The sequence below is a fragment of the Salmo salar genome, chromosome 11, assembly GCF_965601325.2.
Source record: "Salmo salar chromosome 11, fSalSal1, whole genome shotgun sequence".
Lineage (NCBI taxonomy): Eukaryota > Metazoa > Chordata > Actinopteri > Salmoniformes > Salmonidae > Salmo > Salmo salar.
Window position 1 is genome coordinate 19,531,781 of NC_138301.1, and position 60,948 is coordinate 19,592,728.

The 60,948-nt window shown below is 42.2% G+C and overlaps 2 protein-coding genes across 6 annotated transcripts; one reads left to right on the forward strand and one right to left on the reverse strand.

Moving 5' to 3' along the window:
- The first annotated feature begins 22,340 nt into the window (after positions 1-22,340).
- btbd10b (BTB (POZ) domain containing 10b) lies at positions 22,341-35,434 on the forward strand. Of its 3 annotated transcripts, none has more exons than XM_014126707.3 (9): positions 22,341-22,529; positions 30,103-30,250; positions 31,745-31,986; positions 32,143-32,455; positions 32,649-32,751; positions 33,389-33,509; positions 33,703-33,900; positions 34,287-34,397; positions 34,509-35,434. In XM_014126707.3, the coding sequence occupies exons 3-9, from the start codon at positions 31,833-31,835 to the stop codon at positions 34,841-34,843; spliced, it is 1,335 nt and encodes a 444-aa protein (XP_013982182.1). In that variant the 5' UTR covers positions 22,341-22,529; positions 30,103-30,250; positions 31,745-31,832; the 3' UTR covers positions 34,844-35,434. The 3 variants fall into 3 exon arrangements, with proteins under 3 accessions (XP_013982182.1, XP_013982180.1, XP_013982179.1); XM_014126705.3 differs by having other exon boundaries at positions 31,769-31,986; XM_014126704.3 differs by having other exon boundaries at positions 31,790-31,986.
- Positions 35,435-36,601: 1,167 nt separating this feature from the next.
- LOC106562106 (basic helix-loop-helix ARNT-like protein 1) lies at positions 36,602-53,802 on the reverse strand. 3 transcript variants are annotated; one of them, XM_082957783.1, is made up of 20 exons: positions 53,692-53,802; positions 49,858-49,941; positions 47,665-49,466; positions 46,331-46,399; positions 45,642-45,786; positions 45,250-45,270; positions 44,046-44,108; positions 43,723-43,880; positions 43,493-43,572; positions 43,285-43,377; positions 42,759-42,876; positions 42,163-42,312; positions 41,728-41,974; positions 39,136-39,242; positions 38,711-38,861; positions 38,210-38,292; positions 37,932-38,040; positions 37,673-37,766; positions 37,375-37,468; positions 36,602-37,273 (listed from the first exon to the last, which is right to left on the reverse strand). In XM_082957783.1, the coding sequence occupies exons 4-20, from the start codon at positions 46,341-46,343 to the stop codon at positions 37,116-37,118; spliced, it is 1,884 nt and encodes a 627-aa protein (XP_082813909.1). In that variant the 5' UTR covers positions 46,344-46,399; positions 47,665-49,466; positions 49,858-49,941; positions 53,692-53,802; the 3' UTR covers positions 36,602-37,115. The 3 variants fall into 3 exon arrangements, with proteins under 3 accessions (XP_082813909.1, XP_013982172.1, XP_013982174.1); XM_014126697.3 differs by lacking the exon at positions 47,665-49,466; XM_014126699.3 differs by lacking the exons at positions 46,331-46,399; positions 47,665-49,466; positions 49,858-49,941; positions 53,692-53,802 and adding an exon at positions 45,896-46,106.
- Positions 53,803-60,948: the final 7,146 nt, after the last annotated feature.

Consider the following 60,948-nt stretch of genomic DNA (forward strand, 5'->3'; position numbering starts at 1 on the left):
GTGGCCTGTCTGAGAAGTTGTGTTTCATCTTGGCTCTTTTTATTGAAGACTGAGGATCTTTGCAATAACGTGACACTTCCTACGGCTCCCATAGGCTCTCAGAGCCCGGGAAAAAGCTGAACGATATCGAGGCAGGCTCTGGCTGAAACACTTTATCGCTTTTGGCAAGTGGCCGCTCAGAGTACTATGGGCTTAGACGCGTGCCCGAGTCGACCGAATGCTTTCTTTTCTTTTGTCTGTTTACCTAAACGCAGATTCCCGGTCGGAATATTATCGCTTTTTTATGAGAAAAATGGCATAAAAATTGATTTTAAACAGCGGTTGACATGCTTCGAAGTACGGTAATGGAATATTTAGAATTTTTTTGTCACGAATTGCGCCATGCTCATCACCCTTATTTACCCTTTCGGATAGTGTCTTGAACGCACGAACAAAACGCCGCTGTTTGGATATAACGATGGATTATTTTGGACCAAACCAACATTTGTTATTGAAGTAGAAGTCCTGGGAGTGCATTCTGACGAAGACAGCAAAGGTAATAACATTTTTCTTATAGTAAATCTGACTTTGATGAGTGCTAAACTTGCTGGGTGTCTAAATAGCTAGCCCTGTGATGCCGGGCTATCTACTGAGAATATTGCAAAATGTGCTTTCACCGAAAAGCTATTTTAAAATCGGACATATCGAGTGCATAGAGGAGTTCTGTATCTATAATTCTTAAAATAATTGTTATGCTTTTTGTGAACGTTTATCGTGAGTAATTTAGTAAATTCACCGGCAGCGTTCGGTGGGAATGCTAGTCCCATGCTAGTCACATGCTAATGTAAAAAGCTGGTTTTTGATATAAATATGAACTTGATTGAACAAAACATGCATGTATTGTATAACATAATGTCCTAGGGTTGTCATCTGATGAAGATCATCAAAGGTTAGTGCTACATTTAGCTGTGGTTTGGGTTTATGTGACATTATATGCTAGCTTGAAAAATGGGTGTCTGATTATTTCTGGCTGGGTACTCTGCTGACATAATCTAATGTTTTGCTTTCGTTGTAAAGCCTTTTTGAAATCGGACAGTGTGGTTAGATTAACGAGAGTCTTATCTTTAAAAGGGTGTAAAATAGTCATATGTTTGAAAAATTGAAGGTTTTGCATTTCTAAGGTATTTGAATAACGCGCCACGGGATTACACTGGCTGTTGAGTAGGTGGGACGCAAGCGTCCCACCTAGCCCATAGAGATAAACAGTGAAAAGAAGGTGTTTACATCAAACATCTAAATTCAACCTGAAGCCTATGTGGGTTATGAATGTCTTATGAACCTGTCTTGACTGTCCATCAGGCCACTATGAGGTCTACCTGTGTTGATTCTAAGCTTCCTGGAGCAACCGGAAGTGGTTAAATTCACCCTAAAGGTGTTTTGATATACCAAACCTGCAGTTTGTGAGAAATAATGTATTCAACCCTGTGTAAATCAGTCAGTTCTTTACGTAAAGACTTAAAACTCAGGATTCAGTAAAAGCCTACCCCAATGAGGATATGTGTTTACTTTTAGCTTCCTGTGTCAACCGGAAGTGCCTTAAATTGGTGTCACAGTGGCTGTTTTGAAGGGTTAAAAAAGTCACATCTTTCCAAAACTTCATATGTGTGATTAGGCAACCCTCATGAACTGTAAATCAGTCATTTATCCCATCAGATTTCCAAGAAAAACTCACACACACACACACACACACACACACAGCAAGGATGGCGTGACACAGTGTGGGGCTTGGAGACACACAGAGCCTGCAATAGTTACCTTTGTTCGAACTGTCAAAGAACCGTCAGACCTAGAGCTCTGAAACTTTAGAAACCTGTTCTAGAGCTCAAGTCGATAGTGCGTGGTGAGTTATCTGGCTCTAGAAGGTTCTCAGACTGAGAAACAGCCTCGTACATTTGCAATAACTTCAATTCATTTTGACATCACAAAAATTATGACATTTAGAAATGTCCAAGAGTCGCAAAACTAGGTGCATTGAAACCAGCTCGGCCCATAGAGACGGACCCCAACGTTTCTGTCCTCTAGCTTATTCAAGGACCCCGTAGCAACGCCTGGAAAATGTGGATTTTCAGCAACAATTAAGGTCGTTGCTCGGGCACCGAATGACCTATCGAGCCAAAACTTGGGATTCGGGGTCGCCTCACATAGGCCTACACATAATTTCAGAACTGGACCCACAGCTAGAATGTAACTACGTATTTTATGTTTTTATTATGTTTCAAACAGAAGGCACTGTGAATTATAGGCCTGCTCTGAAATATGTGATAGTTGGCTTACAATCGAGTTGGAAAAAGTGGGTCTGGTGTCAGAATGATATCTAATTGACTGATGGACGGTGACTTTCTGGCTGACTTCTGTCCATTTGCAATATGTTTAAACAGTGATAGATCATAGCCAAATGACATTCTGAAATCAACACCAACGAGTGATGGAGAGGAACCAGAATCATTGCCCGGCCATCCCGAGTTCATCGGGCCTGTCAATTTTGCATTCCTGCAGTTTTTTTGAGCATGTCAAATTCGTGATGGTAAATGCCCATTGAAACATTTTGCAAATGGACAGCTGTGCGCCTGGTGATTGGAATGGGTTACCAGGATAACATTTTTATAATGGTTTAAATGCCTTTAGGGGGTGCAAGGGGTCCACGGTTGGGTAGGGAGCACCCCCCCATCCATGCCCATCCAATAGGGGTCACCCCTAGCCATTTTGGACATAAAAAAAAAAAACGACAGAGTCCCACTTCTCTCATGTCACCAAAACATCACCAAATGGGCATGATGAAATCAACACAACGAGTGATGGAGAGGAACCACAGTCACTGCCCAGCCATCCCAAGTTCATCGGGCCAGTCAATTTTGCATATCTGCAGTATTTTTGAGCATGTCAAATTCGGGATGGTAAATGCCCATTGAAACATATTGCAAATGGACAGTACATTTGCAATATGATTCAACAGTGAAAAAACATCACCAAATGGACATGATGAAATCAACACAACGAGCGATGGAGAGGAACCACAGTCACTGCCCGGCCATCCCGAGTTCATCGGGCCAGTCAATTTCACATTTCTACAGTATTTTTGAGCATGTCAAATTCGTGATGGTAAATGCCCATTGAAACATATTGCAAATGGACAGCCGTGCAACTGGTGATTGGAATGGGTTATCAGAAGCACATTTTTTAAATGGTTTTTAATGCCTTTAGGGGGAGCAAGGGGTCTACGGTTGGGTAGGGAGCACCCCCCACTCGTAGGGGTGGTCATTTTGGATGTTTTTCAAAAAATCGTTAAAAAACAACAGAGTCCCACTTCTCCTTCATCATACATGACAGATAGACCGTCTAGGTGTATTCATGGCTTAACCTCCCTGGGCAAGGTGGGACGTTTGCGTCCCACCTAGTCAACAGCCAGTGGAATCGCGTGGCGCAAAATACAAATACCTCAAAAATGCTATAACTTCAATTTCTCAAACATATGACTATTGTACACCATTTTAAAGACAAGACTCTCGTTAATCTAACCACATTGTCCGATTTCAAAAAGGCTTTACAGCGAAAGCAAAACATTAGATTATGTCAGGAGAGTACTCTGCCAAAAATAATCACACAGACATTTTCAAAGCAAGCATATATGTCACAAAAACCAAAACCACAGCTAAATGCAGCACTAACCTTTGATGATCTTCATCAGATGACAGTCCTAGGACATTATGTTATACAATACATGCATGTTTTGTTCAATCAAGTTCATATTTATATCAAAAACCAGCTTTTTACATTAGCATGTGATGTTCAGAACTAGCATAGCATACAAACTTATTAAAAACATAAAACAGAAATACCCTTTTACATAAGTATTCAAACCCTCTGGTGAATTTACTAAATTACTCATGATTAACCTCTTGGGGCTAGGTGGGACGCTAGCGTGCCACCCGTGGTGCACTCCATCAACAGCAGGTGCATTTCAAGAGCGGCAAATTTGAATCCAAATAAATGTCAAAATTCAAATTTTTCAAATATACAACTATTTTACACCATTTGAAAGATAAACATCTCCTTAATCTAACCACGTTTTACGATTTCAAAAAGGTTTTACGGCGAAGGCATAAATTTAGAGTATGTTAGGACAGTACATTTACAAGAGTTGTGTGTAATGTTTTGTCAAGTCAAAGACAGGGTCACCAAAACCATAAAACCAGCTAAAATGATGCACTAACCTTTTACAATCTCCATCAGATGACACTCCTAGGACATTATGTTAGACAATGCATGCATTTTTAGTTCTATCAAGTTCATATTTATATCCAAAAACACCGTTTTACTATGGCATTGATGTTGAGGAAATCGTTTCCCTCCAATAACCGGCAGTCAAGTCAGCGTAACAAATTAAATAATTAAAATTAGAAAACATTGGTAAAATATTATATTGTCATTTAAAGAATTATAGATTTACATCTCTTGAACGCAATCAACTTGCCAGATTTAAAAATAACCTTACTGGGAAATCACACTTTGCAATAATCTGAGCACTGCGCCCAGAAAAATACGCGTTGCGATACAGACTAGACGTCATGTTGGGGAGATCTAAAATCGAAAATACTATGTAAATAATCCATTACCTTTGATTCTCTTCATCAGATGTCACTTCCAGGTATCACAGGTCCATAACGAATGTAGTTTTGTTCAAAAAAGCTCATCATTTATGTCCAAAAATCTCCGTCTCGTTAGCACATGATGTAAGCCAGCCGGACTTCTCGTCATGAACAAGGGGAAAAAATATATTTCCGTTCGTTCAAACATGTCAAACGTTGTATAGCATAAATCATTAGGGCCTTTTTTAACCAGAACATGAATAATATTCAAGGTGGACGAATGCATACTCTTTTATAACGTATTGGAACGAGGGTACCCAACATGAACTAGCGCGCCAGGTGTCTAATGGGACATCAACGTTCCATGGCTCTTGTTCGGTCAGATCTCCCTCCAGAAGACTCAAAACACTTTGTAAAGGCTGGTGACATCTAGTGGAAGCAATAGGAAGTGCCAAAATATTCCTAAACCCCTGTGTTTTTCAATGGGATAGGTTTAAAGTCAATACAACACATCAGGTATCCACTTCCTGTCAGAAAATGTCTCAGGGTTTTGCCTGCCAAATGAGTACTCACAGACACCATTCAAACAGTTTTGGAAACTTTAGAGTGTTTTCTATCCATATATAATAAGTATATGCATATTCTAGTTACTGGGTAGGATTAGTAACCAGATTAAATCGGGTACATTTTTTTTATCCAGACGTGCAAATGCTGCCCCCTAGACCCAACAGGTTAACGTTCACAAAATACATAACAATTATTTTAAGAATTATAGATACAGAACTCCTTCATGCAATCGTGGTGTCAGATTTTAAAATAGCTTTTCGGGGGAAAGCACATTTTGCAATATTCTGAGTACATAGCCCGGCCATCACGGCTAGCTAATTTGACACCCACCAAGTTTGGCCCTCACCAAACTCAGATTTACTATGAGAAAAATTGGATTACCTTTGCTGTTCTTCGTCAGAATGCACTCCCAGGACTTCTACTTCAACAACAAATGTTGTTTTGGTTCCAAATAATCCATAGTTGTATTCAAATACCTCCGTTTTGTTCGTGCATTCAGGTCAGTATCCGAAGGGTGACGCGCGAGCGTATTTCGTGACAAAAAAATTCAAAATATTCCATTACCGTACTTCGAAGCATGTCAAACGCTGTTTAAAATCAATTTTTATGCAATTTTTCTTTTAAAATAGCGATAATATTCCAACCGGGCAACGTTGTATTCATTCAAAGGCTGAAAGAAAAAAATTGAGAGTTCACATGAACGCGTCACAGTGTCACTTTTCCCAGCCTGACCACTCACAAAATCTCGTGCTGTTTTTCGCCCAGGGACAGGAGAGACGTCATTCCACTTTCTGGCGCCTTCTGAGAGCCAATGGAAGCCTTAGAAAATGTCATGTTACAGCAGAGATGCTGTATTTTCGATAGAGATGCCACAGAAGGAGAACAAATTGTCAGACAGGGCACTTCCTGTATGGAATCTTCTCAGGTTTTGGCCTGCCATATGAGTTCTGTTATACTCACAGACATCATTCAAACAGTTTTAGAAACTTTAGAGTGTTTTCTATCCAAATCCACAAATTATATGCATATTCTCATTTCTGGGCAAGAGTAATAGTTTACTAATAGTAACCAGTTTAAATCGAGTACGTTTTTTATCCGGCCGTGCAAATACTGCCCCCTAATCCCAAAAGGTTAACATAGGGCTATATATCATTTGGGCAGTATGAATGCCATTTGGACATGGTTCACTGACTTTTGGGTTTGGAAAACAACTTCCTATGATCGTACATGCATTTTGCAAAAAAGTAAGAAAAAAAAGTGACTTTTGACTTTGACTTTTGACTTCCTATGAAATCTTATTGCAAATGGACAAAACATATGCCTTATGGACAAGTAAAAAAATATATGACAATAAAATATGACAAAAGTATGTTCATACAGTTCTTATACATGTGTAATTGACAAAATAATTGAAAGAATTTCAAAAAACGGTCCAGAAAGCATTTTTTTAAGGGGGTGATACGTTTTAGAAACAAAATCACATTTTCAAAATTTTACTCTTGGGTCTTGACTTACAGTGGAGCGTGCTCACCATCTATTGGATTTTTGCTGTGTGACACTTGGCATTTGCCATATGACATTTGCAATATGTTTTGAATGAAACGGCGTCCAAATGAGTGGTATTGTACATCGTGTATATGTTTCGTACGGTGCCAATAAGATCCCATTCATTTTTGTCCATTTCAGGGGGGTCTTCCCTTACAATTACAAATACCTAGGTGTCTGGTTAGACTGTAAAGTCTCCTTCCAAACTCACATTAAGCATCTCCAATCCAAAATTAAATCTAGAATCAGCTTCCTATTTCGCAACAAAGCATCCTTCACTCATGCTGCCAAACATACCCTTGTAAAACTGACTATCCTACCGATTCTTGACTTCAATGATGTCATGTACAAAATAGCCTCCAACACTCTACTCAGCAAATTGGATGCAGTCTATCACAGTGCCATCCGTTTTGCCACCAAAGCCCCATATACTACCCACCACTGCGACCTGTATGCTCTCGTTGGCTGGCCCTCGCTTCATATTTGTTGTCAAACCCACTGGCTCCAGGTCATCTATAAGTCTTTGCTAGGTAAAGCCCCGCCTTATCTCAGCTCACTGGTCACCATAGCAGCACCCACATGCTCCAGCAGGTATATTTCACTGGTCCAAAGCCTATTCCTCCTTTGGCCGCCTTTCCTTCCAGTTCTCTGCTGCCAATAACTGGAACGAATTGCAAAAATCACTGAAGCTGGAGACTCATATCTCCCTCACTAACTTTAAGTATCAGCTGTCAGAGCAGCTCACAGATCATTGAACCTGTACATAGCCCATCTGTAAATAACCCACCCAACTACCTCATCCCCATATTGTTATTGTTTCTTTAAATTTAATCTTTGCTCGTTTGCACTCCAGTATCTCTACTTGCACATTCATCTTCTGCACATCTATCACTCCAGTGTTTAATTGCTAAATTGTAATTACCTCGCCACTACGGCCTATTTATTGCCTTACCTCCCTAATCTTACCTCATTTGCACACACTGTATATAGATTTTTTCTATTGTGTTATTGACTGTATGTTTGTTTATTCCATGTGTAACTCTGTGTTGTTGTTTGTGTCGCACTGCTTTGTTTTATCTTGGCCAGGTCGCAGTTGTAAATGAGAACTTGTTCTCAACTGGCCTACCTGGTTAAGTAAAGGTGAAATAAAAAAAATATAAAAAAATCTGTGCAATGTTATAGGTCCAATATTAGAGAGGCTTTTTTTACAGTGTGCAGAGAAGACGCTCGACTTCCAACACACACACGAGAACCGCACCCCTGTTTTCTCCCGTCGGTGTGTTTGTGTGTTTTCTGGGTTCCACATGGCCTACAGATGTAGCCAGGCTTGTTACACACATGCAGGCACACGCACACACACACACACACACACACACACACACACACACACACACACACACACACACACACACACACACACACACACACACACACACACACACACACACACACACACACACACACACACACTTCATCCTGATCTGTCTTTATCGCTTACATAACACATACTGTTAGTTGTCAAGTAATGGAACTTGCCAGTGAATTTGATTCCACTAAACTGTGTGGAAGCATACTGACCTCTTGTGGCTAAAGAAGGGAGTTACGTATTTTATTGCGTTGCGGGCAATATAAAACACCAGAACAGCGCAGCAATTAAAATCTCCAGTCTTATTCCCTGCCCTCCTTTTCTTCCACACGTCCTGGGTAGTGATTCACATGCAGGAAAAATACTTGTGATGTCAAGCTTCTAGCATTTTGTTCAAGCTTTTAATCCACAGTCTCTCTGCTAACCTCTCACAGCTCAGAGGACATTCCTTTATCTCTGGGATTCTTTGTTCCTGCTTTGACTCCTTTTGGAGCAGTTAATTTTGAATGAAAGATTGAGTGTGTCTTAACTTTGGATTCATTACTTAGTCAGGATCAAGGGAAAATCTCGATTTCTCTGACTTTCTCTCACATTTACACAGACATGCCTCTTTAATTTTTTATCACCACTAATTAGTTATTTTTGTTTGTTCATGTTTTTTTAATTGTTCCGTCAAATGAAATTTTTATTAAAAAAATTTGCAAAAACATTTGAGTAATGCTTCTTCATTCCCCTGCCTCAATGACTACTTTCATGTTTTATTTTCAGTAATGCGTAGTTCCATAATAGAGACTGTGTTCTGATCTGAAACAGAGATCTTTGGGAATTCCCCTTTGTCCATGCAAATGTACATCCATATTGACGGCACATTAAAATTGTAACTTTTATCAATGTTTTTGAAAATGTAATTCCTCTTTAAATATCTTTCCATCATTTTTGGACAGTCTACTGAAGGAAGCTGAAAACTTGTATTCACTTTCCATGTTCCAGGTAAAAGCTCATCCGCAGGCACCTTCCGTTTCTACAGAACGTGTTTATGGAGCAGACTTTGACAGATTTGGACTAATCTTAACACTGCATAAGTTATCAGAGTGCAATTAGCAATACAGCTTGTCTTCTCCTTCACAGCGGGATACACTCACAAGAGTTGACAGTAGTCTCTGTAGTATCACACTGTACTGCTGGTGTAACTGTATAAGTCCACAGAAGGTGTTACGTTTTGAGAAGCTGCCCTGGGATCATAGCCCTTCCGTTCAAATTAGTGCTGGAGTGTTTTCTTTTTCATTGTTCTAGTTGTTGCCTCTTCAAATGTTCGCCACTGAAGCAGAATTTAACATAATCTAATTATGGTCTCTGAAATGCAAGGAAGCAACGAAGGGAGTAACTATGTGCCGAGAATAGAAAGCAGAGAGTTATGCTAGACTCTTCTTGCGGTGTCTGTTGAAATGGAGAGGGAAGCAAGTTTTGTGCCTAAGAAACAGCAGACAGACAGGATGGCATGGCAGAGAGACATCGCCCAGGCATCTGTTTGATATCCTGTCCATGGCTACTGGTGGCTATTGTGGGGAATACTGGACAGATTGAAACCTTTTTCAGATGTTGCAGAGGCGTTTGGGATGTTTACATACACACACTTATAAAAAAGTGCCTTAGTCCATCATGAGCACACAGCAGCAGCCTCCATTTCCTTTCAGATGATAAAATATAAATACAAAAGCAAGGTCACATGACTCAGACCTTGTCACTCAAGGTCTGAGTCATTTTGCTGGTGGATATTTACTGTCCCTCACACCGTAATATCACCTCTCATTGTGTTTTCCTAATCTAAAATAGATGTTGTTTTCTCATTGCAATTGCATGAAAATCATCATGTCAACAGACATAATGAATCACAAATATTAACATAGTCTTAATGCTTCTCCATTTTTGACATTTACGGTGATAGTGCACTGTTATATTTATGTTTTGAAAGGCAATGGGAATGTTTAGAGAAACTGTTTGTATAGACAGGGGAGGACATAATGCAAACTTTGAGCCATTTCTCTCTTTGGCATTTAAGTTAATTTGCTAGTTCTTGGAGTATATGTAGGCTACCATGCACTCTGTGAACAATAACCCAGAGAGCCCAATGTGACTCTCTTAACACCTGTGCAAAGCAATCAGACAGAACATGGCAAATGTAAACTATGCGATGGATGGATATGTAGGAACATATCTACATTGTGTATCAGACAATTCAGTGAGAAAAACAGTTTCACACTGAAGGAAGGAGGGCAGGCTTGACATGCTGTTGGCTGGCCCCAGAGAGCTTTGATATACACGCCTTTGAAACATGTATAGCTCGTGGCTGATCACAGCATTCTAACATGTTCAAAAGGGATACATTGTTTTATCACTAAATCGTTGTATCTAATTAATACTGCAGTTTCTGTAAATTTTCTATGTGTTTGTCTTGGTAGCACATATAATGATTAAAGATGATGTAGGCCATCTAAATCTAAATATATCCTATTTTGTCAAATTATAAATACAAGTTTAGTGACCTCATTTCTTGAAAAATAGAGGTCCATTTATAGATTTCAGGGAAAGCGAGGATAGCTGGTATGGCTTCGCATAGCCTTGGAGAAACAATGCAGAGGTGAGAGACCTGTTTCAGTCCCCTACTGGGGACATGCAGTATGAAAAGCACATCAATTATACAAAACAATATATGATAAAAGGAACATTGACATAAGCTAAAAACTACCATATTATAGTACATTTGACTTATACAGATTTTTCCTCCACATTTTTTTTCATACCATGTTAAGGAATGATAATGTATCCATCATTAGTTAAAACAATATACACAAACATTTAAATATAGATTCCTTTTGTTCTACTTATCTGGTTAAAAGATACAAATATAGAAAGGAGCCCTGCGTGATTTGTGTTGCTGTCATTGTGACATGGGGTGACCAAAGTTAATGGTTTGTAAGCAATTCTTCACCTTAATCCCTGTCGAGTCCCCCTGCACACCACTGCAGGGGCATACCATTAGTAGGATGGTTCGCATTGTGCCCACATGAGGTAATGAGAGCAAGTTGGTCGGGTATAGCACACGTGTCCAAGCCTATCCTTTCCAGCAGAGCACACAGGTAGAGAGCACTTTAAGCTGTTTACGTGCAAGATGTATAGGATTTATGTACAAATGACTCAGCCTTAGTTAACAGCATTGTTCCACGCCTCCTCCTCTTCTTCCTTCTCCTCCTCCTCCCCCTCCTCTACCCCTCACATCACACCACACTGACCCATAGCCCTTGCCTTTTGGGGGCCCTAAGTGAAGTTTTGTTGTACCCATCCAACTTTGGATAGCTGGCTAGACTAAATTACCAATCTAAAAATGTTAGCTGACATGGGCTAATTGAGTGACTGTCAGTGACTGATTTTGGGGGGGGCCGGGGTCCCCCTAGCGGCCGCGGGGCCCGAAGTGGTCGCTTATGTAGCTTATGCGTAGTGGCGGCCAAGCCGGCAAGGTACTGCCCACTTTAATGACAGCTATCACATAAATCAACCTTTGACCTTTGAGCAGGATCCTGTCCTATTAAAATTAGTATTCCTATTAAACATAATATGCTTTGAGAATATATAACAAGACATTGTAAGAGATCCACCCAAGGCTACTGTAAAGAGGTCATCTTGTGACAGATAGATATTGTTCCTTTTGTGGGACCTACTCCTTCTGGTCCTTCTGTCATGGCATAGCCATTCCTCTTCCACATTTAGAAAACCTATCTCATGGTTACCTAATGTGCCCTGTGAAAGTATGACAAGGTTATCCACCACCCATAGATCATGTAAGGCACAGGTAGGCCCAACTAAAGACCTCAATATAACAGTGGTGTTCTATTAAGCTAAATATCTTGTGCTTACAGATTTTGTTGTGTTACAGCCTGAATTCAAAATGGATTAAATAGATTTTTGTTCTCACCCATCTGCACACAATAACCCATAATGACAAAGTGAAAACATGTTTTTCAAAATGTGTGCAGCTTCTGGTGGAAAGCAGACTGAAACAAGTTTTCCTCTAGGATTTTGCCTGTGCTTAGCTCCATTCCGCTTCTTTTTTATCCTCCAAAAACTCTCCATTCCTTAACAATTACAAGCATACCAATAACATGATGCAGCCACCACTATGCTTGAGAACATGGAGAGCGGTACTCAGTAATTGTCACGCCCTGGCCATAGAGAGGTTTTTGTTCTCTATTTTGGTTAGGCCAGGGTGTGACTAGGGTGGGCATTCTATGTTTCATTTTCTATGTTTTGTGTATTTCTTTGTTTTGGCCGGGTATGGCTCTCAATCAGGGACAGCTGTCTATCGTTGTCTCTGATTGGGAGCCATACATAGGTAGCCGTTTCCCACAGGGTTTTTGTGGGTAGTTGTTTTCTGTTTTTCACCTGACACAGCTGTTGCGCTTTGTTCCACTTTGTTTTTGATTCAGTGTTCAGAACTAATAAACATGATGAACACGTACCACGCTGCACCTTGGTCCTCTCCTTGCAACAACCGTTACAGAACTACCCACCACAAACGGACCAAAGAGCATGGTAAGAAGGACTCCTGGACATGGGAGGATATCCTGGACGGAAAGGGATCCTACACATGGGAGGAGATCCTGGCTGGAAGGGCGGAGATCCTGGCTGGAAGGTGGAGGCAGCCAAGAGAGCGGAGGCAGCAGGAGAGTGAAGCGAACACTATGCTGGCACACGGCTGGCAAGGAAGCCCGAGAGGCAGCGGGGTGTTTGGCTGGGCCAGAGGTGAGCTCTGAGCCAACTCCCCGTGCTTACCATGGGGAGCGGGTGACGTGGAGAGCACCGTGCTATGCGGAAGTGCGCACGGTGTCGCCCATACGCGCTCATTGCCCGGTGCGCTATAGGCCAGTTCCCCGCAAGTGCCATGCGAGAGTGGCCATCGAGCCGGGGCGAATTGTGCCAGCTCAGCGCGTCTGGTATCCAGTGCGCCGTTTCAGCCCAGGGTATCCTGCGCTGGCTCTGCGTGCCTGCGCCCCGCCCGTGCCGGACTACAGTGACAACTCAGCCAGGAGGGGTTGTGCAGGCTGTGCGCTCCAGACCTCCAGTGCGTCTCCAGGGCCCGGTCTATCCGGTGCCTGCTCCCAGAGCCAGGCCTCCTGCATGTCTCCCCAGCCTGGTGAGTCCTGTGCCAGCTCCCAGAGCCTGGCCTCCTGCATGTCTCCCCAGCCTGGTGAGTCCTGTGCCTGCGCCCAGAGCCAGGCCTCCTGCAAGTCTCCCCAGCCTGGTGAGTCCTGTGCCTGCGCCCAGAGCCAGGCCTCCTGCAAGTCTCCCCAGCCTGGTGAGTCCTGTGCCTGCGCCCAGAGCCAGGCCTCCTGCAAGTCTCCTCAGCCTGGTGAGTCCTGTGCCTGCTCCCAGAGCCAGGCCTCCTGCATGTCTCCCCAGCCTGGTGAGTCCTGTTCCTGACGCCTGTCCGGAGCCACCAGAGTCGCCCGCCTGTCCGGAGCCGCCAGAGTCGCCCGCCTGTCCGGAGCCGCCAGAGTCGCCCGCCTGTCCGGAGCCGTCAGAGTCGCCCGCCTGTCCGGAGCCGCCAGAGTCGCCCGCCAGTCCGGAGCCGCCAGAGTCGCCCGCCAGTACGGAGCCGCCAGAGTTGCCCGCCTGTCCGGGGCCCGCTCCGAGGGTCCCCAGTCCGGGGTCGACGGCGAGGGTCCCCATTCCAGAGGCGCCACCTAAGTGGGCCAAGCCGAAGGTGGAGCGGGGTCCATGTCCCGCACCAAAGCCGCCGCCGTAAGGGAGGCCCAACCGGAGTCCGCACCTTTGGGGGGGTACTGTCACGCCCTGGCCATAGAGAGGTTTTTGTTCTCTATTTTTTGTTCTCAAGTTTTACGAGGGTATGTTTGGCAGCATGAGTGAAGGATGCTTTGTTGCGAAATAGGAAGCCAATTCTAGATTTAACTTTGGATTCAAGATGTTTTATGTGAACCTGGAAGGAGAGTTTACAGTCTAACCAGACACCTAGGTATTTGTAGTTGTCCACATAGTCAGAACCGTCCAGAGTAGTGATGCAGGACGGGCGGGCAGGTGCTGGCAGAGATCGGTTGAAGAGCATGCATTTAGTATTACTTGTATTTAAGAGCAGTTGGAGGCCACGGAAGGAGAGTTGTATGGCATTGAAGCTCGTCTGGAGGGTTGTTAACACAGTGTCCAAAGATGGGCCAGAAGTATACAGAATGGTGTCATCTGCGTAGAGGTGGATCAGAGACTCACCAGCAGCAAGAGCGACATCATTGATATATACAGATAAGAGAGTCGGCCCAAGAATTGAACCCTGTGGCACCCCCATAGAGACTGCCAGAGGCCCGGACAACAGGCCCTCAGATTTGACACACTGAACTCTGTCGAAGAAGTAGTTGGTGAACCAGTCGAGGCAATCATTTGAGAAACCAAGGCTGTTGAGTCTGCCAATGAGGATGTGGTGATTGGCAGAGTCGAAAGCCTTGGCCAGGTCAATGAATATGGCTGCACAGTACTGTTTCTTATCGATGGCGGTTAAGATATCGTTTAGGACCTTGAGCGTGGCTGAGGTGCACCCATGATCAGCTCTGAAACCAGATTGCATAGCGGAGAAGGTACGGTGGGATTCGAAATGGTCGGTGATCTGTTTGTTAACTTGGCTTTCGAAGACCTTAGAAAGGCAGGGTAGGATAGATATAGGTCTGTAGCAGTTTGGGTCAAGAGTATCCCCCCCTTTGAAGAGGACATGACCACAGCTGCTTTCCAATCTTTGGGAATCTCAGACGACACGAAAGAGAGGTTGAACAGGCTAGTAATAGGGGTTGCAAAAATTTCTGCAGATATTTTTAGAAAGAAAGGGTCCAGATTGTCTAGCCCGCCTGATTTGTGGGGGTCCAGATTTTGCAGCTCTTTCAGAACATTAGCTGACTGGATTTGGGAGAAGGAGAAATGGGGAAGGCTTGGGCGAGTTGCTGTGGGGGGTGCAGTGCTGTTGACCGGGGTAGGGGTGGCCAGGTGGAAAGCATGGCCAGCCATAGTAAAATGCTTATTGAAATTCTCAATTATAGTGGATTTATCGGTGGTGACAGAGTTTCCTATCCTCAGTGCAGTGGGCAGCTGAGAGGAGGTGCTCTTATTCTCCATGGTCTTTACAATGTCCCAGACCTTTTTTGAGTTTGTGTTGCAGGAAGCAAATTTCTGCTTGAAAAAGCTAGCCTTGGCTTTTCTAATTGCCTGTGTATATTGGTTTCTAACTTCCCTAAAAAGTTGCATTTCACGGGGGCTGTTCGATGCTAATGCAGAATGCCACAGGATGTTTTTGTTTTGGTTAAGGGCAGTCAGATCTGGAGAGAACCAAGGGCTATATCTGTTCCTGGTTCTAAATTTCTTGAATGGGGCATGCTTATTTAAGATGGTGAGGAAGGCATTTAAAAAAATAACCAGGCATCCTCTACTGACAGGATGAGGTCGATATCCTTCCAGGATACCCGGGCCAGGTCGATTAGAAAGGCCTGCTCGCTGAAGTGTTTCAGGGAGCGTTTATTGAGTCAAGACATGTCAGATTTCAGATTTCAGATGTTTTTCACATTTTTAAACATAATTCCACTTTGACATTATGGGGTATTGTGTGTAGGCCAGTGACCAAAAAAAATCTAAATTGTATATATTTTAAATACAGGCTGTAATACAACAAAATGCATAAGAAGTTAAGGAGTGTGAATACTTTCTGAACGCACTGTATAATAGCTTGCTGCAAGATAAATTCACCTGGTGCTGTGAATACCAAGAGTAAACGCAAGTGGATGCTATGCTCTTTCACCCTCACATTGCTACTTTTACAGGAAGTGTGTAGAGAGTGATGGAACACTCTTGACAGGTCTGAAGTCAGAGTGCAATTTAGACGTCACAGCCTGGGCACATCTCTCTAAGCACATTTAGCTTTCTAATGTGTTGAAATACCAACGACTGTCTCTGAGGAAATGTTCTCCTTGCCAAAGTTACCAATAAACGGTCTGTGGATAGGTTCTATTGAGCATTTGCTTTGTGGTGGTCCAACAGCACTTTTTCACTTCAAGGCCTCATATACCCTTTACATGCTTGCAATAAATAAACAGCCTTGTTTCTATATTTAGATGACACCAGAGACAGTAACTCTGGGTAATTTGAGGATAGCAAAGCTTTGTTACGTACAGCAAAAAAATAAAGACATCAATATCAAAAACTTTCATCACATCCCAAGTTTCTGCAGTTTGGTAGATGAATAGATAGAGATTAAATTGAAGTAGGCCCTCTTGTTCAGTGTCATGTCATGGACAACCATGGAATAGGTTCAAAAGCAGTGTGACCAGTAGGGCTCTTGGCAGAGGTGCTGAAAGCTGAATTAGTGGGGAGTGTTGGTGGAGATGTCGTCATGCAGATGCCTGCACTGAAGGGGTGACATCAACATCAATAATGAAAGTGGCTCATCAATGACCAGGGGAGGGCTACTGTATAAAAAGGAGGGAGAGTTACTCTAAGCACTTATAAAAGACTGATCAACCAGCTAGACTGGCCCCTCCAAAGCATTATAGAAAAACATATCTAAACTTTGTGGAATAAACTCAGCCAGAAACTGGTAAGTAAAAGTTTGCAATAAATGTTGTAATCTGATATTGATAATCTAAGATACATTTAATAACTGTCTTAACGTTATGTTAAATGTGAAGCATTGTCTTACCACAGAGTTAAAGATATAGACATGTTACTGACCTTTATTGGAAGCAGATTACTTGTAATAATGTGTTAAATAAGTTCATAGAAGATTGCTGAGACGTGTTCTTAATTTTTCAGGCAATCAATATGCTTTCCATCAGATCTTTGGACAAAATTGTTTTGATAATTGTCCTCTGCAGCTTACACACAGAGGCGAGACCAATGAGGTAAATTGACCAACTTAACTGTCGAAATGCAATTTTGTGTGTTGCATTTCATACCATGGTTTATTCCTCAATGGTATTTCATTTCTTTGTTGTAACCTGTATTCTAAGTCACCTCAATCAAAACAGGTTGCAATGGTTATTCTCTGGCCAACAGAAAGAGGTCCATCAGTGAGGTCCAGCTCATGCACAACGTGGGAGTACACAAGCAGGTGGGGGAGAGACAAGACTGGCTTCAGCTGAAGTTAAAGGATATAATTGCAGCCTCACACGCCACAGCACAACAACATGGACAATCAGGGAAGATCCGGAGTCTGCTTCCTGATGATCTCACAGGACTGAGCCTGTATACAAGTTAAGCCTCAGTACTCAGGGTTTGTCTTCTCTTCAGTCTTACACAAGTAATACCTCGTAAAAAAAACAGTTGAAATTTCACAATGAAACTTGTGAAACTCATTTTAGTTTTAGATATTTTCTAAATTATTATTCTAATGATGTTTTTATTAATGTATTTACTGTTTATTTATATTTTATATTCATTTCCTGGTTTTTCTGCATTTGAATTAACAAGACATTTTGTTTATGACCACTACCTGGACTAAAGCACACAGAACAGTATATATTTTTTTACACCACTTTACCACCTTTACCTCCTACTACACCGGCTCTGACACTCGTCGGATGTGGCAGGGCTTGAAAACTATTACGGACTACAAAGGGAAACCTAGACTTGAGCTGCCCAGTGACGCAAGCCTACCAGATGAGCTAAATGCCTTCTTTGCTTGCTTCGAGGCAAGCAACGCTGACGCACGCACGAGAGCACCAGCTGTTCTGGATGACTGTGTGATAATGCTCTCGGTAGCCGATGTGAGCAAGACTTTTAAACAGGTCAACATTCACAAAGCCGTGGGGCCAGATGGATTACCAGGACGTGTACTCAAAGCATGCGCGGACCAACTGGCAAGCGTCTTCCCTGACATTTTCAACCTCTCCCCGACTGAGTCTGTAATACCTACATGTTTCAAGCAGACCACCATAGTCCCTGAGCCCAAGGAAGCGAAGGTAACCTGTCTAAATGATTACCGCCCCATAGCGCTCACGTGGGTAGCCATGAAGTGCTTTGAAAGGCTGGTCATGACTCATATCAACAGCATCCTTCCGGATACCCAAGACCCACTCCAATTCACATACCACCCCAACAGATCCATAGATGACGCAATCTCAATTGCACTCCACACTGCCCTTTCCCACCTGGACAAAAGGAACACCTATGTGACAATGCTGTTCATTGACTACAGCTCAGTGTTCAACACCATAGTGCCCACGAAGCTCATCACTAAGCTAAGGATCCTGGGACTAAACACCTCCCTCTGCAACTGGATCCTGGACTTCCTGACGGGTCACCCCAGGTAGTAAGGGTAGGCAACAACACGTCTGCCACACTGATCCTCAACACTGGGGCCCCTCAGGGGTGTGTACTTAGTCCCCTCCTGTAGTCCCTGTTCACCCACGACTGCGTAGCCAAACACGACTCCAACACCATTATTACGTTTGCTGATGACACAACAGTGGTAGGCCTGATCACCGATAACAATGAAACAGCCTATAGGGAGGAGGTCAGAGAACTGGCAGTGTGGTGCCAGGACAACAACCTCTTCCTCAATGTGAGCAAGATAAAGAAGCTGATTGTGGACTACAGGAAAAGGCGGGCCGAACAGGCCCTCATTAACATCAACGGGGCTGTAGTGGAGCGGGTTGAGAGTCTCAAGTTCCTTGGTGTCTACATCGCCAACGATCTATCATGGTCCAAACACAACAAGACAGTTGTGAAGAGGGCACGACAAAACATTTTCCCCCTCAGGAGACTGAAAAGATTTGGTATTGGTCCCCAGATCCTCAAAAGTTCTACAGCTGCACCATCGAGAGCATCCTGACTGGTTGCATCACCACCTGGTATGGCAACTGCTCGGCATCTGACTGTAAGGCGCTACAGAGGGTAGTGCGTACAGCCCAGTACATCACCGGGGCCAAACTTCCTCCCATCCAGGACCTATATAATAGGCGGTGTTAGAGGAAAGCCCATAAAATTGTCAAAGACTCCAGCCACCCTAGTCATAGACTGTTTTCTCTGCTACTGCACGGCAAGCGGTACTGCAACGCCAAGTCTAGGACCAACAGGCTCCTTAACAGCTTCTACCCCCAAGCCATAAGACTGCTGAACAACTAATAAAATGGCCACCGGACTATTACATTGACCCCCCCCCCCCCCCCCCATTTGTTTTGTACACTGCTGCTACTCGCTGTTTATTATCTATGCATAGTCACTTCACCCCTACCTACATGTACAAATTACCTCTAACCTGTACCCCCGCACACTGACTCGGTACCGGTACCCCCTGTATATAGCCTCGTTAATGTTATGTTATTGTGTTACTTTTTATTATTTTTTACTTTAGTTTATTTGGTACATATTTTCTTCACTCTTCTTGAACTGCACTGCTGGTTAAGGGCTTGTAAGTAAGCATTTCACGGTAAAGTCTATACTTGCTGTGTTCGGCGCATGTGACAAATAAAGTTTGATTTGATTTGATTTGTACGTGTCAAATTACCGTTAGCGGTATGAAAAAAGGTTTGTTATTGTCTTTGATATGTCCATCTCTTTGACATGGCTTTATTTCAGTGTAAAGCACTGTTTACTTTAAATAATGTTCACAATGAGGACCAACTTGGTTACTGTTTGTACCGTTATAATCATAATGACATTACTGTTTACTTCTCTCACAGAGGCTTTGTAAATTCAAAATAAGAATTCATGAAAAGCACAAAATGTAAAAAAAAAAAAATGGATTTCAATGTGAATATCATGTGAGATTATTTTTATATGCATTAATAAATTGAATATTTGCAAAGAAATTGGCAGGTCTACATTTGTGGGGTGGAAGCAGAGTTACGGGGGACTCAGTGACCCCCTGAATGAGACATGAGTCCCCCTAAATGCAACAAAGTCAAACTTTGGGGGGGCTCTAATGCTAATTTAAGCATTTTACTAGTTTTTTATGCAATTTGTACTGCTATAGTGATAACTATTAAAGTAAATGTTTATTCCAAATGAAATGTACATCCCAGCTCTGTGTCATGGTTGAAACAAATTTCTTCCATGTATCTGCATTTGTCATCCTGGGACAGTCCCGTTTCTCAGCCCCTTTTCAGGTGTCCCAACTTTTCTTTCTACAAAAAATGACACATCAATTAATTATGGCTACAAGCGTGTAGACCCAATGGCATTCGCCAAATGTGTTCATTTCAAATTAAAAGGTTGTAAAAAAATATGTCTTTACTATTAAGCCCATGCACATGAAGCACCTGTACACAAAGGAGGACCGAATGTTAAGGTATAATTCGCACTCTGGGAAGTAAGACAAGGAGTTGAGACACTGGAGGAAGAAGAAGAATCTCTCCCTTCTCATGTAAAGTTAGGCTTTGTGAGATACCATATAAGAGCTTATGTGAACAAACCCCTTCAGTGTCATGAATGCAAAAGATTTGGTCATGTGTCAAGTGTATGCCGAAGGGAAGAATATCGCATGCCAGTTGAGGTTATATGCTCAAATCCAATCAAATGTGTGTAGAATAACAGTGAAATTCTTACTTATGGGCCCTTCCCAACATTGCAGAGAGCCAAAATAGAAAAATATTAGAACGATAATAACACCAGGAATAAATACAGCCCTTCAAGGTGCAACGGGTTCTAGGAGCTGTGCGACTGCAATACCTGCACCCCTAAGAGAAGCTGTGCATGTGACTGTGGCCATGACTGGGAAGTCTGCCTTGGTGGCAAGGCCTGGTGTTATCACTGTGACAAGCACGGGCACATACTGGCTACCTGCGTGTTCCACCAGCCATGGAGGCCCGAGGCGTTGGCTGATTCACCACCTGTTGTAGAGGCCCCACAGTCAAGCACTGTTACCGACGAGGAACTGTCCACTGTTCTGCGGTGCGCTCCTGGAGGAGAGGATGAGCTTTCCCTGTCTGCTGGTGAGGTCCCTGATCTACCTGTCCTTGATCTTCTGCTCCCTGCTGGAGGTGAGTCTGAGCTGCAAGCTGGGGTGCCCGAGACGCCAGTGGAGCTGCAGGTTTCTGATGGTGTTGATGAGCTGGTGGCTAGCCAGCTGCCCATGGCCAATACTGCTGAGCTGATGGATGGCGGTGGGGCGGAGTCTCTGCCGGTAGCTGGTAAGAGTGAAGAGCCTCTCACACTCTATCTCCTGAGACTGATAATACTGAGTTGTACCCTAGGCCTGAAGTTTAGGAGGAGTCTGACCCTGCCCTTGGTTCTGCTGGGTTAGTGGCAGTCAAAACTGAACATTGCTTTCCTGATTCACCTGACTCCCCTTCTCTACAAAAGGTGACTGTGCCAAGAAGGGTGGACACGCCCTCAACAACCAAGCAGGTCAGTGAAGACCCGGGAGTGAAGCTGTTGTTCAAGATGAACAATCACACAGAGTGCAAGTTCTCATTGTTTCAGGTGATGTTGCTCATTTGTGTTTTATAGGATGTAGTCTGCCTCAAACCTCAGATAAGCAGTGTGTAGGAGGGAGATTCCTAGATTTGAGAAGTGTGCAGGAGGACATGAGACAAAGGAATGTGTAGTATCAGTGGAAAAAGTTGGGTGTGTAAACTGTAGGGGTACCCATGGTGCTGGAGATCAGAACTGTGTCCGGTGAGAGAAAGGCAGGTTGAGGTTGCCAGGATCAGAGTAGTGCAGAAGGTGTTGTATGCTAAGGCAGTGAAGAGAGTAGTAGAGGAAAATGAGTCCAGGGTGAGGGATCCTAAGAGGATCCCTGTGAGTAGGCCGAGGCCAATGGAGTGATAGGAATAAAGTACTTCAGTAAGGTTGGTTTTTTTTTGGCGTTCAAGGCCATGGTTGCCAATTGTACTGCAGGGATGGAACGTAAATCACAGAGGATAGATAGGTGGCAGCTGCAGAGAAGTACTTGGGTGTATGAGATTTCACTGCCGAAGCGTTAGATGTTTTTGAATTATAGTGTCCCATCCTCACAGACTGCTGGCCTGGAGTAGGATCAGATGGGGCCAAAGTAGTGGAATAGTGGTGAGGTTTTAATGGGTGTAGGGTTAGTTGGAAGGGCAATTATATATTTTTTTTCACAAAGTGTAATGAATTCATACTCCAGAATAGTAGGTTGATACACAGCCAATACAGTAGGTGGTGGCATGCACCTATGATATTTGTTTGCGGACTGCCAAGATGAAGAAGAAGAAACTGGGCCACGTAATTATTATTTTTTTACAGCCAAATCTCGCGAGAGCATCTGTGCAGCAGGGACAACATCACTTTTGCCTTTTAGGGGAAAATGCCAAACCAAGATCAATTATTTTACCAACGGATTGGATTGATCCTTTGAATTCCATGTATATGTTTTGTACAGGGTATATGATATTCATGCGATAATATGTATCATTTAAAAGGTAAGACTTGTTTTGGTGAATGTAAGTGTTCACATGTTTGAGCTAGCTAGTTTACTGGTAGTTCCTCTGCATATATAGCTTGTTGTAGCTAACGTAACTATTGATTGATTATTGATCAATACCCTGAACTAATGCAGCTAGCTAACTAACTTGACATGAAACTAGCTAGGTTTTGTTTTGTCCAGTTAGTTAGCCGACGAGTCAATAGCCAACTGTTTGCACATCATGTTAGCCACTGCACCTATGTGAAGCCTAGCCACAATAGTGGAATTTGCTGTATACCTTCAAAATAAAAGTCCTCAATTGAAAGTGATGCAAACGGAAACCAATAGTGGTAATACAATTATTTGTTAATTTGACAAAAAGAAATACAAAAAGTTGAAATCGCACTGTGGATGTGTTATAGTTCAGAATTGCATTGGGGGGATACTAACATGCACGGTACAGCTTTACCCCATTTCTTGGAACCAAGGTCCATAGGTAAGGCTGTGTGCATTGCAATATGAATATTCAATACATAATAGGTTGACTGGTGAGCTTAATGTGGCTCATTTTACAGTGGTTTTAGAGTCCTGTAGTAAGAACTACGATGCACATTTATGTGTAAACTCTTCAGAATTGTAATCTGTGGGTGTCACAGAGTAGGCTGATGCCTATGGATTTTGGGTCCATGAAATGGGGTATCAGCCTACTCAGTGACACCCACAGATTACGATTCTGAAGAGTTTATACAAATAGTGTAGTAGCTCATATTAGAGAACTTTAACTGTAGGAAATCGCCTCACTAGCCTATTGTGCGTATTGACATTCATATTGCAATGTACAGCCTTACCCCATTTCGTGGACCCACGATCCATAGGTATCAGCCTACTCAACTCTAATTTTTATTTTTCACACGCTTTTTAAACAGGTGTAGACTAACAGTGAAATGCTTACTTAGGGCATAGAACAATTATAGAAACATAGTAACATGAGGAAAAACACACAATGAGTAACGATAACTTGGCTATATACACAGGGTACTAGTACGGAGTCGTTGTTCAGGGGTACAAGGTAATTGAAGTAGATATGTACATATAGGTAGGGATAAAAGGGTCAATGCAGATAGCTAGTCCAGGTAGCTATGTGGTTAACTATTTAGCAGTCTTATGGCTTTGGGGGTAGAAGCCGTTCAGAGTCCTGTTGGTTCCAGACTTGATGCATCGATACCGCTTGCCATGTGCTAACAGAGAGAACAGTCTAACTTGGGTGGCAGGAGTCGATCACAGTTTATTTGGTCATTTTTTAGGGCCTTCCTCTGACACCGCCTGGTATAGAGGTCCTGGATGGCAGGGACCTTGGCCCCAGTGAGCAGCCGGTCAAGATGCTCTTTATGGTGCAGCTGTATACGTTTTGTAGTATCTGAAGGCCCATGCCGAATCTTTGCAGCCTCCAGAGGGTGAAGAGTCATTTTTTGTGCCTTTTCTGACTGTTGGTGTGTGTGGACCATGATAATTCCTTAGTGTATGGCACTATGGTCTTGAACGCTGAGCTGTAGTCAATAAACATCTTTCTTACACAGGTGTTCCTCTTGTCCAGATGGGAGAGGGCAGTGAGGAGTGCAATAGAGGTTGCGTTATCTGTGGATCTGTTGTGGCGGTATGCGAATTGGAGTGGGTCCAGGGTGTCTGGGTTGACGATGTTGACGTGAGCCATCACTTGCCTTTCAAAGCATTTCACGGCCATAGACATTTAGACAGGTTGCCTTGGCGTTCTTGGGTACAGGGATTATGGTGGTCTGTTGAACCATATTACAGACTGTGTCAGGGAGAGGTTGAAAATGTCAGTGAAGACACTTGCCAGTTGGTCAGCGTGTGCTCTGAGTACGCATCCTGTTAATCTGTCGGGCCTCACAATTCTGAAGAGTTTACACAAATATTAGCGTTGAAGCTCATATTAGGGAACTTTAACTGTGGGAAATCACCTCACTATTCAGCCTGTTGCCAAATCTTTGCAGCCTCCATTGCAATATTGAACATTAATATTGCAATGTATTTTATTTATCCTTTATTTAACTAGGAAAGTCAGTTAAGCACAAATTCTTATTTACGATGAGGGGCAGAACGACAGATTTGTACCTTGTCAGCTTGGGGATTCCATCTAGCAACCTTTCGGTTACTGGCCCAACGCTCTAACCACTAGGCTACCTGCCGCCCCTATGGATGTCCGGTACTTATTGAGGTTTTAGGGTCACGGTTTGGTTTGTTTACGGTACAGCAGGAAATTGAAATGCCAACAGTTGCTGTAGTTATTTTTTGTTTATTTGGCAAAAGACTCAAAACAAAAGTCCAGCTTCTGTGACAGCATTCACAGTGTTCCTGCATTGTCTGTTGTGACAGAGATTTATTTTGGGCCTCTCAAGTAGTCTTCAGGGGTCCAAAGTGTTGGACCTGTTCCAAAATGGACCTGGGGCTTTCCCACTCTATGCATAAATACAATTTTCAATATAAAGACTGAACGGACCCGAAGACAACTAGACCAGTCACATATAGACCTGGTTGGATCTAGACCCGATCCGAGTGAGGGAAGCAGCAGAAAAGTCAATTTGTAAACTACTTTGTTAACCAGAGTTGATAAAGCGTGAGGGAGAAAGAGGTGCCGCTGTACCAGATGTAGGAGGGGTCTTGTGTGTGTACTGTGAGCGAGTGACTGGCGGAGGGAGAGACTTAAACCAAGCCGAAGCGCGGTAGTAGACTAACTTCTAGCTTGTCATAGCTATTTATTGATCAAATATGATTACGTTGTACCTGTCCTGACTGCATCAAACCGAGAAACACTAGCAGCTAATTGAGGATGCATGCACTTTTTACATGTGCTGACTGCATCAAACCGAGAAACACTCGTCAGCTAGCAAGGCTAATGAAGGAGGCATGCACTTTTTACATGTCCTACAGTTACAAATATTACCTCCATTCAGATTATTAAGTAGCAGCCTAACTGTTGTCTCTTGGTCGTTGTAGCATATCCTTCTCATTTAACTTTTAATTCCATCTTCCATTGATTAAATATCTCCTAACTTGCTTTGTCACACACGGAGTCTTTCTGAAAGTAGGGCTGCTTTGATGACTTGTGATATCCCAAAAACAACAAGCTACACATGCCACTCTGCATAGGCTATTGTCGATGAGTATTGGTGACGTACTATTAACATTTTATCCACAACTCTGTCCATCGCCGTTGTAATCTACTGTGAAGTCAAAATGTTCCCAAACCGGAGATTTCAACGACGGTTTATCGACCCTACTACTCGCCATTGTACCGAAGTAGTTGCTGGCTGCGCCTCAAAGTATAGTTTCAAATATGCCAGTTAAGATTTTAATTTTGATTACAATGTGCACATATGCTCTAGTTAATGGAATAGCCTAGATTATTATTATTTTTTTTTCAGATCAGTTTTACTCAAGGCAGGGGCATACAACGCATAGCCTTTAGTAGTTTAACATTTATTTTGTATGTGTTTATTCAGGTTCACAGTGTGGACCAAACCAAGGACCCCGTACCGAACAGTTCAGTACGAATACGTGTACCGTTACACCCCTACAACCTATGTGTTGAACAATAATATTACAATGTATACCTTATCCCATTTCATGGACCCAAGATCCATAGGTATCAGCCTACTGTGTGACACCCACAGATTACAATTCTGAAGTGTTTACACAACTAATATGCGCTATGACGCTAATATTTATCTTTAACTGTCCGAAATCACCTCACTATACAGTTTTTAGTCTCGCAGTAAGAGCTACGACGCTCATATGTGTGAACTCTTCAGAATTGTAATCTGTGGATGTCAGTCAGTTGATACCCCATTTCAATGACCCAAGATTCATAGGTAAGGCTACTCGGTGCATTCAAAAAGTATTCAGATCCCTTGACTTTTTCCACATTTTGTTACATTACAGTCTTATTCAAATATATCTCATTAATGGACACACAACACACCATAATGAGAAATCAAAAACAGGTTTAGACATTTCTGCAAATTTCTCGAAAATAAAACAGTAACATTTACATAAGTATTAAGACCCTTTACTCAGTACTTTGAACTTTTGGTAGCGATTACACCCAAGAAGACTTGAGGCTATGACGCTACAAGCTTGGCACGCCTGTATTTGGGGAGTTTCTCCCATTCTTCTCTGCAGATCCTCTCAGGTCCTGTCAAATTGGATGGGGAGCATTGATGTACAGCTATTTTCAGGTCTCTCAAGTGACGTTCGATCGGGTTCAGGTCCAGGCTCTGGCAGGGTCACTCAAGGACATTCAGAGACGTGTCCCGAAGCCACTCCTGTGTTGTCTTGGCTGTGTGCATTGTCCTGTTGGAGGTGAACCTTCTGAGGTCCTGAGCACTCTGGAGCAGGTTTTCATCAAGGATCTCTCTGTACTTTGCTCCGTTCATCTTTCCCTCGATCCTAACTAGTCTCCCAGTCCCTGCCGCTGAAAAACATCCCAACAGCATGATGCTGCCACCACCATGCTTCACCGTAGGGATGGTGCCAGGTTTCCTCCAGATGTGACGCTTGGCATTCAGGCCAAAGCACTCAATCTTGGTTTCATCAGACCAGTGAATCTTGTTTCTGAGTCTGAGTCCTTAAGGGGCCTTTTGGAAAATTTTACTGAGGAGTGGCTTCTGTTTGGCTGCTCTACCATAAAGGCTTGATTGGTGGAGTGCTGCAGAGATGTTTGTCCTTCTGGAAGGTTCTCTCATCTCCACAGAGGAACTCTGGAGCTCTGTCAGAGTGACCATTAGGTTCTTGGTCACCTCCCTGACCAAGGCCCTTCTCCCCCGATTGCTCAGTTTGGCCAGGCGACCAGCTCTAGGAATAGTCTTGGTGATTCCAAACTTCTTCCATTTAAGAATGATGGAGGCCACTGTGTTCTTGGGGACCTTCAATGCTGCAGATATTTTTTTGGTACCCTTCCCCAGATCATTGCCTCAACACAATCCTGTCTCAGAGCTCTACGGACAATTCCTTCGACCTCATGGCTTGGTTTATGCTCTGACATGCACTGTCAACTGTGGGACCTTATATTGACAGGTGTGTGCCTTTCCAAATCATGTCCAATCAGTTGAATTTACCACAGGTGGACTCCAATGAAGTTTTAGAAATATATCTCAAGGATGATCAATTTGAAACAGGATGCACCTGTCCCCTCCATCTACGCTGATTGAAGTGGCTTTAATAGGTGACATCCAATAAGGGATTATAGCTTTCACCTGGATTCACATGATCAGTCAATGTCATGGAAAGAGCAGGTGTTCCTAATGTTTTGTACACTCAATGCCTGTAGCAAGTCTACATACACCCCCTTGAACTTTTTCACATTTTGTTGTATTACAAAGTGGGATTGAAGTATATTTAATTGTAATTTTTTTGGTCATTGATCTACACAAAATACTCTGTCAAATTGAAAAGAGAATTAAAAAAAAAATCAAATTAATAAAATGTTTAGAACTAAAATCATTGAAGTCATTGCATAGGTATTCACCCGCTTTGTTTAGGAAAGCCTAAGTGAGTTCAGAAGTAAAATGTGGCTTAACAAATCATACTAAGTTTTATATGTGAAATAATAGGGGTTGACATAATAAAAATAAAATTAAAAAAGATGACTACCCCCTTCCTCTGTCCCACATACATACAGTACAAGTCAAAAGTTTGAAATAACACATATGGAATCATGTATTAAGCAAAAAAGTGTTTAACAAATCAAAATATATTTTATATTTGAGTTTCTTCAAATAGCCACCCTTTGCCTTGATGACAGCTTTGCACGCTCTTGGCAAACTTTTGACTGGTACTGTATATCTGTAAGGTCCCTCAGTCAAATATTGCATTTCAAGCACAGATTCAACTTTAAAGACCAGGGAGCTTTTTAAAAGCCTCATAAGGAAGGGCAGTGATTGGTAGATGGGTTATAATAATAACAGATCAGACATTGAATAACAGATCAGACATTGAATATATCTTTAAGCATGGTTAATAATTATGCTGTGGATGATATATTAAACCATCCAGACACATCAGACTAAGTTGTCATTCTGAACTGAGCTGCAGGACAGGAAGGAAACTGCTTAGGGATGTGATTTTAAAACAGCTACGGTGTTCAATGGCTGTGATCTGAGGACTGAGGATGGATCAACAACATTGTAGTGACTCTACAATAATGACAGAGTGAAAATAACAATTTAAATATACAGAATAAAAAATATTCCTAAACATGTATATGCATTAAGGCACTAAAGTAATACTGCAAAAAAAACACAGCAAAGGAATATATCACTGAGTTAACTGCCTCCTTATTTTCAAGCACGGTGCTGGCTCCAGCATGGTATGGGTATGAGGGACGGAGGTAACCACAGGCAAAATCCTAGAGGAAAACCTGTTTGTCTGCTTTACACCAGACACTGGGAGGAGAATTCACCTTTCTGCAGGACAATAAGCCAAAATCGGCACTGGAGTTGCTTACCAAGAAGAACTGTATGTTCCTGAGTGGCCAAGTTAGTTTTGACCTAAATCTGCTTGAAAATCTATGGCAAGACTTGAAATTTGCTGTCTAGCCATGATCCCTAGCACCTTGACAGAGCTTGAAGAATTTTGAAAAGAATAATGGGCAAATATTGCACCATACAGATGTGCAAAGCTCTTATGAGACTTACCCAAGAAGACTTACCCAAGAAGACGTAATAGCTGTAATCTGTGCCAAAGGAGTTCCTAACGCGTATTGACTCAAGGGGTGAATATTTATCTAATGAGGTATATTAGTGTTAACATTTCCATAAATTCACATATTTTCTTAAAGATTTTTCTTCCACTTTGACATTGGAGTATTTTGTGTAGATCGTTGACCAAAAAAGGACAAATCCATTTCATTCCCACTTTGTAACACAACATTTGAAGTCTAATACAGCCACAATACGATTTCAACAGATTTTTTTGCTTTATTTCGTCAAATTATCAAATTGTTTTTTGTTAAGATTATATAACAACATTTAGAACTTGTTTAACATTATCTAGTCCAAATATGGCCTGATTCCGCAATTTGTATCCTTTTGCATCGCTTTCAATGGGGGACTTTTATTTTGAAGGCTACTCGCAAATTCCACTATTGTGGCTAATCCTTATTGTGGCCAGTTTCACATAGGTAGCCACTGCCTGGCTAAACATATATATATATATAATGATTTTTATTTTATTTTTTACAAGCATTCTAAATCATCTCTGCTATGTACTAGCTGGGACTGGTAACTAACTTAGTGCTTGCTATGTTGTGATCACATTAGTTAGCTGAGGTGCTACTGTCATCATTGTTAGCTAGCTAGTTAGCCACAATTAGCTAGCTCGCATTATTCGGGATCATCGTGACATTAGCTGGCGAGCAGCTGTCAAGAGTTGGAATGCGAAGGGGAATTGCGTTTTAGTTTCGTATTCACTGAATGTATAACTAGCATTTATGTGAATATTTACAGCTTGTTTTGCTCTCCTGAATCAACCCAGTGAATTAATATATAACTCGACTCCCTTCGTCATGTCAGATTATGAATGGTGAATAATCCGGGCTGGACGTCTCTGTGCACGGGTGATGGCAGCACGTCCACAGTCATATGATAGCAACTCAAGTGACACTGAGAATTGGGAACGAAAAACAACCAACCGACCTCGCTAACTCTGCAAGCACTCGAGGTGAGGCAATTACTTTGTATTTGATAGTGTGTAAGATCAGAAAGAACTGACACTAACCAAGATAGTTGGCATTTCTGTGGAGGCATTTCACATCCATGATCATGTGTATAGTGTTATAGGTATAGTCCATCCTATTATAGGCTAGACAGATATTTTTCAGCATAGTTACACACTCATTGTGCACTTCTTTAGTTTTCTATATATTGTTTTTCAAATATTTTCTTATAAAAAAATATATAAAAAATCTCTGCATTGTTGGTTAAGGGCTTGTTGGTAAAGTCTACACCTGTTGTATTCGGCACATGTAACAAATACATTTTGATTTCATAATGTTGACATTGACCATTGTGATTTACAATGAAGGCCAGGTTACTCTTGAGCCCAACATCATAAAAGGCTACTGTTTTTATCATAACTGTAAAGTCAGATGGGCTGTCATAACGCTCCCAGTAGTCATTATTTTAAAAGTCCACTGTCATGACAGCGCTATGTACACTTTATAACTACAAGTTTAAGTGAAGTGTTTGCTAATGGTCTATGCCCTTTACTGGCTGTTGTTTAGGCAGAAAGAAAGTCTTTGGCATTTCGTGGGTCATTGTAGTTCAGTTATTTAAGAGTCCCTGGAGAGACTAGCTACCTAACTTCCAAAGCAAATTCTTTCAAAAACAGTCCTTATTTTTCCTAACTTCTAAGAACTGGTACAGAACATGACCATGCAAGTGTGTCTTTTGGCTTCTCTCCAAACAGGAACGTTGGCCTACTTTTTATACTTCCATGGCTCACTGATGTGATGTGCCCTCATATTAAGGGAACAGACGTTATCCTATACAACACTGTGCTTTTACTGAATCTCTGGGACAATATATTCAATATTTCAATACTAAATGGGAAGCTATTACTTATGATTGTAGGCCTATATAGGGACGCAATCATTTTGATACTGCTTTTAATGTCTTTTCCCTTTAAAAGATGTACCATTAGACAAGTGGTCCGCCTACATTAAAAGGGATTCTGCTTTTGTGCGTGTACATTTGTCTCCTTCCATTCTGTCCAGTTATTCTTCTTGGGTTAGATGGGCTGTTTCTATGCTGTCTGTATTTTTTTGTTTTATTATTATTGAATATACTTGCCGCTCAACAACTACATCACATTAGTAGTCATCTTACAGACTCCCATCCAGAGCGACATACAGAAGCATCCAGGGTCAACGCCCTGCTCAAGGGCACGTCGACAGATCTCCCACAAGGTCACAAAAACGTGACTGTGACAGTATGATCCAGGGCAGTGTTGTTATAATTACGTCTAGAGGTAAATACTGGTTCTAGTAAAGCCTTGGACCACACTGTCACTGCTGACAGAGGTCCTGAGTGTCTACGGTTACAGCAGACACCTGCAATCTGTAATAATACATTAGGGGAAGAAAGACAACTGTGTGTGTGTGTGTGTGTGTGTGTGTGTGTGTGTGTGTGTGTGTGTGTGTGTGTGTGTGTGTAGAGTTTAACAGCAATTAGTATTTAGTTTGCTTTCTGCTCTGGCCAGCGCTCAGTCGCGTGCATCTCGACTAGAGGCAGACCTGGTGAAGATGAGCCTGCATGGTGCTAGTGGGGGCAGTGACCGCTCACGCGACCGCCGCCGCTCCAGCGATCGCTCCCGGGACTCGTCACACGAGAGGGGAGAGGGCCAGCTCACCCCCTGCATCAGAAATGTCACCTCGCCCACCCGCCAGCACAACAGCGGTGAGTAGAACGTACTGAGAACACTTTCACAGTCTCCTAAAATAATATTTCTAAGAGAACATGTTGGATTCTAATGTTGGCATGTAATTGGAGTAGTCTATGAAAAAGGTCAGTCGTCATGGCAGTGAGTTAGTGCCTCTCTCCCTCCACCTCCAGACCGTGAGAGGGACGGTGGCTCCAGGCCCAGCAGCCCCCGTCCTCAGAGGCTTTCCCCCAGCAGCTCCAGTAGCAGCGGGGTGGTCAGCAGCCGTAACAGCAGCCTGTCCAGCACTGAGGGCTGCTTTAAGAGCCTGGGAGTGGGAGAGATGGTGTTTGTCTATGAGAATAGCAAGGAGGGACTGGGCACGGGCCTGGGTACCCGCAGCATCCGGACCTCAGGCTCCGAGAGGGTCACTCTTATTGTAGATAACACACGGTTTGTGGTGGACCCTTCAATCTTCACAGCACAGCCCAATACCATGCTGGGCAGGTAGGGCTGACCTCATTGTTGTACTTTATGGTAAAATCATCAATCCGTATCAAGTTTTGTTTTACCAGTATGGTTATATGAGGAGGAAGTGACCTACATGTTTTTTTTCCTTTAGCTTTTTTATTGTATGAACGCTGAACAACACTGAAGTGTGACCCCTGTGAAATCTGACCTGTTTTGTGGTTTCTTGCAGAATGTTTGGATCTGGAAGGGAACACAATTTTACACGGCCCAATGAAAAAGGAGAGTATGAAGTCGCCGAGGGCATCAGCTCTACAGTGTTCCGAGCCATCCTGGTCAGTCAATAGCACTGTATTACCAAGTACAACACTCCCTTTTACTAACTTGGTCAATTATTAACTGTTTTTACTTTTTTTTTAAATCCTTGATCTAGCGTAGCCGTTGCTAACCTTTGCTCTTCTGAGCCACAAGGGGCAGCCTGCTACGCATAGTAATCCTGAATTGATTAACTTATTTGTTGATTGTCTGAAACTTTGTAACTTAATTATATAGACACCAGAAACATTTACTTAAGGCTATAGAGTCAACCTCAGACTGTTATTATTGAGTAGATGCCATGAGTTGTCCACTGAGGCTATGAATGTCCTGAGAACAAATGCAACAATCAATACCACTGGCTGTAGGCTGCTGATGTTAAAATGGAGGATGGGATTGATACAAATGTGGGCTGTTGTTGACAAACATGGATCACTCTGGCCTCAGAGGCACAGCACTTGTTTTGAAAGATGCACCATTTTATTTTTGCATTTGCAAATCTATATCCATGCCCAGCTCAACTGGCAGTAAACTGATATCTGTACGTAGGGGGGATAGCATTGGCTATTTTACCATTTTAGGAAGGGGGAGCTGATAGGGGGCAGTCTCTGTAATGGCTGCCTTTTGTGTTTTCTCTGTTCACTCTCTAACTGGCAGGATTACTACAAATCTGGGATAATCCGTTGCCCCGATGGAATCTCCATCCCTGAGCTGAGGGAGGCATGTGACTATCTGTGCATCACCTTTGACTACAGCACCATCAAGTGCAGAGACCTCAGTGAGTACATCCCCTTTTTACCCTTCTTGACCTGGTTGGCTCAGTGAACATAAATCATGAGCCCTTGGTTTTCATATCCATTATTAGTGGTTAATTAGGTTTCCATTAGACTGATGATGTTCTGGGAAGTTAGTGTGTTGGTTTGCGTCTCTGAACTGCTGTCTCCTGACTGACCATGTCCCATTGTCCCTAGGTGCCCTCATGCATGAGCTGTCTAACGACGGTGCCCGGCGTCAGTTTGAGTTCTACCTGGAGGAAATGGTTGTGTCTCTGATGGTGGCCAGCGCCCAGAGCGGAGAGAGAGAATGCCACATCGTGGTGCTCACTGATGACGACGTAGTGGACTGGGACGAAGAGTACCCACCACAGATGGGAGAAGAGTACTCACAGAGTTAGTTAATACACACACACACACACTCTCCACCCAACCCTATTTGACCTAGATATTTTGTGTGCATATTGATATGTAGACTGTGTCGTTTTTAAATGTAAGTAGTTCTGTCCTTGAGCTGTTCTGGTCTTTTTATCTTCTGTTTCATGTCATGTTTCATGTTCTGTGTGGACCCCAGGTAGAGTAGTTTCAGCTTTCGCAACAGCTAATAGGGATCCTAATAAGATACTAAATACCAAAAATGTGTTCTTCCTAATTAGTAATCCCTGCCGTGGATTAAACTGTTGTTCACTTACCTAAAAGGACAAACGTAATTGACACTGCTTAAAAAAGTTGTTGATAATGAGTTGCTTTGTGTTTCACCACATTTTATTTTCTCTCTGCAGTAATATACAGTACAAAACTATACCGGTTCTTCAAGTATATAGAAAATCGAGATGTTGCCAAATCAGTTTTAAAGGAGAGAGGACTGAAGAAAATAAGATTAGGCATTGAAGGTAAGATGCTGGTTTTATCATGTATTTGCTGGGGTTCAGAGCAAAAATGTAAGTTTTTCGATTCAGCATTGTGAACTCACTGGCTCTGTTGTCTGCGCCATGTATTGGTAGGTTACCCCACGTATAAAGAGAAGGTGAAGAAGCGTCCTGGTGGCCGTCCTGAGGTCATCTACAACTACGTCCAGAGGCCTTTCATCCGCATGTCCTGGGAGAAGGAGGAGGGCAAGAGCCGCCATGTTGACTTCCAGTGTGTCAAAAGCAAGTCCATCACTAACCTGGCTGCAGCTGCTGCAGATATCCCCCAGGACCAGCTGGTCAACATGCACCCTGGCCCTCAGGTGGACGAGCTGGACAACCTCCCCAACCAGCCCCCCAGCGGACCCCAGTACAGCAACAACTACAACAACGATCCCGGTGACCCAGACGCCCCCTCGCCCGCAGTCTGAGGACTGCCCCCTCCCTGACACCTCCCTCCCCAGTGTACCGCAGCATGGAGCTAGAGGGGCATCATAACCATATTGCCTTGGCACCTCCTCCGCAGCCTTAGAGCCTCAAGGATCTGGTCGACTGTAAAAACCCTATAAGGGACTAGACTGGCAAAAGGGCATATTTCTCCTCTTATTTCTTAAAAAAACAATACTTGACCAAAGGAATTTATTTTTCTGTTAATTGTTTGAAATAAATTTAGCAAACCCAATTATTTTGTAATTATTATTATTTACAGTGGTTATTGGGCTGTTCACTGGTGTTAGTGTTCTCCCCCTGAGTTTTATTTCACATGCAGTTCTGGGCATACTTCCTGGATGGCAAGACTAGTGAATACTGTAACTGTTTGGGGAACAGGTGCAGAGCTTGATGCCTGGCCATGGAGAACAGCCTCTGATTTCATCACCATTCAGTAGAAATTACTGTTGAATTCCCCTCAATATACTTTGAATCATGTAATGGTTGGGTTGGTTGACATCATAGAATTAGTAATGTGATGCTGTGCTCTGTGCTCCCTAAATATTCAGCATGACATAAAGACATTCAAATCACATTGTATTGTGTTTTTATTCCTATCATTATGCTTATCCATTAATAGCACTTGAGTTGAAAGTGGTTACTTTCACCTTATCCCTCTACATAGAGCCAGCGATGGTTTTATTTTGCCCCCCACATTTTCTGAGCAAAAATCATTTGGCCAAAAACACCAGTTATTTTAATTTTGGAAATCTATTCAAGTATTCCCACACATGATAGAGAGACACGTTATCGTATACAAATTTAAGCAAGGTTTGAAATGATCATGTTCTTGTCAAATATTATCTGTTTAGGATTCTTGCGGTCAAATTGCAGTCCACAAATGATTTGTGATTATGTTCTGGCCCCCCGACCATCCACTCACAACATCTGCCCGAGGCTGAGTCTAGTTGATGATCCCTGACGTAGAGTGTGTGTAATAGGATATTTTTAAACCATTTGTTAATCATTTCTGTGACTTGACTTCCTAACCTAGGGCTCTATCCAATCTGTATTGTGAAAGTTGAACTTTAAAGGCAATGTTGCTGCATTAAGTGGAGACTGTATTCATGGTAAACGCTGCATACGTCAGCTCAATTAGAAATCTCCTTTACATTTCTATTGCACAATCTGTAACGCTTCAGCGACACACAGATTTGAATAGAGCCCCTACACTTTCAAACTGAAAGTTCAAAAAGTAGCCTAATACATGTGCAATACCTAGCCTGCAATTGTGGTTTGAGTTGACCTGATTTCAGATCAGGAGAAAAGTTTTCCTTTTATGGGTCATTTGGATAGTCCGCCTGTTGCTAGGGAACAACAATATCTCCCGGTGGTCAGTAGTAAAGCACATCCTGTGTGGGTGGACGCCGCTGGCAGTGAGATGGTCCAGGAAGGTGAGTAGGTGATGAGAAATGGTGTGCCCCCACAATATGCAAACATCCCAAGTCGTGTGGACAATACCAACCAGTCTCCTAGCAACTCTGGCACAGGAACTTGTCTGATTTTGTCATTTCATCTACTGTTGGCAAGCAAACAGATTACTCACTGTATACCCACATTCAACATATTGTAGCAAAGTACCTTGGATTTCCACATTGTAACAATGTAAAATCCCTACAGTTTATTTAGCAGTGTTATGCCACTGGATGGTAACTTAATACAGACCGCCCTGTTTCGTATTTTAGAAAATGGAAATAAGCAATAGAGAGGAAGTTTTATTTTAAAAAGAATTCACTGCTGACAATACACTTTTACATATACATACATACATATATATTTAGAGAAAATTAGAATAAACATGTATGATACAATTTTCTTTAGAAATATTAACATGTTTTTTTGTAGTGTAAAAACACACAAAAAACAAACAAATGCCATTATAAAAGAGCTGGGTTCAATGTCTGTGAGGATGAATGGACATAGAAAAACCCAGATAACTGGTACAATAATACTACATGAGTAATGAGGCAGTTTCAGTTTTCCCAAACCGCACTGAGGCGGACTGTACATCATGGCCGATCCCAGGCCTAGTATTCCTTCCTTTTCAGGGCCCGCCTGCATTCAGCCTTACTGTGAGGCTACAGTCACATTAGCCCTGTTGATATGGCTCTCTGGTACTGGTCACAAACTGACACAATGTGAATACTGTAACACCCAGCCCTTACTCCACCATGTTCAGCTCATTTAGGAGGCCTTGCCTAAGCCTGATAGTCCTCACAGTGGCCAGGGCAGGTCACTGAAGTCCACTGGGCCTCCCAGCCCTGCATCTGCCTCCAGAAGGCTCATGATCACAGCCATGGCTGCCTCGTCATTACTCAGGCTACTGGAGCCTGGCTCATCCATGATGTCAATGCCAATGTGAGAGTTATCACCTAAATAGGGTAAGGACAAGGGTTAAATATTTAAGATTTTATGTGGATAGTTTCATTAACTGTAATCAAGAGTAGATTTCAGAGTGGGGAAAAATACATACTTAGATTGGAGTTGTTGGAGTATGGATAGCCTACGGAGTCTGGTCCCGGTATCAGCCCTGCTGAGGGATGTTCTGGGGTTCCACTGTTCTGTATCTGTGAGAGAATCAAGACAGAATTGACATTCAGGAATCACCATTGCATCCTCAAGTATGAGCCACCAACAGACACTAAAAATATCCACCAGATGAGCTCATTACTGACTTCACATGGATGAGCAGTGGAGTGAATAGCAGACTTCCTCCCAGATGGGAGGGGTTGAAGTGGAGGAGAATGGGAAGGACAGGTGGGAGCTCTTACCTTCTTTCCCCCTGGGGACGACATGTCTGGGGGTGGAGTGCTGGTGAAGTTGTGAGGACTGGAGCCACAGCTGGAGGGCGAAGAGCCTCTTATCCTGGAAGAGTAAAAACAGCAGGAGACAGCCCCATACAGTCTCAGTCACACAGACATTTCCATTATGCACTGGGGGTCAATGACCATGGTATAGTTATGACAATACAGACATGTCAATTTATGTTTGACAAGACAATCATAACACAATCCACATGGTTCCTCTCACCTCTGGATCTCCATCACCTCCTCTGCGATTATCCGGCCGATCTTGCCCGCCCCTGCCCTTGTGCCACCGGGGATGCCAGGTACGGTCTGAAGGGCCCGCTTCCCGGTTCCTGCAACCAACAAACGCAAAAGTTCAGTCACATTTCAGAAAACAAAACAATTACTTAGTCACAGTCATGGTAGGCACTATTTTTTTTATGTCAACTCATCAAAGTACAGTCACACTTCATCCAAGCGGGTGAACTGCTGTGTGAGAGCACAGCAGGAGGGCAGGCTTACCGTCTGTGAGTACACTATCCATGCTCTGGGGGGAGGCGGCGAGCTGAGGATAGATGCCATCAGATCCTTCAGGCACGCTGCCGCTGTGAGACAGAGAAAGGGGGAGAGAAGAGAGAGTGAGCATCATCACTGAGCATGCTCATCACCTCACACCTCATTGGGCAGCGTATTAACATCCATTGCATAGATAGCCCAACAGCTCTAGAAAGACACAGTAATAAATATGCAAGAGTTCCAATAATGCATGCTTTGTTTTCCGAGGCAAACCAGTTAACTACATGAGTTGGACATTGATTTCATATTGAAACAATAGTGGTGGTGATAAAACAACTTTGACACAGTAGGTATTGTAATCAGCTGTTTGAAATCTTACATTTATTATCCGACTTTATTAGGATATGACCCTAATACAATGAATACAGTGTAATATTATGCATTGACTAGTTAAATGAGGACTATGGAAGAAAGTCCTAGCAGAAACCGATGTGTGTAGCTACTTACCAGACGACAGTGTTGGTGGAGACAATGTACTCCACCTCTTTGGTCCAAGGGTTCATAAAACTGAACCAGCGACTCCTCAGCGTGATAAAGGAGCCGTCTTTTATTTTGAACTTGTAGCAGTTTGTATTGATCTTCTCCCTCATCTGGAGCACTGAGAACAGAGGCCGCCAGGGGGTGAGCTCAATAAGGCATGATATCTGCACACTTGGCCTCTGTGACATGCCAAATGGTAGCCTGCCACGTTCTAGATTAATTCATATCACAGTCTACTCGCTATGTGACAGGCTTAGCACGATACATTTTTTATGATAAAATTACCAGACATTACAATATTACTCATGTATGGCCTGAGATTCAGGGATGCATCAGTCTAAAACGTTGATCTTAGGTGTTATATTGGTGTCCTTGTTCAATCTGATACATACCTTGTCTATGACATTCCGCAAGGTGCCCTATGTCATCTTGATGAAAGTATTCATAAAACGATGTACCCAGCAACTCTTGGGGTAGATATGCCAAAATAGCAGTGGCCCTACAAAAGAGAACAGTATTAAACAAGTCCTGACTATCAAAGCAGGCCAGTGGTATTTAGGACATTTTTAAGATAAGTCTAGCCCACATCTTTTTTATTGTATGCAAATAAAATAATATTCTCCCCACTGCTTTGCTTGCTTGATCATAATCAATGCCATGATAATCTAGGGCTGGGCGGTATACCGTATTTGACTATATACCGGTATTGATGTTTCAGTTTTACTTTAACTTCTATAACGGTATTTCAAAGTTTGGTTTGTTAAATGTATTACGCAACTCTGGCGTGTGTAATGTCTGTTTGCTTCTTGAGTCATCTCTCCCTCTCCTGCTGCTGCATGCCGCTAACCACACCAAGCCCTGCCCTGTCACTCAAGAAGAGAGAAGTTGCTCGACCATAGTCACAAGCACTTTATTCCCGTTCACTCTGCATGGTCAGATGGATGTTGGTGACATGCTACTTTCCACAAGCGTCCAATAATTACTCTATTCGTTTGTGTACCTTACTGTCTGCAAACTACTGTTTGCTAGTTGGTCTTTTCTTAGCAAGGTGTTGCTAAAATAATTTGTGTTAGCCGTTAATTCTTATCGCTACTTAGCTGGCTAAATGTACTAAGAGTCGGAGCAAACTTATCTAGTTAGCTAACACTAACTGGTGCCGGTGTAAGCCAAGATAAGCATGTTGTGCAATTGTATCTTATCAGAGAGGAAGAGGAATAGGCAAAGTATGAATATGTTGGCTTCTTCTACGATATAATGGCGGGTCCGCAAACAAACGTTAAAAGGTGCATGCCGCCACCTACTATGCTGGAGTGTTTGGTCATTCACGGTTTACAACATTAGCTCCACATTTCTAAATCCTCCTACCTAACTCAGTACTTCTGAGAAGATAAAAAAGAGCCCTACTAACTTCTAAAAGACCCCCATCCCCCCCCAACCTCAACTTCAATCTTTCCCTCTCTTCAACATACTTACAACAATATAAAAACATGCTTGCCAACCAGATGTAATGACGAGTTCAATGTACATTGTCATAGGCACAATCGAGCAAACACCACCTACCTCTTCCTTCCTAATCTGACCTTTGAATCTTGGTCCACCGACCTTTCTTTGGAGGGCATATAAATGCCGACCCTTGGGCTCAGAGTCCCATCTCTTCTGCCACACATCTATCAAAATGGCTCTGATCTTACATTTGGCCTCACCTCTACCCAGTGGAACATTAATATCAATTATATCTTGTTTTGAAGCTCTTTTGGCCAACTGGTCTACAATTTCATTCCCTTCCACAACCGAATGGGCTGGGTCCCAGCAGAATCTAACTACTACAACCAGTCTCTCAATTCGCCATAATAGCAATAATACCCCCAATAGTAGGTCACTCCTATTATATTTGCCAGACGATAAACTATTCAATACAAACAGGGAATCTGAGCATACTATCATTCTGACAGGTTGTACGTCCTCCACCCACTAGAGGGCAACTACTATTGCCAACAGTTCAACTGAATATGCTGACAGTTTAGTCTTCTACATATCTGCACATCAAATTCAACAACTTCTACCAATGTAATTGTGAACCAGTTTCCCTATATCACTGACATTTGACCAATCATTCCTTTTTTCTACCAAGGTTAGATCAACAACAGGATCTGGGAGTAACCATGGAGGACCATCCCCTATCACCACAGAAGGGCCAACCTCAAACTCCCTCCAACCACTCTCATCAGCAAGCTTTCCAACTGTCCAACCAAAACCACTGCCTTGTCTACTAGTATATTCCCAACAGTCATCTAGAACAGTAGGATGGTAAAGAATATGTTGGCTAGCTAGATATATATTTTTTGCCAATATCATGCTGAGTGGCACCATGTGGAAATATTAATAAAAGTGCAGGATAAGCAGAAATAGATGAAAATGCTGAAAATCATTTTGGTTTGGATTGAATAGTATAAAGGGAGAAAGCCACATTGAAATCGCTAATAATTTATGTGTTGCTACCCTAGGGTTATGAATGACTCAGAAAAAATACTTTTATTATTCCAAAACATAAAATACCGTCAAATACGGTCAATTGCTTTACAAATATTGTGATATATTTTGTCCATGTTGCCCAGCCCTATGACAATCAAATTGCACCCAGTGACATTATCTGTACCGAACGTACCGAACAGTATTAGTGACGCGGCGAGGTTATGGGATCGTTTTGTCAGGGGGCAGTGGAGTATTTTTTGTCAACATATCTACTCTAAATCCTGTCTGCCCTCTGAGCCTCCATTACACCTCCATCTGGAACATGTTGCTGATGCTATATTTGGACTGACAAAAACCTCACTCACACATAAGCTGTCACTCCACAGTAAATCCAGCTCTGGACTGCCCACGAGGTCCAGCCAGGTGTCAGGACATCACTGTGTAGGGGCCAACTGGCACGTCCTTTGCTACATGTTTCTATGTTTGCCTGCATGCCATAAAACATCTCTCACCTCTGATCAACAAAGACAAACTTCCCGTCGATGGCATGGCGCGAGACATACTCAGTGGGCTTGACACGGATCTCATTGTTCATTGGCTGAGGGACAATGTGGGGATGCAGCCGTCCAATGGCCACCAGACAACTGAGGTTACAGCCCTCGTTGTCTGGTTCATTGTCGTCATCCAGACCCATCTTGGTGGGCGGCCAGCTCTTCAGGTAGCCAGTACTGTGTATTGTGCAGAAGCTCTTACGGTCAGCTGCGGATATAGGGAATGTATCATCATCATCATCATCATCTAGTTCTACTCTGGAGCTATCACTGACATCAATGAGTAAGTAGTCTATTGGTACGAAACCAAATGAACTGTTAACTAAAATGAATCACAGGAGATGAAAAAACACCCTTGAGCAGGTCACGTAGGGAAAAGATAGGAGGCTAAAGTACCTTTCTTCTTGGAGCAGGTGGAAGGAAAGTCCTTGTCCTCCATTTTGATGAGGGGCCGATTGCACTTCATCCTGCAGAAGAAGGATCGCCTGGCTCCAGAGCAAAGTCTGGATGTGCCGGGGGTGATGTCTGTCTTTACTGGAAGGCCAGCTGAGGACCAGACACAACATAGCATTTCATTTATGCTGCAACAACAGGAACAGTATCACCCATGATCCTTTATAAATATATACTGTATCAAGTTCTACTCTGGCAAATAAAGCTACAATGCATAATTTGCTATTACAATTTTTTTTGCTGAATTTACAGAAACTGTTTGACTGTTTATTTTTACCCTAAACCCAGCATGGCTTAATGTAAAAATAGCACTACGCTATATTTAGCTTCTGACATTTAAATAATGAGGAACACACGGTACAGGGGGATACATTGAGGGTTGTGTCACTGTGCTAGCTGTGCTAGCTGTGTAGGGGACAGCAGGCTGATGACACTGATTATAGTCTGCTCTATCAGATACACTGTGTCTCTGCTTTCCTTGTTCTCCACCCCCCGGGCACTATAAGAAAGGCTGGTAACTAGAGGCCAGGGTGCATTACTTTTGGAATCGATGAGGCGCTCCCGTGGTGCCGTGTCTGACGAGGACAGCTGCTCCTTGACTTTGGCAATGTCTTTAGGATGCAGGTAATCAAACAGGCTCTGGCCAATCAGGTCATTCTGCACAGAGAGGGAGAGAGTTCCGTAAGATAAGACCACGTTACATAAATGAGGCCCATAAAAAAATAGAAAATAACTAACACACTTGCCTATCGTGAACTAACACTTGTACTTGACTTTTTCCAACTAGCACCGACTTTGCTGATAGCTACTTTATTGTGGAAAAATGTACTGACTGATATGTAGTTGTCTTAGCTACTTATCTTAAGATGAATGCACTAACTGTAAATCACTCTGGATTAGAGAGTCTGCTAAACAACTCAAATGTAAATGTCTGTAAAGTTATACCAGGTTAATAATAATAAATAAATGTTATATTCATGTCATCAGGATAGATCATGAGGGTAAAAATGACTACAGTACCACCATTTAATGGAAAAAAACAGCCACATATTGGAGAGGACGTACTTGGCTGAAGTTTAGGATTTTGTAGACTGTCTCCGAAACAAACAGTATCTTCCCTCGATCGCAGCCAACAACAAACAGAAAGCCATCAGATGCCTGTGGAGAGGAGAGGGAGAGGGAGAGATGAGAGCCAAATACTGAGTCACATGCATACTCATCATGAAACACACTCTGAGGACACCATACAGTCTATGGAGGTAAGGACACCCACCCTCAGTATTAAGTGCTTCAGTTCGTCGTCTGACAGGAAGGCTGGTTTGTAGATAGCTTCAGTGTAGGGGTTAGCAGCCCCTGTGATTCAGAAAAAGCTCATATGTAAAACAACTGAATAAATATGTCATTTGTATTTCTCTGATGTACTTTATTAATCAGCTGCATGGTGGTGGTTGTCATCACTGTACTGTTCTGGCAGCAGTCCTATTAAAATCCTTCTCGCCTCACCTCTTAAGGTCTTCATGTGCTGGACAGCCATGCGCAGGACTGTTAGTTTGTCCAGTTTACGGGACATAGCGTTGCATGTAGGCACTAGTGCAGCCAGCTCGTCTATGAAGCTGTTCATCTTGTCCCTGCGTCTCTTCTCAATCTGACTGTGGGCCTCCCTGCCATCCAAACAATGCAAAGAGCATTTAACACAGACAAACGAATCAACACATCCATAGTCTGCCTGCATTTACAGAAACATGACTAAATTCTAATGTAAACACAAAGATTTATATTCCATTGATTTTTATGTCATCCTACGGGAGATAGAAACATCTGGTTACCTGGCATTTTTAATCCGGCCTTGATGATCACCAAGTCTATCATTGTCTGTGTCCATGCTATCCCTTTGAGGAGAAGCAATAACATTAGTACAAAGAAATACAGTAAAACAATTATTTTACAGCAAATATTAAATAATGATGTTACAGTATGCAATGTAAGTATGAATTTAGCAAAACACTAAAGTGAGGAGTCATTTGAAATGTTTATAATTTAAAAAAACATGGAGAGCCTTTCATTCACATGAAGCATCAACATTACTAATGCAAGCCATTCAAATATTTTCTTAACATCTTTGGTAGAAGCTAAATGAATAGTTATTAGAAATGTCCCTACAGAATTATGAACCTGGTTTCTTTGAGACCTTTCTTAGTGTGGATTCAGGCGAAAGACCTTGTGCCTCTGATATTGTTCACAGCTCAACTCCTACTCTGTCACCCCACTCAGCCTTACTGTCCTTTCACAAACCACAAAAGAGAAATTAAGCCATGACCCATTACACATCCTGTGCCAAGTCAAGACTGGTCGACTCCATACTATAATAGCATTCACCAGCCTCAAATAAAGATTATTTCAAATATGACTGGCTCAACAAAATTGACCCAAAGGTATTCACACAGAGTTGTTGTCTTAAGTCTCACTAAGGCAGGTAAAAACAAATCTGTGCCTTTAGTGAATGAGCTACAGACAACAATATAATGTATCATACATAAAATCAGGGTGCCCTCTCTATTAAACGAAGGCCTGATCAAACTAAATACCAGCAAATACATTTTTATAACACAACTGTAATACTGTCTTGGTGCTGCAAGATTGTTACTGCTGCACCCCTTCGTGCTTTGATGCTTATCCTAATTCTAGCTATTCAAATCTACACTATAGCATACCTGGCTCTCCCATATTCACAGCGATCCATACTGTACATACTAACTGACCAGTCACTCTCAGGGTGCTGATCACCATAGTGCATTCATTTTGATTGACCTAAATTAGGGATGAGGAATTTCACAACATCTAACTGATATGGAGAACACAGTGTCTAACCTCTATTTCTAGGGGTAAACGCTAGAACAGTTTGTATGGTTTGATCAAAGAAGAGGCCAATCCCGACCAAACAAGGATCACAGAGGGCCAACTAATCAGACACGGGATTGGCTCCTTTACTACAAATGTACTTTAACATTCATAATTAGATTTGATACTTACTCAAAAGAAAAGTCATCAATTCTGTGAAAGCAAGGAAGTTCGTATATTACAATTCAAATGAAGTATACCGATTATTCTGATCTAATCTAAATCAAGGTTATGCTACCATTTGTTCCTAATTGGTTGTTCATTTCTAGGTAGGTAGATATCTTGTCAACTTTAAGTGGAAACCTTTGACACACAGTAAGAAAATATTTCCATATAGTTAATCAAAAAGCTGCCATGCAAACATACACATCTGTCAGAAAATGGCATAAATGACAAACGTAAAAATGTGATCTCACTAAACCAGAACTAACGTGACATTAATATAATAAAGATGATTGGCACATGTACTATCTTCAGGTGGCAAGTAGGACAAAATCTAGAAGCAGTTTTGAAGTCAGGCTTACTGATAGTCTGTGGTGCTGCTTTTTCTCTTGCGTGTGTAGTCCATGCCGGGTGTGCCGATCGAGCTGATTAGATCAGTGGAGCCGGGAGACATGAACTCGTTCATCGTGGAGGAAATGTCCATTCTTTGGTCTGCCATTAGATCCCCTTTAGAGAGAAAACACACTGATTTCAGCACTTATTGTTCTCCATAACACACAACAAAAGGTCAGTTGACGTGAAAGCGACTTCTATGAAAGAACACTATTGTCACGACTTTCGCCGAAGTTGGTGCCTCTCCTTGTTCGGGCGGCGTTCAGCGGTCGGCGTCGCCGGCCTTCTAGCCGCCACCGATCTACGTTTCTTTGTCCATTTGTTTTGTCTTGATTGTACACACCTGGTTTCCATTACGTTATAATTTATTCCCTATTTAACCTTCTGGTTCCCACATGGTTTTGTGCGTGTTTGTTCTTTGTTAAGTGGTCGCTCTTCTGTGTCGAGCTGGATTGTTTTCCCTGTATGGAATTAGTTTGTGATTTATTCGAGTAAAGTACGTTTTTACTCAGTTCTGTGTCCTGAGCCTGACTCCGTCCTACCCGCTGCACACTGACACTTGACAACTATAGATATAAAAATCTCAATTCCTAGACAAAGACAATTGATCACAAATGTAAATAAATGGTGGTTGTTTTAAAGAGGGTGTGACACTCACCACAAATATTCATAAGGCCGGTTATCCTCAAAACATCTCACTCAGTTTCTTTCCAGCAGTGACCCAGATCTGAAAGGCAAGTCAGTGAAGAGTCAGACGTCCTCTTTATATACAAGGCATGAGGAAACCACAGCAGCATCATATAACAAAGCCCTCTGAACCTGAGCAGCTGCCGTATAACCTGGACTTTGTGCTGACGTATACCGTAGATGGCCCGTTCAGTAAAGGTGATGTAAGAGGACCGATTCATATCTTTATGGTTTGAGATAGAAATGATAAGGTCTTACATAAGGTGAAAGCTATAGCAGAGGCTCAAGCCTCTCGCTCTCCCTTAGGCAACAATCAAGAGTATCTTTGAGAGGCATCATTCACTTTAACTCCAGCAATAATGAACCAGAAGAATGATGTGCGTAGAATTGATTTTGTCGTCAATGAAAACCTTGGATTACTAAAAACGGATGCTTTGGAATAGTGTCCATAACATAATGCAGCATATGCAACATAAACCTGGGTGTCAGTCAGAGACATAATTTAGTGAGATTAGTCCTTAATGTAAAGGCTAATTCAGATAAAACAATGCCAATGTTACAGAGGAAGAGGTGTCACATTTCATGAAGAACCCATATCTGCATTGATCACTGTTTATATAATCCAATCAGTAACATGGCCTTTTCCTAACCTCACTTAGATAGATTAAATGAGTCTCCTCTGCTAACCCATCACTTGGTGCTCCTTGTAGTTTCCTGCACAACGTCCTTGTAACATTGTAATCCTGGTCAATTTGCCTCGATAGATGACCTTAACCTCACATAGGGCTGGGCGATATATCATATTTTAAGGTATACCGGTATGGATTTTTACATTTGGATACAGTGCTAAATAAACTACACTGTCAGTTTTGTCCAACAACTTTAACATTTTAGCTAATTAGCAAATTTTCAACTACTTACAATTTTTTTGCTACTTTGCAACTACTTAGTATGTTAACTAACCCTTCCCCTAACCCTAGCCTAACTCCTAAACTTAACCCTAACCTTAACCCTAACCCCTAGCCTAGCTAAAGTTAGCCACCTTGCTAGAATTTGTAACATATCATGCGTTTTGCAATTTCGGAACACATTGTTCGTTTTGAAAATTCGTAACATATTGCACGTTTCACAAATTTGTAACATATAATAAAAATTGTAATTTGGAACATATCATACGAATGGGTGATGGACATCCACAAATGAATACATACCATACGAAACTTAACATATCATACTAAATGGAGTGTCTCAGATTTAAATACAGAATAATATGAAATGCTCTGAGACCAGGTTGCACAAAATTACCTTAAAAAGCCCAGCCACCTCAGGTCACTGTGGCTTGTCCTGCTCCTGTAATCAGACCAGAACTAATGCTCTGCTCCACTGTGCCTGAAAGTCTTTTCATTGTAATTAGATTCTCCACTGACCTATTTTTCCCTGCTCTTTTTCCCTATCCGTATGATGTGACAGTTTCAGAGTGTGATTACATCGAACCAAACCATAATTACACCCCATAATGTCTTGCCTGTAGCCAGGAACGTTGTTATTGTCACTGTCACCAGTGAACAACCTACACTACAACCTGACCCTTCACTCTGGTCCGGTATATGTCACAACAGACATCCGAGCTGACCATGTAATCCACGGGGCAAAGAGGACTTGCTTCACCATTCATCATCTATGTTTTTTTACATGTTTTTTTGTAAGCTGCATGAAACAGTACTCCTAAGAATAAGCCTTTTTGTAAATGTTAATTCTGTCACATAAGCCAAAGGAAGGCTAAAACACCTACACTGAGTGTACAAAACATTAAAAACACCTGCTCTTTCCATGACATTAACTTACCAGGTGAATCCAGGTGAAAGCTATGATTGATTGTCACTTGTTAATTCCACTTTAAATCAGTGTAGATGGGGAGTAAAAGGTTAAAGAATGATTTTTAAGCCTTGAGACAATTGAGACATGGATAGTGTATGTGTGCCTTTCAGAGGGTGAGCTTTGAACGGGGTATGGTAGTAGGTGCCAGGCGCACCGGTTTCTGCCAAGAACTGCAACACTGCTGGGTTTTCATGTTCAATAGTTTCCTGTGGGTATCAAGAATGATCCACCACCAACTGTGGTGAGCATTGGAGTCAACACAGGCCAGCATCCCGGTGGAACGCTTTCGAAACCTTGTAGAGTCCAAACTGAGGCTGTTCTGGGGGAAAGGGGGGGGTGCAACTCAATATTAGGAAGGTGTTCATAATGTTTGGTATGCTCAGTGTATACTCAAACACAAAAGCTCTCGCTCGTACTGACAAAAAAAGGAGAAAAAGGAAACCCTGCTTTAAGGTCAGCTTAGCTAGTTGTGACAAATCTCTGGTTGCCTGGATACAGTGGTGCAGGAACTTCTTGAATGCTTGCCAATTAGGGAACCTTTTCCGCTACACATAACCCACTGACAGCATGCAGGTCACACCTCTCCCCACACCACCACTCCACTGCTCATCAGTCTAATGAAAATACTTTAGTATCATTTTACCATCTCCATGGCATTCACATATTCAGTAACACTCAACACCATCCATTTTACAACGCTAGAAGATCACTAAGCTGGATTCTGATCATTTCAAATGTTTTAATGCACATGACCTTTATGGTATCTACGTGACAAAAAAAGGTTTATATTTAATCTGTGCGGAAACAAAAACCTTGATCAGATGAGGAGAAGCAGGGAAGAAGCAGAACCACGGGTAACAGGGTCAGGGTGAATGTACAGTGTGTCAGCTCAGCTGGATACGCATGGTTAGCTTACACAGCACTATGATACTGTCTGCCCTGCAAGAACTTCTCCCTTTCATAATGTTCTTAATGCTATGTCACTGTTGTGTTCCTATTTAAGCCACTCCCCTGACGTGATCTCATCGTTCTGTCACGTTCAGATGAAACAGAGTGTCCTGTGCACTCAGCAGCATTATCCTAGCGCTGTAAGGCAGTCTGTAATTCCCTTCTGTTGTGTGCCATCCTGGAAAGCTCAGGCTTGGCTCCTGTAATGACATGGCCTACGTGTGCTATGTAAGTCAAGCTGTCCGATTCTCAGTAGGCTCCTTTACTCAGAACAGAGCATTCTAAGAGCCAAAATAGAAAGATAGACAGAAGGAGATGTTAAAGCTTTGGTAGAATAGATGGTTAGAAGACATGTTAAAAAAGCAGAAATAAGACTCCAGTTCAAGTTAATAAGATGCAAGAAAACAATATTGATGAAACACAGATAGCTGTGAGAAAACCACCCTCACGCATGACTGTGTTTATGTATGACTGACTGACTGCGATCATAACTTACTTCACCCCTAACTGTTCTACCCGCCAACTGCTCATGTGGCCATTTTGAAGTGAAACAGCATGAAGCCGTGCGTCACAAATGTCATTGGTGATTCACTTCAAATGAAGGTCGTGAACTCACTTCAGAGCAGCTGTCAATTCTTATGAAATCACACAGAACCATGTGCGTCCACATACCTGGATGAGTGGTGCAGGAAGTGGACTGGCCTCCTTATGTCAGAGCTGGGCTTTTTCTCACAGATCCATCGACAGGCACAGTACCTGGAAAGGAAAGAGAGGGATCAGGTAGGACAAGAGGTCAGGTCACAGTGTAAAACACACTGGCCAGCTGGGAGTGGCGACTCATCTAGGCCTATGATGTAAGAGCGAGTGGTGCTCTGATTAAGTGGCTTGTTGAGAAAACTCAGATGGGCGACAGATGGGAGGTGATCTGGAGATAGTGGGAGTAGAGGAGATGGCCACAGACTCTCCTCTATGCCAAGCCCCAACAGGGTGTATTAGCAATGGGATCGCCACTGCCATGCTAAATATCATGCCTATAAGACTAATCATACTGCATCAGTTCTGCACAAAGTACTACATTTTGAATGCCACACAGTATACTATGGACAACAGACAGCCCAGTCCCTGATGTGATTCCTGTAATTAGAAACAGAACTGCTAGGCCCATTTATGTTTATGTTTCCCATACTATCACGGCTCCATGGGGAGATGTATACAAAAGAGACCACTTCTCCTTCCTTTTAGCATGTGCTCTAATGGCTCCACACACACACCCCTTATATATAGGTCAGTGACACACATGCACACTTATCCACACCATAAACAGAACAACTTTCTGTTTCGACTTTTAACCTTCCTGCTCATATCATCATTGGAGTACATTGATAACAGCAATGCCTTCTTTTAATTTGGAATGTTTACACCTATAGCTGATCTCAGCTACTCTCATAAACAACTCCAGAGGAAAATATCAAGCATGTCAGCAGAATGGACAAAACACATGCACAACTCAAGGGGATTGAGACCATTTTGGGTCTAAAAAAATCAGCAACAGAGATTAACGAGCATTGTGTGTGCCTCAGGGAAAGGGCAAAGCAGACAGCTGGACAACCATTCACAATAGTCTAACAAAAAACTACATTTCTGACCGTTCAGCTCTAGGCTTAGGTGGCAGCTATAGCTCTACCCAGCCTACTACGCTTGTCATCCTTTGACTTTGTGAATTATTATTACTGTATTTTTACTCTATTATTGGTTGAGAAAACCTATTGCTTCAAATGATTGGCTTAGGTGGGTTAAGTGACATGAACCTTCCTCTAACACCTAAAGCAGGGATCATCAGCAGGGATCATGTTCCAGTCTGCTATCACAGACTGGAACATGTTCTGGGATTCTCCGATGGCATTGAGGAGTACACCACATCAGTCACTGGCTTCATCAGTAAGTGCATCGAGGACATTGCCCCCACAGTGACTGTACGTACATACCCCAACCAGAAGCCATGGATTACAGGCAACATTTGCACTGAGCTAAAGGGTAGAGCTGCCGCTTTCATGGTGCAGGACTCTAACCCGGAAGCTTATAAGAAATCCTGCACTACCCTCCGACGAATCATCAAACAGGCAAAGCGTCAATACAGGGCTAAGATTGAATCGTACTACACCGGCTAAGATGCTCGTCTTATGTAGCAGGGCTTGCAAACTATTACAGACTACAAAGGGAAGCACAGCCACGAGCTGCCTAGTGACACGAGCCTACCAGATGAGCTAAATCACTTCTATGCTCGCTTTGAGGCAAGCAACACTGAGGCATGCATGAGAGCATCAGCTGTTCCGGATGACTGTGTGATCAACGTCTCCGTAGCCGACGTGAGTAAGACCTTTAAACAGGTCAACATTCACAAGGCTACGGGGCCAGACGAGAAGAAGGCCTACAAACCTGACTCAGTTACACCAGCTCTGTCAGGAGGAATGGGCCAAAATCCACCCAACTTATTGTGGGAAGCTTGTGGAAGGCTACCCAAAACGTTTAACCCAAGTTAAACAATTTAAAGGCAATGCTACCAAATACTAATTGAGTGTATGTAAACTTCTGACCCACTGGGAATGTGATGAAAGAAAAAAAAGCTAAAATAAATAATAATAATAATAATAATAAAATAAAGTGGTGATCCTAACTGACATAAAACAGGGAATTTTTACTAGGATTAAATGTCAGATATTGTGAAAAACTGAGTTAAATGTATTTGGCTAAGGTGTATGTAAACTTCAGACTTCAACTGTACATGTACAGAATTTCAAGGTCAGATTTCTCCCTCGGCATATCCTGCTCTTTCTGCAAATTTGCTGTTGGCTTCAAGCATTCCTGACTGGCAAAAAGCAACTTTACATGTTCTTTGAGAGCTACTGTAGGCTTAGCGAAAGCTCAGTGAAAACACTGAGAGGAGCATCATACTGGTAGGGCAGGTGAATATGGTCAGGTTATGGTCATATACACTGTAGGAGGGTGTTCAAATTCGATGCCTTGCTTGCTGTTGAATCCCTCCGTTGAAACCTAAAGTTGGCTATTGGGATGAGGGCAACATGAAGAAAGAGTGAGAGACTTCCGAATAGAAGTGAAAATCAAGAAGTGTGTAATTTTGGGTACCCAACATAAAAGCTACTGCGAGTTGCACAGCTCCAGTGGAAACAATCCAGCGCCACACATACTGTAATGTGACATGATGCAACTCGCTAAAGTAAAGGACGATTACCAAAATTTGGTGAAGTAGCCAATAAAATCCACTTTCCCGTGTTAATGTGCAGTACTGATAGGTAAATACTTCATAAAACAAAAACAAGACCTGACTTATTTTACTGCTGTCCATCAATGAGTTAGTAAAGACAACGCAATCACAATTGAATTTCCTCTGACCCCACTGACCTCTATTTACCTTCATGGCATATTATGTTAAATTAAAACCATGTAGCATCATCTATGTTATTACTGTCACATTACTGATACACTTGTCGACTTTTTCAGGAATAGCTGTTTCAGATTTTAAGAATAGCAGAGAAATGTCCTTTTAAAAGTGAACAATTTGGATGTGCATTCCCTGGACATGGTGTACTGTAGCCATTTGTTACTCAGGAATAGACAGCATATTGAGACTATTTTTATAAATAGCTTGTCCAACATATAACTTTCACATATATAGATTGTTTATCTTTTCTTTTCTTTCTTTTTTACAAAATTCTGCAATTGATGGTGTACTTTTATGAGCAGAGGGATTTGCTCAAATTGAACAAAATTTTATTTGTTACGCTTGATAGAAATACATGGCTATTATTAGACTATTCTGCACTAGGATGTGTGGAGCACATAGGCCTCATGACAACGGTCATTAAATAATGAAACATACCGTCCTAATGGACTGCAAATCGTTTACAAATGGAAAGAAACCTGTCAGTGACTGTCACATTGATTTGATATAATCTGAAACAGAACAGAATGTTTTCATTACATTGTATCAATATCAGCCCAACACCTGCCTTGGATTGCTCATATAGAGGAGAATCATTGTTTCTGTTAATTAAAGGATAACTATATAGGACTATAAAAGGCAAATTATTGTAACAGGTAATCAACTGCCCGTCACTAGTAGATTTATGCAACATAGCTATGACCTCGTTTAATCCGAGCCGTGGTAGGGAAGTTCAGACAAATCACGCAATGTACAAATCGAAAAAGATAGCCTCCCAATCAAATAAAATTACAAACGGACATTCCAGATGTTTAAATTAGGTTAGACACCTACAAATCGCGTTTTTTTTCTTACGACATTAAATTACACTGTTTGCCTTTAAAAGTTACCCTGTAAACCGATGACTGCACATCCTCGGTAATGGCATTAGACAGCCAATTGAAACCATAATACGAGTAAAGAAATGCACACAGTATACCAAATGTTGAATAAAGGAAACATGTTACGGGCCTTTTACATAAAATATAACAAAGTATGTGACTTACGTGTGGAAAGGCAGCACATGTGTACTGATGCGGATAGGAACAGTGGTAGGCAGTTGGAATACACTGACCTACTTTCCTCCTCCTGTGATGATCGTTGCACCACTAACCCAGTTTATGAACCAATTGGGTGCTTTCGAGATCAAGGTATTGAGCTTCTAGCAAATAGAATAACTCGTTGCCATTTATGGACCAATGAACATGGGGAAGACAATATGGGCTATATCCAATGAAATGACATGAAGCGTCAAAGGAAGCTACAGAATAACGCAACGATTCAGCCAATGGCAAAATAGAATACAGCCAGCAGGAATATATATTGTATCACAACACATGTGGGCAGTAAACTGGAATATTTTTGCTGGACTCGTCTGTGGAACTCCTCTAATGGACCAAGTCAAGAATGTGTGTTGCAATGCATAGAAGTGTAGCCTATTTAACTCAGGAAGATAAAGCATCCAACGTGGCATGTAGGATAACCACATAGCAAACAATCAACATAAATAAGTCTGTCTGATAATGACCTTATAGGCCTATCTACTTTGACATTTTATTAGAAATAGTTAGTTACAGTAATTACCTAATAATTACTGTTCTATTTCTTTAGGAATAACTTGATATGCTACTCTGTAACAATCTGGTGAATATGCAATTATTCAGAAATATTATGTTTGTGTATTCTTGGAAAACAGAATTACAATGCACCAAAGCAATGTAGTTCAATATAGTTACAATGTATAGTTACAAAAATATGTAGTTACAGAGCAAATATCAACAGAAAATAACGAACTATCTAATCTAATAAAGAACCATCACTGCCTGTCTAAGTAAAATCTGTTGCCATACCAACAGCCCAATTGAAAGATGAGCCACAAACAGTGCATTCTTACCACATCACATTCTAAGACAAGACAAATATCTATCAGATGAAACATGGAAAGTAAATGTTACCAAAAACAGAGAAACAATGCATATTCCAAGACCTGTCATGGTTTTATAACATGTTGATGAGTGGGGGTTCTTAACTTTAGGGCTATTTCATGCTTCCACCACAGATGGGCAGCAGAGTATAACGTATGGATGTGAAGAGTGTGGCCAGTTGTCATTTCACATTTACACACATATATGGCTGGCCGCAGTATGTCTCCTTAAACAACTATGCTATTTGCAAATATAGGCTATTCAAATGCAATAGAGATGTTTCATGTTCCCTTAGGATGGTTTCAGATGCATTGCAATATGACTATTTCTGAGGCTTGCTGAGATTTCTGTTAATCAAAAGCTTACATACTCTATTTTAATTAACATAATAGGGGATTATGTTAGGCAGATCTCAGGTAGTACAGTAGACTTCTTGTATGGTAATCCCCAAATATGTCTCAATTTCAGACGGACTGGGCCAGAATTAGCCTGACTATTGGAGATGGGCAGGTCAGTGGTACTTGTGAAATTGTTAATAGATAACAGATTTGGTTTGGCATATCCACTGACATCCACAGATTCTCCTTTTGATCTCTGCACTGTGGAATATGATGACATATTAAACTGCACCTGGAGATCAGTTCAAAGTGTATCAGCTGCTTGGAAAAGGTGCTTGTGTCCCAGCTTGACTTGACGCCTGCTGCATCACTGAAGTATTTATTTTCATTCGCCCCATGTGAACCCTGTCCCTGCATACCCCTCAGCTCTCTCCCTGCCACACAAAGGGGGAAGGCATCTTGTCATCTCCTGCCCATAAGCAGAGCAGCTACAAAAGCTCTTCACAAGCAGAGCCTTGCTGTTATCGCCCAACCTGCAGCTGCCACCCAGCCACATATTCAGCACAACATGGGCAAAAGAAGAGATTGTGGAGAGATTTATTCAGGCTGCCATTCCAATGAGGGCATGAAAAGCCCCTGTTCCCCTGCCCTGCCCGCAAAACGGTAAAGGGGACTTGCTGATCCCTCAGTTGCTTTTCCTGTCATTTGTGCTGCCTGACAGTCTCTCAGGGGATTTGTGTCCCGTCCGTGATGATTCAGCATATGTCTCTCATGTCTCTGCAGAATGAGTCCAGACGCTCTTCGTCCCAAGAGGCTTAGGCAGACTGCAGTGGATGAACTAATGTACCTTTTCAAGAATTAAGCGCTGTGGTGGTATCATAATGCATCCTGTGTTTAAACCAGCTTTTCGGTGCTCTTTCCCGTCTCCCTTCCCCGTCTCCCTCCCTTAGCCTGGCGATGTGAAGCAGCAGAGCGGCAGGACGGGCATAGAGAGACAGCTGCGTCCAGCCAGGTCATGCAGACAGAGAAGGTTCAGGGGAGGTAGTCAAATTTCTACACCCCTTACCTGACTCACATCTCAGTGCGTTATTGTTCCTTGACAGACACAGCCCATAGTAATATCGTATCATGCACACAGCTTTTTGTATGTGAACAAACTCAGATGAAAACATAATGCTAGATATGAGTGGTCCACTGCAATGACCACTCTGGCCATGTGAATGGTGAAGCTGTGTGGGGTTGTATGGCATTGGCCATGACCTGCACTGTGAAGACCTGCCCCTAATAACGGCCACCTAGATTGCATTTTTTTATTTTATTTTCTCCCAAGCAGCTTGTGTAGGAAGTGATTATGAAAGGAAACTGCTTGACAAAACAAAAGGTCCCATTGCCAGACCTGTCACGTGCCAGTGAGCGCAACCTGATAAGCTGTTTCCATTTTCTATCAATCAACCTTTCACCTTCTTGTGATAGAGGGGTCTGGTGAGGTGAATTCCGTCTCCAATTGCATGCCTGTGCATTTCTCCTCCAGACCTCCATAAGGAAGAGTATGGGAGGGTATTTAGCGGAATCTTAGACATTCTCCGTTATACAAGATTTATGTAATGACTTAGGAGCTTGTCATGTTTATCCATCCACTAACTAAACGTTGGTGTTATAATGAACGTAACATTCAAATTGCAGATTGTGTTTGCTGTTTGTTATTAAGTCCGGGTTTGACAGCTCGGGCAGGTGATTTGTGCTCATCATGCATGACTGGTCTGCTGGAAAACCGGCTCACATTGAGCGCTGCTTTCTGTGCCACTGAACTCACACTCCTGAACTATGACTGTAATGTGAGAAACACTCATTTTATCAAATATATACTGTGTACTTGTTGTTCCACATAGGACAGTAGGGTGAGGGAGGATTGGGTTGTATTTCACAGCCCACATTTTTGGGGGGAGTAAATGGGCCAGTCTGGTGTAGGGCCCAGATGTTGGATCAGCAATATTAAAAGTGCAGTGAGTAACAGGAGGCAGCAGGATCAGGTGCAAAATAGTATCCCGTTTATTCACAATGAAAATGTTGTACAGCTGAAAGATGAAATCCAATGGATATTTACATAGGTCTAGAAAGTCATTTACAAAATAAACAGATTTCAAATACTGTCAAAACATTGAATGAATCAGCCTTACCCCAAGCCAACTATAGCAGATTGGAGTATACCAGCCTATTGACCCACAGCTGTCACGTCCTGACCAGTAAATGGGTCATTTTGTTATTGTAGTTGGTCAGGACGTGGCAGGGGTGTGTTTGTTTTGTGTGTTTCAGGGTTTTTTGGGTTATGTTCTATATTAATATATTTCTGTTTGTTCTAGTTCTTCTATTTCTATGTTTAGTTTATTGGGTTGACCTTCAATTGGAGGCAGCTGTTCCTCGTTGCCTCTAATTGAAGGTCCTATTTAGTAGGGGTGTTTTTCCATGGGTTTTGTGGGTAGTTGTTTCTTTGTATAGCTGTGTAGCCTTACAGGACTGTCGTTCGTTTTCTTCTTTTGCTTAGTGTTCACGTTTAAAAAATAAAAGTTAAGTATGGACACTTACCACGCTGCGTATTGGTCCGATATTTCTTACTCCTCAGAAGACGAAGATTATAACAACAGCTTCCCCACAACTCACATACCTGAGCTAAAACAGAACTGAAGTACACCTGAAAACAGGTATCTTTATACAAATGGCCTCTCTCATATGGACCATACCATTAACTCATACCATACTCTTAACCAAAAACATTCATTACATTATGCAACAGGTATCTTCAATGTATCCACATTTAAATAGAAAACTTGTAACATTCTAGGAGTAAAATCAAAGCGAGAACACTTTTAATAAATGAATATACATTTCATAGTACTGCAGGACAATAGGCAGCAAGGTAGGACTATTACTAGCTGCACCTGTCAGAGTCCAACGTGTACGCTTATGCACAGCAGTGTTCTATAATATTGGACTGTTGGCTTTTATACTTTCGAATTCTCAGCGTGGCTCAAAAATTATTCCAACTGTGAACACATTCAAATTAAAAGAGGACGTGTACAGTATGTGGAGCCACGTTGGTTGGGAAATTTGGCGAGGTGCGTGGATGTTGGTCGAGCCGCATAGCTTTCAGAAATTAAAACTTATTCAAACACCATTTTACCAGTATTATAATTGTCTTTGATTTGTCTAGAAACAATATCTGATAATGGTTGCGATCTTCTTTTCAGGAATTTATATATTTTGGTTATTTTTCCCAGACAACCATAGACAAATGTAATTTCCATCATGTCATTAAACATCCATTTTAGTTGAAAATAAAATACAATTATTTATGACATATTTCTTATACATTTGTACATAACTTGTATTGAATATTCTTTAAAGTGATTTTTAAGGTTTTCCTAATATTAATAATTCAACACGACGCCTGAATGTATAAACTTGCCTCGGTGACAGCTGAAAAATATATTTATCATGAAAAATAAGATATTTCCACCCAAACTTTTTGTGAGATCATGATAACAACCATATTATTTCCCTATCTAAAATAAATAATTCAATGTAAATTATCCATAATATACTAATTTACCTCAAAAATATAGTTGTGGTGGAAATGACAAAAACTTATGAAAACAATATTTGATGGCAAACATTTTGAACAACCATTGTTAAACATTTCATTAATATAAGACAAAGTACGGTTCCAAAACACTGGAACTAGCACCTTTTCAACATGAGAACAATGTTTTGGCTACACTGTCTGAAGAATGGGACCAAGGCGCAGCGTGTGTATTGTTCCACATTTTATTTTAACTGTGAAACTATGCAAGACATACAAATAAACGTATAAACAAAACAACAAACCGTGACGACGAGGTGCAACATACACTTACTCAAAAATAATCTCCCACAAAACCTAGTGGGAAAACCAACAACTTAAATATGATCCCCAATTAGAGACAACGATGACCAGCTGTCTCTAATTGGAGATCATCCCCCCCCAAAAAAAACATAAAAACACAGAAACTAGAACCCCACATAGAAATACATAAACTAGACAAAACCTCCAACATAGAAAAAAGAAACTAGAATCAACATAGAACTAAATACTAGACAAAACCCCCTGTCACGCCCTGACCTACTCTACAATAGAAAATAAAATCTTTCTATGGTCAGAATGTGACAATATTGAAGGAAGAGTTAATTGAGAGCTACACATGTTTTATTTAATGTATGATTTTATGTCCTGCTTTGTATGTACTAAAATGTATGTCCAAAAATGATGCAGAAAAATTAATCCATGCTTTTGTTACTTCTAGGCTGGACTACTGCAATGCTCTACTTTCCGGCTACCCGGATAAAGCACTAAACAAACTTCAGTTAGTGCTAAATACGGCTGCAAGAACCAAAAAATTTGATCATATTACTCCAGTGCTAGCCTCCCTACACTGGCTTCCTGTTAAGGCAAGGGCCGATTTCAAGGTTTTACTGCTAACCTACAAAGCATTACATGGGCTTGCTCCTACCTATCTTTCCGATTTGGTCCTGCCGTACATACCTACACGTACGCTACGGTCACAAGACGCAGGCCTCCTAATTGTCCCTAGAATTTCTAAGCAAACGGCTGGAGGTAGGGCTTTCTCCTATAGAGCTCCATTTTTATGGAATGGTCTGCCTACCCATGTGAGACGCAGACTCAGTCTCAACCTTTAAGTCTTTACTGAAGACTTATCTCTTCAGTAGGTCCTATGATTAAGTATAGTCTGGCCCAGGAGTGTGAAGGTGAACGGAAAGGCTGGAGCAACGAACCGCCCTTGCTGTCTCTGCCTTGCCGGTTCCCCTTTCTCCACTGGGATTCTCTGCCTCTAACCCTATTACAGGGGCTGAGTCACTGGCTTACTGGTGTTCTTCCATGCCGTCCATGGGAGGGGTGCGTCACTTGAGTGGGTTGAGCCACTGACGTGGTCTTCCTGTCTGGGTTGGCGCCCCCCCCCCCCCCTTGGGTTGTGCCATGGCGGAGATCTTTGTGGGCTATAATCGGCCTTGTCTTAGGACGGTAAGTTGGTGGTTGGAGACATCCCTCTAGTGGTGTGGGGGCGGGGTTATATCCTGCCTGTTTGGCCCTGTCCGGGGGTATCATCGGATGGGGTCACAGTGTCTTCTGATCCCTCCTGTCTCAGCCTCCAGTATTTATGCTGCAGTAGTTTATGTGTCGGGGGGCTAGGGTCAGTCTGTTACATCTGGAGTATTTCTCTTGTCTTATCCGGTGTCCTGTGTGAATTTAAATATGCTCTCTCTAATTCTCTCTTTCTCTCTTTCTTTCTCTCGGAGGACCTGAGCCCTAGGACCATGCCTCAGGACTACCTGGCATGATGACTCCTTGCTGTCCCCAGTCCACCTGGCCGTGCTGCTGCTCCAGTTTCAACTGTTCTGCCAGCGGCTATGGAACCCTGACCTGTTCACCGGACGTGCTTGTTGCACCCTCGACAACTATTATGATGATTATTATTTGACCATGCTATTCATTTATGAACATTTTAACATCTTGACCATGTTCTGTTATAATATCCACCCGGCACAGCCAGAACAGGACTGGCCACCCCTCATAGCCTGGTTCCTCTCTAGGTTTCTTCCTAGGTTTTGGCCTTTCTAGGGAGTTTTTCCTAGGGAGTTTTCCTAGCCACTGTGCTTCTTTCACATGCATTGATTGCTGTTTGGGGTTTTAGGCTGGGTTTCTGTACAGCACTTTGAGATATCAGCTGATGTACGAAGGGCTATATAAATAAATTTGATTTGATTTGATTTGTATAGTGAGTTTCCAAGGGTATCTAGAAAGAGAGTTCTAAGTTGCTCCCAGACAAATGCATCCAGCTCCGTGTGCCTTTTGGTCACTGGATGGGGCTCAGGGACAAGTCCAAGCGCATGCTGTGGTCTGTACCATATGATGTCATCTCTCATCTGCCAACAAACAAAAAAAACAGTT

Bases quoted from the DNA above. Each gene is read 5' to 3' on its own strand.
- btbd10b (XM_014126707.3), top strand. From the start codon at position 31,833: ATGAGCCTGCATGGTGCTAGTGGGGGCAGTGACCGCTCACGCGACCGC. The intron at 32,456-32,648 runs GTAGGGCTGACC...GGTTTCTTGCAG, and splicing joins CCCAATACCATGCTGGGCAG to AATGTTTGGATCTGGAAGGG. The intron at 34,398-34,508 runs GTAAGATGCTGG...ATGTATTGGTAG, and splicing joins AATAAGATTAGGCATTGAAG to GTTACCCCACGTATAAAGAG.
- LOC106562106 (XM_014126697.3), bottom strand. The intron at 42,313-42,758 runs GTAATGCACCCT...TCTGGTCCTCAG, and splicing joins GCGCCTCATCGATTCCAAAA to CTGGCCTTCCAGTAAAGACA. The intron at 37,274-37,374 runs GTATGTATTTTT...TACCCTATTTAG, and splicing joins CTCCAACAACTCCAATCTAA to GTGATAACTCTCACATTGGC.